Source organism: Chondrus crispus, genomic scaffold (genome assembly GCF_000350225.1).
Source record: "Chondrus crispus Stackhouse genomic scaffold, scaffold_133, whole genome shotgun sequence".
NCBI lineage: Eukaryota > Rhodophyta > Florideophyceae > Gigartinales > Gigartinaceae > Chondrus > Chondrus crispus.
Genome location: NW_005178995.1, coordinates 136,114 through 206,430, shown reverse-complemented (window position 1 = coordinate 206,430; position 70,317 = coordinate 136,114). Strand labels below are relative to the sequence as shown.

General features: G+C 51.7%; 8 protein-coding genes; 3 read left to right on the top strand and 5 right to left on the bottom strand.

Annotated features, from left to right (window-relative positions):
* The first annotated feature begins 30,205 nt into the window (after positions 1-30,205).
* CHC_T00002294001 (hypothetical protein) lies at positions 30,206-31,483 on the top strand. XM_005713187.1 is given in 2 exon segments: positions 30,206-30,433; positions 30,434-31,483. 1 exon segment carries the CDS (start codon positions 30,206-30,208, stop codon positions 30,431-30,433), a length of 228 nt encoding a protein of 75 aa, XP_005713244.1. The 3' UTR covers positions 30,434-31,483.
* Positions 31,484-31,490: 7 nt separating this feature from the next.
* CHC_T00002293001 (hypothetical protein) lies at positions 31,491-31,601 on the bottom strand. The gene has a single exon (XM_005713186.1). The coding sequence runs from the start codon at positions 31,599-31,601 to the stop codon at positions 31,491-31,493; it is 111 nt and encodes a 36-aa protein (XP_005713243.1).
* Positions 31,602-31,754: 153 nt separating this feature from the next.
* Positions 31,755-33,291, bottom strand: CHC_T00002292001 (hypothetical protein). XM_005713185.1 is given in 2 exon segments: positions 31,755-32,883; positions 32,884-33,291. The coding sequence occupies 1 exon segment, from the start codon at positions 33,289-33,291 to the stop codon at positions 32,884-32,886; it is 408 nt and encodes a 135-aa protein (XP_005713242.1). The 3' UTR covers positions 31,755-32,883.
* Positions 33,292-34,529: 1,238 nt separating this feature from the next.
* CHC_T00002291001 (hypothetical protein) lies at positions 34,530-34,661 on the bottom strand. Its single transcript, XM_005713184.1, has one exon. The coding sequence runs from the start codon at positions 34,659-34,661 to the stop codon at positions 34,530-34,532; it is 132 nt and encodes a 43-aa protein (XP_005713241.1).
* A 15,984-nt stretch (positions 34,662-50,645) lies between these two features.
* CHC_T00002290001 (hypothetical protein) lies at positions 50,646-50,966 on the top strand. Its single transcript, XM_005713183.1, has one exon. It carries the CDS (start codon positions 50,646-50,648, stop codon positions 50,964-50,966), a length of 321 nt encoding a protein of 106 aa, XP_005713240.1.
* Positions 50,967-51,580: 614 nt separating this feature from the next.
* Positions 51,581-52,696, top strand: CHC_T00002289001 (hypothetical protein). The gene has a single exon (XM_005713182.1). It carries the CDS (start codon positions 51,581-51,583, stop codon positions 52,694-52,696), a length of 1,116 nt encoding a protein of 371 aa, XP_005713239.1.
* A 1-nt stretch (position 52,697) lies between these two features.
* Positions 52,698-53,663, bottom strand: CHC_T00002288001 (hypothetical protein). Its single transcript, XM_005713181.1, has 2 exons — positions 53,199-53,663; positions 52,698-53,087 (listed from the first exon to the last, which is right to left on the bottom strand). The coding sequence occupies exons 1-2, from the start codon at positions 53,661-53,663 to the stop codon at positions 52,698-52,700; spliced, it is 855 nt and encodes a 284-aa protein (XP_005713238.1).
* A 46-nt stretch (positions 53,664-53,709) lies between these two features.
* On the bottom strand, positions 53,710-56,398 carry CHC_T00002287001 (hypothetical protein). XM_005713180.1 is given in 2 exon segments: positions 53,710-54,133; positions 54,134-56,398. The coding sequence occupies 1 exon segment, from the start codon at positions 56,396-56,398 to the stop codon at positions 54,134-54,136; it is 2,265 nt and encodes a 754-aa protein (XP_005713237.1). The 3' UTR covers positions 53,710-54,133.
* Between the last annotated feature and the right edge of the window lie 13,919 nt (positions 56,399-70,317).

Below are 70,317 nucleotides of genomic sequence, written 5' to 3'. Positions count from 1 at the left end.
GCTCTCTTACGTTTACGAAAGAGGCGACAAAGAAATTTCATATGCGAGTCGCTCATGAGAGACAGGTACCTGTGAAACATGAATGCGGGACATGCAAAGCATCCTTCTCGAACAAAACCAGCCTGACATACCACATCAGCTCTGCTCATGATATAGATAATATGTTCCAATGCACCAAGTGTCCGAAGAGATTTACTCGCCCACTTCAGAGAGACAGGCATGAGAGGAACGCACATGGAAAGGTTTGGTAACGGGAATAAGAGGGTAGGCGAATGGTCGTTTTTAAATTGTTGTTGTAGTCGATAGTAAAAACAATGCGTTTGTAACACTGTGAGTCGCGGGAGTTTCCACTTGCGCAGTGATGCAGCAAGGGTCAGTTGGTTGTTAGACACAAGGGAACAATGAAGAGTTCAATGAATAGGTGGATACCAATTTTACTTCAGCGACGTAATCCCGTAAGCTATATATACTGTAGACGTTAGCTAGTCTCGACGGTGGAGTTCACTAAAGTCTCTACTACTGCACTAGTTGCAGTCCCTCAACCACAGTACACGGGTAGAACGTAGAAACACACAATAAGGTGCAAATAGTTTCGATACGGTGTACCTGAACAAGCCAGGTGCGGTCCTCGCCAGTGGTCCTGGAAAGCTCATTTGCTTACCCAGCAGATAGAAAATATTACACATAAATAACCTGCGTAGACAAATCAAGATACAGTGCACAGTGGCGCAAAGCTGAATGCCATTATGGCATAAGAGCACATATCTCAACACCCCTTCTTGTTCTTAATGCCTACTGAAAAGGGCGAACACCGAGCGCCTCTCGATGTTTCTCAAATTTGACACGAAGGAGAGGTTTTGTTAAAATGTCCGCGACCATGTCCTCAGTCGGACAGTACTTGATCTCGATCTCCCCGGAGCTGCATTTTTCTTTGACGTAGTTAAGACGTATCGACACATGCTTTGCCTTTCTCACACCGTCAGTGCTCCATACGATAGCACCCTGGTTATCCTCAAACAAACATGGCGTAGGCAGATCCAACTTCACATCAAACTCCTTTAGTAGTGCCCGCATCCAAACAATGGTCTTGCAGGTCTCAGTCAATGCCAGATATTCTGCTCCAGTTGTGGAGAGCGCCACAATCTTCTGCTTAGAACATGTCCACCAAATAGATGATCCTGCGAATTGTAGCAGACTGCCAGAAGTAGATTTCCGATCAGAACTATCACCTCCCCAGTCGGAATCAGAATATCCAATAAGCTGTTCCTTTCCAATTACGAGTTGAAGTGCAAAGTGTTTAGTCCCTTGTAGATATCTGAGGACTCTTTTTGCAGCGATCAAATTCCCTTTTGTAGGGCTTGAGCAGTGCCTGCATAAAAGGTTGACAGCAGCAGAGATGTCGGGTCTTGTTCTCGTAGAGAGAAACAGGAGAGAGCCTACCAGTTCTTGATAATGGCGTTGATCAACAGGTTCGGTGAGGATATTGTGAGATTCTGTAAGAGCGGGAGTGCTTACGGGCTTACATTCTGTCATGCCAAATCGTTCAAGGATAGATTCAACGAACTGACTCTGGCCAATCCAGGCCCCAGCGCCATCCCTTGAAAACTGTACGCCCAGGAAACTTCCAAGTGTGCCGAGACACGTGACATCTAGTTCCCCAGAAAGTCTCCTCCTGACTTTATCCAGATCTGTCTCCTCAGGTCCCATCAGAATCACATCATCAACGTACAGCAAAATCCACACATTTCCCTTTCGATAAACACAACTGTCTGCCACAAGAGCGTTAAATCCCAGCTTTCGCATTACTGAATTCCACTTGTCATACCACAGCCTCGGGACCTGCTTCAGTCCATACAGCTCCTTATGCAACTTGAATGCTTGTCCTTCTTGTAGTGTTACATTGAGGCCTTTGGGAGGACTTATGTAAACATCTGAGTCAATATCCCCGTGCAAGAAGGCCGTTCGAACATCCAGCTGAATTATTGCGTAGCCTCTGGACACTGCAGTAGATAGAGCGCAGCGAATCGTAGCGAAGTCCACAACTGGAGCGTAAGTGTGGTCAATATATCCCTGTAAGAAACCTTTGACCACAAGCCTTGCCTTTTACCGGCCAACTGTGCCATCCTGTAACATCTTTCTTCTAAAAACGAAGCGGGTTGGAATCGCTTTAGCCCCTTCTGGTAAACGTTGCACTGTCCAGGTCTGATGCTCTTTCAAAGATTGTAGCTCATCCTTAATTGCTGTCCTCCAACCCTCTGATTCGTTGGAACTGAGGGCTTCCTCAAGAGAAGTAGGGTCGCCTTTTCCTACCGCAACATTGGCGAAACTCGGATCGAATAATTGTACCCGTTGTCGTTCCCTCTGTGGATATCTGCGGTTGTCTTCAGCGGAGCTAGATTCATGGGCTTCTTGATTTTCCTGTGAAGGCTTCGTCTGTTCCAATTGAGCCTGAGGACCCTCATGCGTAGATGAGACCGATGGGATGTATGTAAGTGCGTCAACAGAATTTTTCTCCCCGCGCTCTTCCGCGTTCTCATTGTTATGTCTCACAGGGACAGAATCTGGTGGAGACGGCGGGTTGGAGTTACTGTCTCCCCGCAGGAGGTCAAGATGCGGAGCTACGGACTGCTCAATCCCCTTCTCGTCACTAAAAGGATCATCACTTACAGCTGAATACCACTCATCTGACGGGAAATTATTTTCCAAGATATAAACATGGCGAGATACTATGGGCTTCTGAGAATCTCTAATCCAGATTTTGTAAAGATTATTCTCAAAGCATCCTATAAGAACGCCTTGCTTGCTTTTGGAATCGAGCTTCTTCCTTTTCTGCTTCGGTACATGAGCCCATGTGAGGCTACCAAACACCCGAATGTGGTCCACTCGCGGCTTGACTCTCGTCATCAACTCATAGGAGGTCTTAGTGTTGATTCGAGGGCACATAAAGCGGTTTCGAATATCAGCCGCATGCACGATAGCTTCTGCCCAGAATGCTCGAGGCACCTTCGCTACTGTAAGCATCGACATAGCAGACTCCACAAGAGTACGGTTACAACGTTCAGCCATACCGTTTAGCTCTGGACTGTAGGGAGGAGTAGAATCGAACTCAATACCTTCCAAGGTGAGGTATTCCATTAGAGAAATATATTCACCACCTCCATCGCAATGCAATGTCTTAATTCGGCAATCATACATGCGTTCTAACCAGCGGTGATACCTCTTAAAAGCATCTGCAACTTCGATCTTCTTCGCGATCGGAACAACGGTGATGAAACCTGAAAATTCATCAATGAAAGTCACGAAGTATCGTGAGCCTCCGATGGAGTCCACTGACATCGGACCACAGACGTCGCTGTGAATTACTTGCCCCGTCTTAGTTGCGCGAAACGGCTTTGAGCGCATTACACACTTGTGCTGCTTCCCCTGAATGCAACCCTCGCAGTCCTGAGCGGAACGCTTTGCATCTCGGAGATCCAAGCCAGTAACTAGATCCCTCCGAGACAACTGCCTGATGCTCTCCATGTTAGCATGTCCCAAGCGACTGTGCCATAGTTTCTCAGCTTCGGTTTTCGCAGCCATAGCTACAACAGTTACCGGGTGTAGCACACTTGCACAAACTGTAAAGATGCCTCCATTTTCTGTCCTCTCAAAGATCTTGACCCCAGACAATAGAGCGGTACAACGGCCTTTCTCAAAATTGATAGTGTACCCTTCCTTACAGAGGGCAGAACAGGAGACGAGGTTGGCACTCAGATCCGGAACATGAAGGACGTTTCTTAACGATATGGATTCTCCTGACGGCTGAAGTCGCGCTGGCCGTGTAGGTTTCAGCCTCAGAGTTCCCTTTTCGTGCGCTGTTACCACCGCGCCATTACCAAGGACACTTTCTCTTGGAGCTGTAGGTATCAGCCCGGAAAGCCATGAGCTATGCTTTACCATGTGATGAGATGCCCCTGAGTCAAGCAGAATCTCCTCGTTTCTTGACTTGTCTGTATGAGCAATAAGTGCGGGGGTAGTAATAGACGTATCAGTTTGAACTCTACCCATTAGCATTATTGCATGATTTGCAGACCCACCATCTCGATCTCCTTTGCGTCGTGTACAGTATTTGGCAATGTGGCCAATCTCGTTACATTCGAAGCATTGACGGCGATCGTTCTTCTTGAAATGCTTTCTACTGTAGCCGGAACCGCTTGGTCGACGGCCATGATGGTTGGCTATCAACGCCCTTGTAATATCCTCGGGGCCTCTCGTAGGTCTTTGACGCGAGGAAGCCCACACTTTCTCCTCATACTCTTGGAGAATGCGAGCTGTCGCAGACTCCCAGCTAATGCCATCTACCGACTGCAAATTAGCCACCACATGTCCATAAGAGGATCGGTTTTTATCACCGAAAGAGGCTAGGAGAGTTGCCACTTGCATATCTTCCGGTACAACGTTCCCCATTGCGGCAAGTCGGTTGTAGATTTCTTCGAACTCATCTACAAAGTCGGGCTTTGCTTGTCCTCGGTAGGACATCCTGGCAAGTTTGGTCTGCAACTGTACCCTAGTTACAGTGTTCGTGACGGCGTACCTCTCTTTCAAACGATTGGACATTCTGAAAGGGTTGTCCTTGTCCGCCATGCAAAGCCGTAGAGGCTTATCACCGAGTCCCTGAATTATGGTCGCCCTTGCAGTGGCGACAGCTTTAATAACATCAGCGGAGAGGGGCACTGCGTCTTGCCCAACAGTATCTGTCGTCACAACAGATATGACACCTTTGGCTTCCAACGCAGCCTCTGTGCGTACCAGCCAAAGTAGGAAATCATCACCAGGATTTCCATGAAAATTATGAATTCTACGACTGTCTTCATTGTTGCAGTTGACACTCCTTACTCAAAGAGTGAACTGTTGAGCGTAGATACGAAATGTTTGACTCTGACCCACCTGGGCCCATAACCACTTGCGCAGTGATGCAGCAAGGGTCAGTTGGTTGTTAGACACAAGGGAACAATGAAGAGTTCAATGAATAGGTGGATACCAATTTTACTTCAGCAACGTAATCCCGTAAGCTATATATACTGTAGACGTTAGCTAGTCTCGACGGTGGAGTTCACTAAAGTCTCTACTACTGCACTAGTTGCAGTCCCTCGGCCACAGTACACGGGTGGAACGTAGAAACACACAATAAGGTGCAAATAGTTTCGATACGGTGTACCTGAACAAGCCAGGTGCGGTCCTCGCCAGTGGTCCTCGAAAGCGCATTTGCTTACCCAGCAGATAGAAAATATTACACATAAATAACCTGCATAGACAAATCAAGATACAGTGCACAGTGGCGCAAAGCTGAATGCCATTATGGCATAAGAGCACATATCTCAACATTTCCGGGACTTTGCAGCGAGGCAGAGGGCGGAGATACCTGATAACTACGTCTTTCTACGCTCTTCAAGATCCGTAGCAGCAACGACCTGGTCCTTGCGTTCCGAGGGCTTCATCTGTTTTTCCGTCAGCGCACAATTCGGGACAAAGGGAGAGTACGAAAACAGGAAGATATTGTTGGTGACACTAAGCGAGCCGGAGGACGCGCGTATCCACTTCGCCTCCTCTACACATGACTTTCAATGTATCTTGATGCTACAGGAGCCCGCCCCCCCTCCTGTTAAGATATCTGAATCATTTATGCGGAATCAAGAAAGATGAGGTAATACTGTAAGAGAGGTAGTTACTGTACCTGCGGAATGAAGAAAGATGAGGTAGTACTGTAGGAGAGGAGGTAGTCACCATTGTACAGTGAATCCTCGCTAACTGCATATGAAAAGTGGACGACTTTCGTATGCAGTTGGCGAACATATGCACTTGTCGAAAATGTCCATATATAGGGCATCTATGGAACATCAGTAAACGCCTCATTTTTATTCAAAACATTCAGATATGCGGGTCTGCCGTGCTGACTTGGCCTGCTGGAGTTTTACATCACGCTGCAAGGTGCGCAGAGAGCCCAAGACTAGCGGGTCTGCAAAGTCCGCGCTCTCAAGAAGGTGGCGCACTACAACAATACACCTCAAGCGCTCTTCATATCCGACCCCCTCCAAGTAAGATGCAGTCTCTGCATCACTTTCCTCGCTCTCAACTTCCCCTTCTGTCATCGCCGCCACTGCCCCCGACACAAGAGTTGTGTCATCGGCTTCCTCTAAAACATTGTTCTCACCCTCAGGATTTGTTATAAAATCAATATTCATCTGTGTCCGAGGTGCGACGAGTTCGGACATTGCAGCCAATACCTCTGCCACTGTACTATCTTCAACTCTTTGCACCTCTTCAGTTCCCATCACTAAACCCGTGTGATGCCAGCAGTTCTTCAAAACTGAGGCTGGAATGTCGTCCCACATTCGTCTCATCGCCTTCATAGAAGTCCACTGATCGACATTATATATATTCTTCACCTTAGCATCCATATAATCCAGCGGTCTCTCGTACTGCCACTTCCGATATCGTACCTTCAGTGCAGCGATAATGCCTGCGTCTAACGGTTGCAGTTTAGACGTAGTGTTCGGCGGCAAAAAAACAACCTCAACGTTATCGAGTAGTGGCACCATGAGCTGAACAATTGTCGAGTAGAAGTAACACTTTTCGGGATGGACTGGAACGAGAAATTTATGAAGAAAAACGTAGAATCCATGCAAAAAAAGCGCTCGTCATCCACGCTTTTTCATTTGCGTGATAGTCAAAACCGCAGCTGCTGTCCTTCCTGTTTCTTAAAACACCGAGGCTTCTTTGCTTTTCCAATACACAACAACGGAAGGCGCTCCGATCCATCCGCGTTACAGCATGCCAGGTAAGTCAAGCGGACCTTCTCGCATTTTCGACCAGGTAACCTTTCACTCGCTATCGGGCGATCTGGTGCCATGCGATAGAAGTGGTCAAACTCGTTTGCATTGAAAACATCACAGTGTTTATAAAACTGAATTGTACTGCGTAGCAAGGGCATTTGACGATCAATTGCAGCCTGGTCTGCATCTCCCGATTCGCCATGAGACTTGATGGATTTAAGGTTCGACCTTTTCTGGAAACGGGTCAACCAGCCTGAGCTAAACATAAGTGTGGTATAACTCCTCTCCGCCTTGGGTTGGGTGAGAGGCGGAGGCTTTAGCGAGGGAGCACGCGACGTGGACGCGACGCGCTAATTGAACCGATCGGACGAGCTCGCGAAAAGGGAGTGGCTCACTGGCCGGTTACGCGCAGTCGCCCCGTGGTGCGTGAACGGGAGCGACCGGTAACGGGTTAGAAGCCATCGCGCGCGATAGACAACCGAAACGGACGTATATAGGCACGAAAGGGACGGGGGCGAGCTTGCCCCAGTTTACTGGTGGGGACGGGTGTCAGGTCTTAACCCCTCAGAGGAACGCCTCGGACACCTGTCCCAGTTTACAGTACCTGCCGCCTAGTGCGTACCAGATACTGTACGCCATTAAAAAACTAGGGCCTCAATTCCTAATTACCGCGCGGACGCTGCGGCTACACGTGTGTACTACTGTACACACGCGCTGCTTACAGACTACCGCACGGATGCCACGTGTGCTAGCGTACACGCGTCATACTGGTAGACTACCGCTTGGCCGACACGTGCACTACTGTACACGTACGCCAGATTACGACCGCTCGCCACGCGCGCGCTCCCTACACGTGGGCACACCCGCCCACGTGTCCACCGTGCACGGCCACACTGTTAATAATCTCCCCGCGCTCGCGTCCGTCGTTATACTACAGACCCCCTTCCTTAGCTTTCGCTACGTCCCCGTAGCGACCACCCATCCGACCACGCGATTCCGTTCCGGTTTCTCTGTTTTCCTCCGCGCGCGATGCGAAGACCGAAGCGCGTGCGTGCGGGCGGGCTTTTCTCCCGCCTCGACTCCGAGCTGGCGGTCGATCCGCCAGCTGTCCCGTCCGAATCGGTAAGCGCGTCTTCCAATTTCCCTCCTGCGAGACGCTCCGAAACCCCTGACTCCCTCCTAACACTCCCCCGAAATTCCCAACTCCTCCACCCGCGGCGACTTTTCCGTACAGTACCTCCTCCGGAGACCGAGAACGGACGGTCACGATGAAGTCAGCGCCGCGCGCCCATACGGTCCGCCGTCGAGCCCTGGTCGGGCTCCGGCGTCGAGCCGATCGGCCCATGCGGTACACCCGTGGCGAAGCCAACGCGGCGAGGCTCCGCGGGCCACCGAGTTGGCCGAGCCCGCGTTCGCGCGGATTAATTCTTCCGATGCGGTGCGCGTGCCCACGGCGTACAGTGCGCGACCCAAAGTCCTCGCCGCCGCCCCCGCCGGGCTGGACGGGGGCCGACACTGTCGCCCGGGCGGTTCTTCACCGCCCCAGCACACCAGCGCGCTTCGACAACAGCGCGCGCAAGTTCCGTACGGTCGGTTTGGGATGAGAATCCCCGTCTTCGCACTCCTGCCCCGAAGGGCTGGCCAATTTTCATAAATCCGCCCTTGTTTTCGGTCCTTTGCGGCCGAAGTCGGCCACAGAAGGGCACGGATACGTGCGCCAGAACTTCCCTCGTGCGCTCGCAGCGATTCACGCGCATCAACCGATCGGAATGTTCTTTTTCTGCGACTGGTCTCCCAAAGCGTCATTTGGAAACTGAAAGAAACCAAAAGAAACCGAACGAAACGGGAGGAAACCGATTTGGTTTCCAAATATGTACGAATGCCGTTTTCCCGAGGCGACACTACCGGACGCGGAATGCTCCCAGGAGAGCGATGCCGTTGTCAGAAACGGGCTACGATTTTTTCCCGCAGCGTGGGAGGGAAAAACGTAGCCCAAATCGCGACTACATTAAAAAGTCGGCGAACGCGATACATCTCAATACAAAGTACCGGTTCCCGGTACAGTTCTCCATTTCCATAGGCGCGTGCGAGCGCGATTATCCGAGCGGTGCGGCCAGGCGTGGCTGATAGCTATCCGCGTGGACGCTTGGGAGAAATTCCGATTGTGGACCACCCTCCCGGAGGGTTGGCCAATTTTGGAAGAATCTGCGTCCATTTGCGCGGGATCCATCCGTTACGGACTGCCTCGCGGTGAGCAGTCACACGCGGCTGGCTGCCGGGGCTGCATAGCACGTGCGCGGCTTGTTTTCTCCAGAGACTTTTGCGCGAGCGAGCTTCCGAGCGGTGCTACCGAGAGCGGCCGAAACTTGCGCTACGCATGCACGCTTGATCCTTGTTGGCGCGAGCGCCAATACCGGTCGATAAACTGCTGCGGAAGCCCATCGGCGGGCTCGTAGGTGTCGTCCGAAGCGGTATATCCATACCACCGGACCTTGTAGTGGATCCCGCCGCGCGTAGTACGGTGTCCGACAATGCGGTCAACGACGTACTCCGCTCTTGGCGTTGCAGCTTGTGCGTCCGATTCAGTCGATGTGGCCGGGTGACGGTATCCCCCGGCCCGCGCGGCATCTTCGTAACGCGGTCGATGCTCACGCGATTTTCCACGCCGTCCTGCTCGATGAGGACCGTGGTGTCCGTAGCGGAGTGCACGCGAAACGGACCCTCTGTCTTCGGTAGTAGTTTGACAGAGAGCTCGTCCGTTCCGGCCGTACCTTGCGCACGCGTGCGTCGCTCGACGCTTGTCAACGGGCGGGGCGGGCGATCAACGTAGACAAAATCGCCCGCCACAACGACCGGACGGAAGCGGACCTTCTTGTCAAAATCGTCCTTGTACCGCTTTTGCGATGCGGTTAATTTCGTCCGAGCACGGTCGAGCGCGTCGCGAAGCTTGCGCAGCGTAGCGCGCTTGTACTTCACCGGGGTCCGTGGGTCCTCTCGATGGGTCCTTGCGTCCTGCAGTACAGTACCGGGGAGAATTAAATCGGACGGTGCTGTCTTCTGCACAAATATGGACGTCTTCTTCCCACGAGCGGGTCTTCTCCGCGTCCGTATCGGTCCGCTCATCCGCGTTAGCGGGATTGCCACTGTGGGCGTCGTCCGTTTCCGGTTTTTCGCGTCGCGCGCCTCCTCCCGTAGCGGATTCTTTGCGACGCGCGTATCTTTCCGTAGCGGTGGAGGATTTTTTTCTGCCATCGTCCGTAACTGGTTGTTTGCATTGCGCTTGTTCCTCCGTAGCGGTCGAGGAATTATTTTTGTTCCCTCCCCCTTCCTTAGCGTCGGCCTCTCCGGGGGCCGCTACGCCAAGTGTCAGGATGTGTGTGGGGGATGGCAACGCGAGACCGACAACGGTATGCTTGGGGACGTGGACCGCACCGTTTCCGAAGTTGCTAACGAGCACCGTAAACGGCTCGCCCCGGAAGAGGTCCATGACCCCCTGGGCCATCAGGCATAAATTATTATGCGCCGCTTTGGGGTGGTTTTGCAGGAAGCAAAGCCCCCCAACCGGTGTTGCGACGCGTACCATCGCTTGGGTCATCGGGGGTATCGTGACCCCCTTGACCACGCGAATTTTCCGTGACGGTACGTTCGTCGGGAACTGCGCGCGCTTCCGGTCGGCCGAATTTTCCTCCTGCGGGAGCTGCTGTGACGGTCCCCTCGAGGCCATCTTGCGGTCGTGTCTCGAGGGTGTGACTCCCGTCAACGCTACGGACGGCGCATGATGGAACAGCACCTTCCTCTGCGGTGGCAGGATCGCCTTCACGTGGCGATCCAGGAACGTGGTTCCGATGATACAGTCCACCGCAAGGTTGGTGACGACCAAGAACGGTACGCGCGCGACGAACTCACCAATCCGGACGTACAGTTTGAGCTCGCCAAGGGCCTTCATCGACTTACTCGAAGCGTCGATGAGCGGCGGGCTCCGCGCGGACTGGATGGCAGCGCGCCACGGTTCTGCCACACAGCGTAGGTGGATTAGATTCGGGCCGGCGCCCGAATCTAGAACCGGCGTGATGGCACGCATCATCGCGCGTCGTTGTCCGACCGTTGCGGTGACCTTATAATTCTGCTTCTTGAAGAAGCAAATTGCCGCTTCGTCCGTTCGGCTCTGCGATTGCGCGCGTACCGAAGCGGTCAACGGGGTGCCTTGTTTATTGAGGCTTGGCACGGGGAGGATCGTCGACGCCTCTACGCGTCCTCCCCGGCTTCCCCCGTCAACCCAAGGTCCTCGGGCCCCTCGTCCGTCAGCGGTAGGGCGGGTTCTTCCGATTGGACGGTCTCGCGCGGCTTGACCACGTTGATGCCCGTGGGAGCCTGCGCACGCGAATTTCGCCACGCGGTCGGCGGTTGACGCTAGAACGGCGAGCCTGGGCGGAGACCTTGACGGATCCGAAGCTTTTGGTAATTGGCCTCGCGGGCCTGCAAAAGCTTCGAACGCAGCGCGCTATCCGCCACCACAGGACATTACTCCTGTCGGTGAGTCAGGTCCAGACAGAACCGACACGGCGGGGGTCCAGGTAATCGTTGGTTGGAGAACCGGACCCGCTGGTTCTGAACTGGCCTTCCGTACGGATGTGCGCGCGCATCACCGTGTTGGGCGGGCGCCGTCGGTGCGCCCGCCGGGGACGAGGCAGGTGACGGATGGTAGCTAGTCGGCGACGAGCTAAGCGAGCTCGGCGTCGCCGACTGGTCCGTCACCGCCAGTATCTCCTCCGTTTCGGTTCCGCGCACTGTCGGGAGTTCAGATAGGGACTCGAACGACAGCACAGGCCTTGTCCGCGCGTTGCGCGTGAATCTTCTCACCGAATCGGACGGTGCTTGAAGCGACGCGAGCGAGGTCGCCTGTCTTCGAGCAGAGCGGTGCGTCTCGCCTATCGCTTGCGCGTAGCATGCCACCGCTTGGTACTCCACGCCCGGGTGCGTCGCGAAAAATCCTAGCACCGCGATTGGATCTTGACCACCGAGCGTGTGGGTTTTCAGCGGGACGTCCAACTTCTTCCGATAACGGTTAACTCGCCGCGCGGTACTCGCGTCGTAGCGCGCGTTGCGATTTTCCAGCCTATACGTGCGGTAGGCGACGGCCTTGGTGAACAGGTCGTTCAGCGGTCTGATCACCGGCAACCGTTTCGGATCCCGCCTCGGGGCAGACCAGCGGTCTCTGCCCCTGCGGTGGCGGTCTCCTTCTCCGCCGGGGCTACTGTAGCCCTCCGGATCGGAGTGTTTTCGCCGGAACCGACGTCGGTCGCGCGCATTGCGGCCTCTACGGTCGCTTCTGCGCGATTCGTCCGACTCGGTGTCCTCGTCATCGGAGGGGTATCCACCTCCTCCGGCATCGCGGTATCGCGCGTAGCGTCCGTCGCGGTTCTTGCGCGTCGCCCTGTGGCGACATCTTGTGTCTTCTTCCTCGGAGGGGTTTTCTGTACCCTCCGAGGTGTAGCCTTGAGCGCCGGGTGCGCTTCTTCTGCTCGACCGATACGGCTGTCGCTTTTCTGTCGCGAAGCGCCCCAGGCGGTTTTCTGTCCCGCGGGGGCCAGCCGTATCGGCGAGTACGGGAGGGCCATTTTCTGTGGGCCCTCCTGTAGCACCATAAATTGGTGGGAGGTAAATGGTCTTACCCTCCGGGTGAGGGGCCATTGTACCGATCCCGGGTGCGGCGCCGATCGGTTCAGCGTGCGTTAGCGTAGAATCCGGAGCGGTTGAGTCGCGCTGCTCGCGTGCTTCGACTCCTGCTCCGGCGAAGGTCGTGGCCAGACGATTGGCCACGGCGGAGCTGATCGCTCCCTTTAGAGCCGTGCCGGACGGGGATTCTTCATCCACAGTGGTGAGCGCGGTCACCACCTCGCATTGGACTTGAGCGGGTAGAAGTTCGTCCAAAAGCGGTGGTATCGCGCTGCGTACGTGCGCGTCCACGAGCGCGGGCACCGTTCGGTCGAGGCATACGCGCGCTACCTGGGGGAGCTCTGTCGCGAGGAACTCCTCGACCCAGGCCTGGATGCGCGGCTGAATCGCGTCGACCATCCATTGGACGCGATTCTCAGTGCCTGCCGACACGGCCGGCGTAACATCCGATGCGGTCGCTCGCGTGCGGCCCGGTCGCGGTGGCGGTCGCAGCAGGGCTTCCGGGTTCCACACCAGGGGGCGCGGTGCGCCACTGCCACTGCGGGTGCTCAGATGCCCGGAGGCGGAGTCTCCCCCTTGATCCGGTCGGTTCATCGTCGAATACGCTTCGCGATCGACGCGGTGATTTCTCAACCTTTTCCGTCCGTACGGTTCTGCGTGCGATCGAGCGACCACGCGTGCGGCTCAACCTCGAGAGTTATCCCCTCCACAAGAGTACCAAATGTGGTATAACTCCTCTCCGCCCTGGGTTGGGTGAGAGGCGGAGGCTTTAGCGAGGGAGCACGCGGCGTGGACGCGACGCGCTAATTGAACCGATCGGACGAGCTCGCGAAAAGGGAGTGGCTCACTGGCCGGTTACGCGCAGTCGCCCCGTGGTGCGTGAACGGGAGCGACCGGTAACGGGTTAGAAGCCATCGCGCGCGATAGACAACCGAAACGGACGTATATAGGCACGAAAGGGACGGGGGCGAGCTTGCCCCAGTTTACTGGTGGGGACGGGTGTCAGGTCTTAACCCCTCAGAGGAACGCCTCGGACACCTGTCCCAGTATACAGTACCTGCCGCCTAGTGCGTACCAGATACTGTACGCCATTAAAGAACTAGGGCCTCAATTTCTAATTACCGCGCGGACGCTGCGGCTACACGTGTGTACTACTGTACACACGCGCTGCTTACAGACTACCGCACGGATGCCACGTGTGCTAGCGTACACGCGTCATACTGGTAGACTACCGCTTGGCCGATACGTGCACTACTGTACACGTACGCCAGATTACGACCGCTCGCCACACGCGCGCTCCCTACACGTGGGCACACCCGCCCACGTGTCCACCGTGCACGGCCGCACTGTTAATAATCTCCCCGCGCGCGCGTCCGTCGTTATACTACAATAAGCTTGGTTTGTTTCTGCGGCGGAAGGGACAAGTTCATGAGATGCTGTAACCTCCTTGCCTTCGCAATAATTAAACTTCCATTCACACAGCGCCGTGCGCGAAATTGAGCATTGATCCAGGAATGCAATGCTGCCTCCAACTCTCTACAATTTCCATAAGTGTAGCGCTTGTGGATTGCTGAAGGAAAGAGGGACGGGCGAGTTGCATTTTTGATGATGCGAGAGATGGTAGATTGGTTCGGCTTACGGAGGAGGTGGAATTTGTCGTAGGCCCACTGTGCGAGCGCTTCTTGGTGAAATGATTCACCTGCAGAAATTCGACGCACTCGCTCGTCCATTACTTTCTGTTTCTGGACGACTGTGAGTGAGGTGAGTCGTGTATGGGAGTCTATGTTGTTTCGGTTTGGTGGTTGAGGACGGTTGTGATGCAACTGGGAGAGCGTGTGCCTATAAACCATGGTGTTGCGATGTTTCACAGTATAGTGAAGTTGGACTGTAGCCTAATGCCTCTGTCCTACGGCCTAAATTCTGCGTGCCGCCGCTGGTGTTGACTTTGCAGTCCGCCGCCGGTGTTGAATTTGCAGTGCCGACGGCGATGGCGAATCACTGCATATTTGTTGTCATACGTTTTTATTTGTTTCATAGGTTGCCTCTGTATGAGGGTTCGATATGACTAAGGATCACTTTCTTGATGCAGTTATGCGGTATGCAGTCCAGTGTCATACGCAAGCTGGATTCGCGACTCCGCAGCTGGTAGCTGACGAACGCATGGAGATATCGAGAATATGCACAAATCGAGCATGCAGTTAGCGAGGATTCACTGTAGCAGGAAACCAAGAAAGACGTGCAACTCCGGATTGCATCAGAACGGGACAGGTGAATACTGCATAATGTAAGGAGGAATCCCCTCACCATGAGCACAAACTTTACACTCAGACTCGTACTTAGTAATAGAATTGTAGCTCCACCAGAGATGAGGAGCAACAAACACTACAGAAAAACGCAAATACAACCGACAGTAAAGATTTCAAACTGGAAGCTTAGCTTCCAGCGCCCTTCCAGACCGGAAGGACTTCCCGCTCGCAATTGACGCTGATCTGCCCCACCGGCGTGGAAGTGCAGGCTGTTAGTCTACCGCGAGCTCCCTTCCAGCATCCCTGTGATAATGGATCACTTCGAAGTCAGTGTTGCGTGTTTCACCACGGATGTCGGCTGACAAAAGGGAGTAGACAATAATCGATAGGTCGAAGTAGAAAATTCTTACCAAGGTGAGAGTGTGCTCCTGGTAGTTCTCTCTTTTTTGGGTCGATCGTGACCTTTAATGTATCGAATGAGATGGATCAAATCGGTGTCGCCTCATCCATTTCCGCGTTCTCCTACGGTACTTATAGAAAAGTGTATCGAGGTACACAAAAGGGAAGTGAACCAATGCAGTGGACAAGGTAGCTATGTCTTGACTCACATAGATGCACATGGACGGACAGGTAATTATTGCTATTAGCCACGCAATTATAGTATGATCACAGTATTGCGGGGCACCGACTACATCAAGTGAGGTCAACAAAGAATTACACAGGGGAGAGGCAACAAGGCAGATAGCCTGAATCCACAACAGTCAGCATCTCTGGTTATTTGGGAAAACGAAGTAAGGCGTGGAGCAATGACCCTGAGTCATCTGACGATTTGCGAACGGCTCAGAGCTCAAGGTTTATTGGATATGGCGCGCAATACGCACACTCGAAGCAAGGAGTCATGAATATTCGCTTCGGGAGTATGCAGCCATTTCGTGCCCCCGTTCGTTCTCCCAATATGAGAACTGCTCAATCGACAAGCGGACCGGTTTTCGCGAAAAGTGATGGAGATCGAAAAAGGGACATGACCAAAGTACTGTGTTTTAAATGCAGGAGATTCGGACATTATAGAAGCGACTGCAGGGAACTGAGTGGAGAAAACTTTGGTGAAGCCGCGAGATCTAGGATGAGAGAAATTGGAGGAAGTCCCATCACAGCAGCTGCACAGGTACTGTATGAGCTTGTCGTTGATGAAGAAGAATATTTCAGCTGCAGCAACAGTGAAGAGAGCATTCGCGAGGACAACCCCAATCTTTTGAAACACTTCTCCTGTCCAATCTCAAACTTAAACAAGAGCCCCACGTCAGCACAGAAAGCGTAAGGGACCCAGCACTTGGAATTAATTTTGGTGGAGAGGACGAATTGGCTCAGGCGAATTTTCAAGTGCCAGACAGATCATAAAACATGGCCTTCTGTCTGGCGTCAAACTGCCAAAGGAACTAGACAAGTTTCCAGTAATTGGAGATCCCGTAAAAGGCTTTCGAGTTTCTACACAGAATGTTTACGCCCTAACTCTCAGGAACACTACAGTACAGCAGTTTGAAGGCGCATGTGTAGATACCGGAGCATATCGTACCGTTGTCGGTTTCTCTCAGCAGCTCCTTTATGAGAAGAAATATGGCGTCACTCTCAAACCTTGGCGAGAACCAGCAAACTTTATTTTCGGATATCACGTATCGCCCTCTCTAGGAGTTGTATTCTTAATCATTACAACGCCCCATGGACCAGTACAAGTTAAAACGCACGTGAATAAGCCAAATATCCCATTTTTGATTGGCCCGGATGTTCTAGATTATCTCGGATGGAACATATTAATTGTGCGAAACAAATTGCAGTCTGTCTACGACGGATGGCTCAGGGACTGTGTAAGAAAAAACGCGCACATATATATCGAATGGGATAAAACCGAGTTCATACACTACTCAACAGAGACTCTCCGGAAATTGTATAATCAATTCATGCACCCTTCCATCGGAAAATTACTCAATCTGCTTCGTCGGGCGTCTCATGAGAAGCTCTGTAAAAATACCAAAGCAATTTTAGAAGACATTCGCAAGGCATGTCATGTCTGTGAGACATACTCGTGTAAGCCTGTGACTTTCAAAGTGCGAATGCCAAACTGTAGCATAAACACCCCCAGACGACTAGAGGTGTATGCGCAGTTCGACCTGTAGACCCCGTCAGAACAGGAAGACGGGTGAAGCCCCAGCTAACGAGGCAGGGAAGCGGGCCCTGGTAGCGGTGTGGTAGAGCGGGAAGGTCGGGGACGAGCGTACGCGCGGGCTGATCTACGCCTCGACGCCCCGGAGCAGCGCTGGGTAACGTACCAGCGCTGACGGGCGGAGGCGGATCTGGTCTCGCTCGCGCACGCGTGTGTCCCCTACCCGCTCCCTTCCTCCTAACGCGCGCGAAGGCGAAGGCGCGTAGTTAGAATAAGCTGGGTGGGCTGGCCTTGGCGGTCGGTTGAGGACAAGTCCGTGCTTGCCCTCCTCCTGCCGCCGTCGGTCCGCTCCATAATTATTATACAAAACAATCTATCATAACACTATACTACCGAGGTACTGTAGTGGGCTACTGTAGTACAGGTCGGCCTGCACTGTAATACTGCCAGCTATGTCGAGGCTGATAGTGCACGTATTACCCGTGGTGCGTGCGTGCTTCGTTCGCGCGTGGTACACGTGTGCACGTGTATGCGCGTGTCCCTTGTTCCCGTGGTATAGACGTGGACACGCGCGGTTGTACTGTAGAGCGTCGAGCTCTACAGTAGGGGATCCTGTTGTTGATCTAATCTGTAGTGCAATACGCACCTGAAAAGGGGGGTGAAAAGAAAGGAAAATATTTGGATATGAAAAGTAGTCCGGGTTGGGGGACACACGTGTGAATAATTGCACAGTTTCAATTATCAATTATTTTATTTTATTTAGTTAATTAGTTGGCATTAATTTTGCTGACACTAGATTAGATCTAGGATCTAGCGCCGGGAGCTACTGTAGTGGCTCCGGCGGGGCGATATATACCTTAGCCCTCTGACCACCAAGTCAGTAAAGGTAACCCGAGTTGCCTGAGTTGAATATCGCCTTGGTCGAAGTCCGTCTTTCCCAAGACGCTCCCTTTTACCACAGATTACGTTATCCTTTGCGCTCGGGGGTTCCCTTTCCTTTTCCTTTATTTCACCTATCCTTTTCTATTTCTATCTCTATTTCTATTCCCTTATCTTGTGTTGGTTCCACAGTGCCTGATTGCAATCCGCATTGTGACGACTGGAGTCATCGGGCTCTTGTGTTGGTTCTTTTGTTTGTTGTTGATGCCATCGGCTTTGGTTGCGACCGCACCGGTGTAGGTGTCTTGGCCATCGGGCGACACGTGGGTGTAGCGCTGCTACTTGTTTACGTCCACCGACGGAGGCTGTTGCGACGACGTCTCCCTCGAAGGTCCTGTTGTGTATACAGGACAGTGTTGGTTCCATCGGATACAGGTTGCGACCGTTCCGGTGTCGGTACTTTGCCATCGGGCAGTGCGGAGGTGTAGCGCTGCTACTTGTTTGCTAATTCCCGTCGGGCTGCGTTGCCACGCCCCCGTCGAAGACCTTATCAAGGGTGTGGTACAATTCCACACCGCGACCCCCGGTGGGAGATGAGAACCGTCGAGACGGGCGGTTACTACTGTAGTAATCGTGCACGCGCCCTCTGCGAGCACAGTAGTACCTCCACGGCGTACACGTGACACAACCGTTGGCGCCGGTTGTGGCCACGGGCACACGTGTGCGACCCGTCCGGTAAGTAATTAGCAATTAGTGGTTAATGGCACAAATTAGCCAATTTAGTGCAGTAGCTGGTATACAGTATGTAACAGCTACTGTAGCGGGACAGGTGTCCTGGCGTCTCACTTAGGGGTTAAGACCGAGGGCACCTGCCCCGTTCCAGTAAATGGGGGCAGACTCGCCTCCCTTCCCTTTACGGCTTTTTGCTAACTCGGTCCGGTTTTACCTCTAAGTCTCAGGCTTCTAACCCGTGACCGGCCGTCCGGATCTAACAACACCGACCGGCTGCCCGTCACCGGCCACGTGAGCCTTCCCTCTTTTCGAGTCCTTCCGTACGGTTTGCGCTCGCGTGGGTTACCCAGCGTCGCGCGCTCCCTTACCTCTAGCCCCCCTCGTTCTGAGTGGTCGGGACGAAGGTAGCTATACCACAAAGGGTATAAGGTGTAACAGGCGCTCCGCGAACATTGGATTTACGACCCATCGGGCACGGCTTCCTAGTCACCGCCCCGAACTCGCCGAGCAGCTGCCTGTACAAGACTCTACCACCATTCGTCCCTGGGCGGGCCTCTTTCTTTTGCCCCCCCCTATCAGGGACTTGAGCTACTGTGGGCCGCAAACCCACTTAAAGGGAAAGGGAGAATCGGACACTCCGTAGGGCTGTGCCGTCGGCAACTCTTGTTGATTGTTGTTTGTTGGTTGTGTTGTCGCTGGACCGTTGGACCCTGGTTCCGGCCTGACAGGCACATTGCACTACATAAGTGGCCTCCCGACCTAGAATCTGGAAACTACGAAGCCCGACCTAGAATCTGGAACTGAAATCAGGAGACGGAAATAGGTAAATTAGTTCGATAGGTCTCGTTTATTAAGAGCGGACCATGGCATCAAGCCGACTCAAGGACGTCGGTCCTGGGGTCAGAAGGGCTGGATCAGCTCGAGAGTCGAGGATTCTGCGAGAACCTCGTACACGAAGCCAAGGAAATTCGGCTACTGATCCAGTTGCAGAAGCGTCCCCTTCGGGGACAGCCGTTGAGAAAAATGGCTGGAAGAGAAGTTCGAATAGTTGTGCGAGGAGATTCGTCAGGAGACGAAGGGCAAGTTCGACGAACATCTGGGCATTTTTCAGAAGCAACAGGAGTGCTAAAATCCGAGTTCCATGCTGCGCTTGAAGAGCTGACAGCCCGTGTGGTTCTCGTTGAGAATTTAAGTACCGATGCGTCCCCGGGCCGAGATCCGGAAGTGCTGGATTCGGTAAAGCTCGCCGCGAAAGAAGCGCGGCGAGACGCGAATCAGGCCCTGGAAACGCTGGCCAAGACAAGAGACAGCATCGACGACCGGTTCTACCGCGCTTCGCCGCGACTCAAGGACCTTGACCAAGCTGCCGGCCGGGCCGAACCAAGTTTGGACGCGGGACCGCTCTCCGACGGAAAAGAAATCGACAGTCCAACGAAGAAGGACAAGTCAGTCCGGACCCGGGATTCCAAGTGGAAGAGCCCCAAGTCGACCAAAGGCCGAAAGAAGAAGAAAAGTCACTGTAGTGACGACCGCGAAAATTGCGACTCAAATTCGGAGTCGAATGTTTCAGAAGAAAATGGTGGCGACGGCTCGTCGAACCATTCCAGAAATTCCGACCGAAGATCGACAGAAGGGAATGGAATTTCGTCAAATAAGAAGAGCTTCAAAAGAGGCGGAGTCACTTCGTCCGCCTCGCGGAGAGACAAGGAAGCGATGCCAGAAGACATCGCGACGCGGCGCGGACCGCGATGGGAGGAGTCGGAGGAATTAAATCCGACCAACCACCTCTGTAAGAAGTTGCTTTCGTACAGGACGTACCGCCTGCGGAACCCGCAGACACGTTTGTCGGGCAAGCGGCGGACCGCCGTGCAAAAGATCAGAAGAGACATACCACCATTGGTGAGGTACTTGGAATTCAAGAAAGGGATGAGGAAAAATTTACTAATTCTATCCCGCCGCCTATGGGCGAGAGAAGATGCGAACCGTCGGAACAAGATCGCGAGGACCAGCAGGGAGAACGGGAGGAAGGGCTCTCCGCGACGGCAACTACGAAGCCGGAGTGGCGGATTGAGCCTCCCTCGCCGGACGTGAAGGAGCTCGACCTGAGCCACGTGCCGGACCGGCTGCGCGAAAGATTCCGTCGGATGTTGAAGAAGTATTCAAGGATGTGGGATGGGACTCTCGGTGAGATCATCACCACGGTCCACCGGATTGAACTGGCCCCGGATACAAGGCCAATTGCACAAGCTCCCTACCGAGCCGGTCCAAAGGCTCGGGAGGTCGAGGACTCAGAAGTACAGAAGATGTTAGAAGCAGCAGTCATCGAGCCGGCGCAGTCAGAATGGGCGTCGCCCGTTTTATTAGTGCCCAAGCCGGATGGATCGATGCGCTTTTTCGTAGACTACCGCAGGTTAAACGCGGTAACGGTGAAGGACACGTACCCTTTGCCGCGCATGGATGAGTGTCTGGACTCGTTGGGAGACACCAAGGTGTTTTCCGCATTGGACGCGATTTCAGGGTATTGGCAGATGCCTATTCCGGAAGCGGACCGCGACAAGACAGCTTTTTCGTGTCACTCAGGTCTCTACCGTTTTTCAAGAATGCCCTTCGGGCTTACCAACGCGCCAGCGACATTTCAGAGAGCCATGGATATCCTGCTCTCTCCGTTCCACTGGAAATGCTGTCTGGTATATCTAGATGATATCATCATCTTCAGAAAATCCTAGGAGGAGCACGTCGTCCACGTTGACGAGACACTGTCTGTATTAAAAAAGGCAGGTGTGAAGCTCAAGCTTCGCAAGTGCGAATTTTTCGTCGAAAAGATCAAGTACCTGGGCCACGTCGTTCGGCCAGGTACATTGGAAGTTGACGCCGCGCGAACCGCCGCATTGGAACAACACAGGAAGGTCAAATCAGCCTATCGGAGGCAATAAAAAATCGGCGCAAATATTTTGGTCCGGGCCAGCAAAAAATGTGTCATAAATGTAGCAACGCTTGTTGATTTCATGTCGCGATTTTGCACATTTTTTACCAATAACGCCATTGGCTGAAAATCGGAGTAGTTATGGCACAGCGTCTCTGCCTGGCCTGTGGCGGTAGATGACTGGCTGGCGCTGCACACAGGTAAGTCTGGCAGTGCCAAACGCCATTGGCTGAAAAGCAGCAGAGTTATTGCACAGCGTCTCTGCCCGGCCTGTGGCGGGAGATGACTGGCTGGCGCTGCACACGGGTAAGTCTCGCAGTGCCAAAAGCCATTGGCTGAAAAGCAGCATAGTTATGGTACAGCGTCTCTGCCTGGCCTGCGGCGGTAGATGGCTGGCTGGCGCTGTACACGGGCAGGTCCCGCAGGGCCAACCGCTTTTACATTGATGCAATGATGAGACGGTGATCATCGCTGCATATGCGCAGCCACCGACGACCATGTTTTGCTGCTCCAGGGCAGTGAAAATATGTCTCCATTCGCAGCTCCAATGCAACACTAGACGTAATGCTCCGACCTACTCTCAGTCAATGAAATGTTAATCCAGTACCTTTCTTGCAAAGATGATATCACCCCGCCGGTCCAGAAACGGTCCCAACCCGAAGGATGAAACCGATAGCGGTTCCAGCGGCGTTCACATCACATTTATTTGTAGCAACCAAAGAGTATTGTTACGGCTACATACACTACATCTACCCCGTCCAAATACCGGAATACCGCAGCAGTGGTTCATTGCCCTTCTGTTAAATACAATAATCAACGCCAAGAAACATAACAAGAGAGGTCAGTTACGGTCACAGTACGTCATGATGGTGGATTGGAATTCTGATAGACCAAGGAGGGTGTACTGATGGCTTACCTGATCCTGAGTTAGAAGACGGGCGGGTTGACCTGCAGTGAGACAAGGAACGCTGTGAAGCTTGGTCAGAACAGTTCTTCGAAACTTTCAATGTGTTAGAGAATGTGCGAACTTACGTTACAGCTTTGTAGGTAATCGCACAACGGCATGGCCTAGAGAAAGCGCTCACTTACCAAACGTCTACAGCGCACTCGTGTCTCCGCATGAGATTTCAACCAAACACGCAATTGGCAGAAAGCAAACTGTCAGAAACGGGGATGGGCGGTGGGTCATGACTGTGGCAGAAGTGGCGTCACTTACTATGGATGATATCTCAACCAAACACGCAACTCGCAGAAAGGAAACTGTTAGAAAAATGGTTGCGTGGTGGGTCAGGACTGTGGTAGAAGTGGCGTCACTTACTGTGGATGATATCTCAACCAAACACGCAACTCGCAGAAAGGAAACTGTTAGAAAATTGGATGCGTGGTGGGTCAGGACTGTGGTAGAAGTAGCGTCACTTACTGTGGATTATATCTCAACCAAACACGCAACTCACAGAAAGGAACCTGTTAAAAAATGGATTCGTGGTGGGTCAGAACTGTGGTAGCGTGGTGGGTCAGGACTATGGGAGAAGTGGCGTCACTTACTGCAGATGATATCTCAACCAAACACGCAACTCGCAGAAAGGAAACTGTTAGAAAAATGGATGCGTGGTGGGTCAGGACTGTGGTAGAAGTGGCGTCACTTACTGTGGATTATATCTCAACCAAACACGCAACTCACAGAAAGGAAACTGTTAGAAAAATGGATGCGTGGTGGGTCAGGACTGTGGTTGAAGTGGCGTCACTTACTGTGGATTATATCTCAACCAAACACGCAACTCACAGAAAGGAACCTGTTAAAAATATGGATGCGTGGTGGGTCAGAACTGTGGTAGAAGTGGCGTCACTTACTGTGGATTATATCTCAACCAAACACGCAACTCGCAGATAGGAAACTGTTAGAAAAATGGATTCGTGGTGGGTCAGAACTATGGGAGAAGTGGCGTCACTTACTGTGGATGACATCTAAACCAAACACGCAACTCGCAGAAAGGAAACTGTTGGAAAAATGGATGCATGGTGGGTCAGAACTGTGGGAGAAGTGGCGTCACTTACTGCGGATGATATTTCAAACAGACAAGCAACTCGCAGAACGGAAACTGTTAGAGAAACAGATGCGTTGTGGGTCAAGACTGTGGGAGAAGTAGCTTCACTTACTGTGTGGATGATATGTCAACCGAACACGCAACTCGCAGAAAGGAAACTGTCAGAAAACGGGAGGCATGGTGGATCAAGACTGCGGACGACGCGCGTGCAGAGAGTTGGATCTGGTCCTGGAACTATATTGCTGCATATATATATGCAGTGTTCAGAAAAAACCGGTAGCTAGATATTTCAAACTGTTCATGGGCACGTGTCGTACTGAAATCTCAATTTGAAATTACCGAATTCGGTATAGCATGGCTGTCCTTAACGACAGCCATTCATTGAGCTTTTGCATGCGGCATCACATCAAAATGCGAGTAGGAGCATATCCTTTTTACCGTTTCTATTCATTGAACCAAGCTTTAATATTAACGGCACAACCGTATGCATCGCCAAATGTAACAAAAGACCTTCTTTCGGCTGTAGAGCAGTAAGCTTGCTGAAATCTTGTTAATGCCGAGGTCCATGCCAAACTTCACTGCAGCCCCACTTCTAGTTGCGGACCTGGTCGAAACTGTCACAGATGGGGCGTCAAAGCAACAGTCGTTGGGTTCTTAAAAAACGCGGACCTTATGCAAAGCGTTCCGAAGATGTTGCATCACAAGGGACTACTTCGGATGGGCACGCACCATCTTCTTCTGAACCTCAGCTTGAAAGAAATCGAAAAAGAGCAAGGCCATGTAGGCAACTGTCTACAAAGCCAGCTAAACGTCCAGGAGATGGGTTCATGTTACTAGACGGTCAGTCAGAATCCTACGCATCCCTTTTGAAAGACGGGCTTTTAAGCGACCTCCAAGAATACCAAGGCGTCATGCATGACGGTGTGGAGGCACTTCCATCAAGTCCTCACCCCGAACGAAATAACACGATCCGTTGTGAAGAAAGCGAAGGAATTTCTGGATTAGACATTGGATTGAGCGTTGAGCAGGACAATGCCTACGAAGCTGAGGAGTCTGAGGAGCTGATAGACAGCATGTTCGAAAGCGCTTCTGGTGGAATTCGATTGACCTGGACAAATATTGCATCACTGATAACAGCAACTGGGAGCACGCGTCTCAGCGAGACTGCGTATCAGACACTTGCCAACTTTAGGAACTGGAGACCGAATGAAAGGCAGCTCACTCTCAAACTGCCAAGTACATCTACTCTGAAGAGACGTGTTCGTCCATTTGCGAAATCCAACTTCTTCGTTCCTTGTCATGTAGAAATGTTTACTGTGGATTTGTCGAAGTCTGGGTCGAAGGCTGGCGTTGGAAAGTATACCTCACAGGACAGCGCTCCAACCATGATTGTAAGACCGAGCAACTGGGCAAAACTTGACTTTTCGACAGCAAAATTGCGGGAGATGGTGCAAGGAAGACGGCATGATATGGATCCGTCAATCGAGATACCGAGGTTCTCGGATATTGAGGACACTCCAATAATCAAGGATAGGGCTGGCAGTCTATCTGTTTATCGGATTCCAACCGAAGATGGTGTGACAGTGAAGCTGCGAAAAGGGCTCCTTCTTAACATTACGGTCGAAACAAGTGACGCGGTGAAGGGCAGATTGATGCAAGCCCAGTTTGCAGTAACGTCCTCAACGAACATGAGATTTCATGCAGTTGTATCTTCCTTCTTTGTTTACGATGAGCCAAACTGGACAGAACCGCAGGCGGAGTCCAAATCAAAGCGTACCAAAACGATGAAGACGAAGAGACCAGAATCTCGGGCATTCCTTCCCAGTGACATGGTCGTCGAACTTGCACTCCCAGGACAGCCAGACGCCGAAGATTCGGAAGAACCAACGCAAACACCCTTCCTTGTGTATAGGATGTGGAGAAGACAGAACTGTGATGACGACTACGCCACCAGCTTGGTTGTATCTTCTGAAAGAAATGTTTCGAATCTCACCGGAACGAATAGGGGCGTTTACAACCAGATGTTTGACAAAACCGTAGTGAAACGAGTATCTGCCGATAATAATCCAATGAACAAGGGTCATCGCGTCGATGCGGAAAGCAGTGGACGTTTGGAAGATGGAAGAAAGTACGTTGTGTATAGAATGTTTCTGTACTCTGATGGATTTACGCCGTACATTGGAAAGAAAGGAAGCATGGGTGGTGTATACATGCTGCCAATAGGTATGGCTCCGGAGAACCGCAATGGAGCAGGAGCCATCAGACCTATCGGGCTAACTCCTCCAGGGGTATCTACAAACGAGGTACTGGCGGCAGTTATTGATGATATCATTGAGGGGACAGAAAAGGGATTTGAGATGACCACTGCAAAAGGAGAGAAGGTTGTTCTTTTTCTCGATGTCGTCGGGTACGTTGGAGACTATCCTGCAGTGTCCCACACTTTGGACCTACTAGGGCACTGCTCCAATGTTCCATGTCACTTATGCAGCTATGGTAGGTACGACAAGTCTGGATTTCAAGGAAGCAAGTATTGTTACACAACCCGCATCCATTCCGACCATCCATCTTTCGCGAGAGATGAGAACCGGGCTACTGCATTGAGGAGATCCAAGTTATCCAGGGAAGAGTTGAAAGCCCTCGGAATGGATGACGCAGATACGTTTGAGACAAGTTTGCAGGCACTTCATCAACTCTCTGAGAAACTGCGACAAGTTCGCGCTCGTGTGCCTCGTGTACTCGGCAGTAGCAAACCGGTTGTTCCTTCTGTTTTCGATTCGTATCGCTCATGCGTTGTGGCTCCCGATCATCTTTTCCTCGGGATTGGTCGCGACATCATGAATCTCTGTATAACACTGCTACCAAAAGATGTACGCAAAGATGCCGAGGCAATTGCCAAGATGGCTTTGAAGGATGGCTATCTCATATATCAGGAGAGCCTAATCAACCATGACAAGCATGTGCTACATTCAATGACGATATCGTCTATGTACTGCCTGCTCTTGATAGCACCACGGGCGATGAAGAGTGCTTGGTACGTGAACAAAATCACAGGCGAGAGAGAGAGCGGAAACTGTGCTACTATCGATGAAGCTCTCGACCTCCTCGACCTGTTTTCCTCTCTCGTGAGCAGAACGCAATACTTTCCGGACTCAAGGATAGATGGTGAGAGGTCATTAGACACACACAATGAAGAAGGAGGAACCAAGAGACTTCTGGAGATTCGTAATATGGCACTTCGTTACCTATCTCGAGTAGATAAGCTGTGTCGCACAAACAGCTTTGCCTCCACTCATTTGGACAAACCAAACCTTCACAGATTGTTGGAGTTCTTCACACATACATTGCCACTGTTCGGTAGTGTAAGACATGTACAAGAGTTGTTGTTTGAAAGCGCTCATCAGCCATTGAAGAGGGGGGTAGCTCAATCCAATATGAAAAACTCACAATTACAGGCTCTGGAACATCGTCTTGCCAACGACTGGAAGACTCGTCTGGCAATTGAAACTGAAGGCATTGACACTAGTGAAAACGGCTGGAGCTTTGAGACAGCGAAGTCGGTTTTAAATCTCTTGGGCTACGACAGTTCTGGGCTTCAGGATGCGGGAAGATTTCTACAAAAGCTTCAGGACTGCTTCCCAACTCCTGTTCTGCAGAACCTTCGATTACATCGGAAAGGACTCTTATCGTCGTCTCTTAGTAGGAAGGACTGGCGCGTAGACAATTCAGTAATTATGAACCTCGGAAACACTGCAGACGGAGGTCAACATTCGGAAATGTTCCAATCAACTGACCTTGCATTTCTGTTGAAAGCAAGGGAGTTTTTAGAGCATTTATGGAAACAAAAGCTACGTCTTAGAAGTGGCCGGCCGGACCATGGAAATTCCGTAACCGTACAGATATATGGAACTGCCAAGTGGTGCAAAATAACAGACGGGCGAAAAAGAGACCAGACATCTGTTTTGGCCACTATATCTTATGGGAGCGTGATTCAAGCCTTGCATTCTTCTGTAGTTTCGACCGCAGATCCTGATCTCACATTCACTCTTCATGAGAACAATGATTCTGAGCATGATGAAGACAGAAGGTTCTGGATGGTGCTAGCCGTGGTTCAAGTCCGGATTCTGGACGCTCGTGAGAAAGAAAGTCAAGAAACAACACGATATTGCGCAGTGAAGGAGTGCGAAGCTGAAGAAGATGGATACGGGGTGATGATACAACAACGAAACGAAAGAAGAGCGCTGGTTGAGCTTGGAAGCTACGTTCGAAAGGCATTAGTTATGCACTACTGCGAGCAGGACAGCGCCGAAAGCGACGACCATATGTGTCTCATATGCACATCAAACTCAGCAGTACAACACAGGAGTCTCCCAGACGGTGGAATTTATCAAGTGTGGGGGCGAAAGGAAGGGTATCCGCCACGTCAGGCATAAGTATATGTGCGGAACAAGAACTCTGGTCTTTATTCAACAGTTTTTAGTACTACCACACAGCTCTGCATACTTTTATGCACTGACTATAAGCTCTGCGCCGGCCTCTATATCCGTAGTTGCGACATATAAACTGTATCGTTATTGCAAACAAAATTCAGGTCTGCTACCTTTGTGGGCTTGTTGCAAGGGGGCTCGTTATGTATCCCCGCCTTTCGAAGTCCGTGTCCTTACACCTCTCTAGTTCCCGCAGCCAGTCTGATCCTTAACTTTTTCGTTTCCCTCACCATACACCCACTCTCCTTGTCAACCGGTGCACCGTCATTGCTGTGTAAAATTTGCAAAATTTGGGTGCAAATTTTGAGAGTTAGGACCGGTGATCAGTGGGGAGCTGTGATCAGTGGCCACCGATCACAGGCCGGCAGGGGGTGTCGTCCGACATCGTCATTGCTGTATAAAATTTGCAAATTGGGGCGCAAATTTTGAGAGTTAGGACCGGTGATCAGTGGGGAGCTGTGATCAGAGGCCACTGATCACAGGCCGGCAGGGGATTCAGGAGTAAGGAGTAGGATGGTTTTTGTACTTTAGGGATTCGCAGTGCTTCGGAGATTTAGAGGAGTCGGGGAGTAACTAGGATTAGAAGATTCGTGGGATCGGCTGTTGGAAACGTGATATCCCTGTTTCGGGTTCTCCAGGTACGAATAACGTCCGGGGAGGGCATGTTGTCCTTCGTCTGAAAACCGCGTCGACCATCATTGGCAATGCGAGCCATGATAGCTCGCAATGTATAATTGTTAATTGCAAATCTCCGGGAGGCAGTGTATTTAATGCGTTGCTTAATGATTTTGTCCTCGTCCGCTTTGACGACACGGGGGGCTCCGGGACGGTTGTTGGCTGGGTCAAGAAGGCGGGACAGTTTGTCGTCGTCCTTGGTCTTGAGACATTTTGTAATCGGTCTGCTGTCCCACGACTGATGATCATCAGTGTGGTTCGCCTCACAGTCGACTGTGAGGCGAACCACATCGGCAACCTTTTTTTCATCTTCAATAAATTTACCGCTGTCTGCCGTTTGTCTTTGGCCCTTGCGTCCCGTCTGTCCCTTGCTTGGCGCGCGCTGCCTGACGACGCAGTCCAATCGACATCGCAGGGGGCGTGAATTGTCCGTTACTGGAGGCCAATCCCGGGAGCAGGCCTTTAACGGTGCTGTGTACCCGCCATTTTTTTGGCGGGACGGGGAGAAGCGAGGAGGTAACATTTCGGGAAACTGGAGGCCTGTTTGGTGAACATGACGAGAAAGTGTTTGATCGTGGATCTAATACTACTGTTTGGCCTTTAAAGGTGTTGTGTGCCGGCTATTTTTGTTTGGCGGGACGGGGAGAGGTACGGAGGTAACATTGCGGGAAACTGTAGAAGAGGTGAACGCGTAGGCCCCGGAGCGTTTCCCTGAAGTCCAGGGATGAAAGACTGCACCCATTGCCCGCACTGGCAGCAACGAGAACTGAATCATCAAATTAGCCTTTTTTACCCAATAATGCTTTTAGGGAAGGGTATACCGCGCAGGCCTGCATGCGCAGACAAGTTTCTTTGGAATGACATGTAATGGCTGTCGCGCGACAAGATTTACAAAAGCTGTATGGCTGGCCAGCCATACTGGAACTAGATTAATTTTTGTTAATTTTTTAGAGGTTGATTCTAGTATGGGTAGCCACCCATACAGCTTTTGTAGATCTTGTCGCGCGACAAACACATCACACGTGTGGACCCAAATGCAATGTATTACACGTGTGGATCGATATGCAATGTTTTACACGTGGCGACCAAAATGCAATGTATTACACGTGGTGATCAAAACGCAATGTTTTACACGTGCGAGAAGCTGGTGGATGATGATTGGCCGATTATGATACGGAATCGTATACAGTGCCTCCTACGATATAGTGCTATAGCGTGACATACCTCTAGCTATGGCACTATTGGGGGGATGGCACTATATAAAGGAGGCTCAAATACATATATTTGGGGACAAAGCACACTTGTAACACAAACACAACAAAGCCTGCATAACACAACATCCAAAGCCTGTATAACACAACTAAATAACTTCATCCTTTGAATACTGAACCATGCCGGATGGTACACGTGAGCGTATGATAACCTGTGCCAGAGGGCGAGCCATAGCACTATATAGAGGGAAGCACTACTATAGTAGGCACAATTGAGCGACCCCCTCCTGCAACCGGTCCGTTCTGCCCAGAGAAAACCCCCCCTACTTAGCCTGCATACACTGTAAGTCTGCAACGTGTGCGGATGTTCACACACACCCGAACACGTGCAAGGCCTAGCAAGAGTACCTTCCTAGTAAACCTTTTAGAAACGCAAAAATCGCAGCGAGCAACGACAAAGTGCTCAAGGCAACCCTGCTTTCTACAAGAGCGTTTTCCGGCTACCGCAGAGACAATTGAAACAGCTTCAACCGTGTTGCACTTCACTGTTCGAGTAGAATCTTCGTTCTATCCTTCAGCATGGAGCCAATGACTGACCGCGGCTTTCCAAAAATGCCAGAACCAGGCGGCCGAGCCCATACTTTGGAGTCCTCAGCCTCGATGTGCTGGACTCTTTTATTCCTGGCTTACTCTTCTTCGACATTTGTCAACGAATTTGGACATGGATGGCAAGCAGCTTGGACGGTGCTATTAGTTTTGGTTCCAGTGTGCCTCGCCGGTGCAGCCAACATCATGGACGGTCGCCGCCGCGCAGTCCCTATATTGGCAATTTACATAGCGTATATCCTCATCCCGTCACTGCTTCAGCTCACAAAGCCAGACGACCACTCATCGCTTCGCTCCGAAATGGCCGACCTGATTACCGTTCTTTGCATCTGGCTTCCACTGGAATTTAAGCTGTTGTCATCGGACATATCACCGACTGGAAAGGTTACAGCCTGGGGCTTGTTCACCGCAGCTTTGACAGTCGTGAAATGCTTCACAATTCTACGCCCTTTTCAAAGCTGGCCCACGCTCGTGACTTGGGCTACACTTTCAAGGTAACCCCAGTCGATGTGCTGATAGCGCTAGCTGTGGGTGCTGCCTCTGATCTCATCACCGTTCCACTTGCCGCCCTAACCCGGTTTGCTGACGTCAAGACGCCACCTCGTTTAGACGCGGCCAAAGAAGCCGCCACTTTCCTAGGCATATTCATGAACGGCGTTACCGAGGAGCTTATATTTAGGGGTATGATTCAGAATATGTTGGAGCAACGCCTAGGCCACGGGTCCATATCTGCACTACTCATCGCGTCTGGTGCCTTCGGCATTGCACACTTAGGGAAATCAAAACTTGGATATGACCCGCCAAACGTTCGATACATGGCCTCCGCCTGTGTCACCGGTGTTGCGTGTGGGTTCGTATGGCGACAAACAGGAAAAGTCACAGCTTCCGCGCTGACGCAGGCCACGTCGAATTACATTATGTGGCGCGTCGCGTTAAGCAAAAAAGTTGGCCAGTAGACAGCGTTTTTTCGCAGCTAGAGTCCCTGTATAGCACTTGACAATGATTTCCACTCTTAAACTCACTGAGCACACTCTAATGCCAGTCTAGTTCGTCCCACAGGTCATCGTGCTTGTCAATATCGACCCATTCTCGGGTAGGGTTTTTCGTGTAGAGCGTGGCATTGAATTGTCCAGGTCGCCCATATGTCTCTCCATTAGCACCTTCGAAGCGAAACGGGTTACTTGACATGAGCACGCAGTTTGACTCCTCGCCGGGAAAAGCCGGAACAGAGATTCCCTTTTCCAAAAGTAGCTTTGAGGAAGATGTCGACCAGCTATAAAGTGGTAGCCCCCGGCAAACACATTTGATCCAAGCTTTGGTGCTTCTAAAGACACTAGCACTTCGGGTTTGATAAACGAATCTGCTGTCACATCAATTTTTCTTGGACCCGTCGAAAGATCCCAGCCAGATGGTACATCAAGGCTCACAATCGCAAGCCGAGTTGAGATTAGCATCTCGTAAACAGTCCAGTACTGTTGTCGAATGTCCCCCCCATCAAAGCCAGTTCCAAGCAAGGCATCTACAACGATGTCATTATAAAACTCTAGCGTACTGGGAATGAAGTCGTGCAAGTCGATTCCGGCTTCATCGCAGACAGATCGGAAATTAGCATGCTTAGATTGCTCTGCAGCATAGACCGCTGGTGCATAACCTCTCTTCTGCAGCTCTACAGCGACTTGCAATCCAATTAAGCCGTTTAGACCTGAGCCGCAAGCAATAAACACATCTGATATTTCTTCTGAACCATAGCATTGTTGTAATGCATCACAAAATCCACTTGCACAGGTTCTAGCCATAACCACAACGTCCCCACCTGAGTATGTAATAGCATCATTAATGGCTTGATTTGCCAATTCCGGGGAAATATGAGTCTGCCGGGGTTTGGAGTTATCTCGTTGCTTACTGCTTTTGTCCACTTCCATTTGCATCGATATTCTGCCTTGCGACCTTCTGTGTCCTGCGACTCTGAAGTGCTTGGCACGGGCTCTCTTGGAGTTGCACAGAAATGCGTGAATTCATGGGTCTCGCCAATGGGCTCGAGACTTCAAACGCTGTCTTCTGAGAAGCCATGATTACACACGGAGGGATTTCTTCTAATGCGACCAGCCTGGCCTATTCCCGAAACGATTGATTGGAGGTGAGAATGATGCAAAGCAAGCAAAATGTATTCTGGAGTGCAGCCTTTCTAGGGTGACGCTTGAATGCTTCAAGACTCCAGTCTCACGAAGCCTCTATGACTGTTTTCTGACTGCTGTGCACGTCCTAAAGCAGGAAATCGAAAATTGTGGCGGCAAGACGTACTTGAAGCTGGAGCCGAAAAGCTGTACTTGGTGTCCTCAACTGCTTGTGCTGCAATCTGCACTGATGTGTGCCCTGGGACTTTGCTTGGTCAATTTGAGGTCGTGGGATTACTCAAAACACCGGTCAATCTCAATTTCAATGCCACACCAACCATCTTCCGTAATTTTTCAACGAGACGAAGCCCAGTTTTGTGAGATTGCTGTGTGTCTCAAGCAGTGTTACGAGGCATTCGGTTGCCAGGTGGCGGCTGGACACGCGTACCACGGGGCGGAGCGCATCCGTATACCGCCGAAGGACGGGCAAGCGAAAGGCGGGAAGGAGGGAGCGAGACAGCACGCGCGGGGAATTGGGGGTGCCAGCCACCGGGGAGACGAAGGGAAACCATAGGCCGCACGGGGCTCGGGCTGGGGCAGAAAGACCGCGCAGGTCGCCGGCCGAGGGCGCGAAGGGAAAATGGCACGAGGGGGTGGCTACCGGTGGGGCAAGGGGAAGCTGGATCGAAGGGGAAATTACGGGAGGGAGGGTTGGGGATAGCCGACTCATCCCGGGGAACGTGTACTTAAGAAGCCATCCCCGAAGATAGGAAGGGGGAGGCAGCAGACTTGTGAGGAGTAAAAGAATACGGGTGGATTCCCGTCATTACAGGTCGCTCGGTGCCCCGCGGCAGAATTGCCGCAACAGCACCCCTCAATATACTTTCCTCGCGTCTTTCGCGCTCACAATGTCAAGAATGACAAGCACCTCTAGCTATAGCGCTATTGGGGGGATGGCACTATATAAAGGAGGCTCAAATACATATATTTCGGGACAAAGCACACTGCTAACACAAACACAACAAAGCCTGTATAACACAACTAAATAACTAGCACTACATTGAGGGAAGCACTACTAAAGTAGGCACTATTGAGCAACCCCCCCTGTAGCATATAATGGCTGTCGCGCGACAAGATTTACAAAAGCTGTATGGCTGGCCAGCCATACTGGAACTAGATTAATTTTTGTTAATTTTTTAGAGGTTGATTCTAGTATGGGTAGAAACCCATACAGCTTTTGTAGATCTTGTCGCGCGACAAACACATCACACGTGTGGACCTAAATGCAATGTATTACACGTGTGGATCGATATGCAATGTTTTACACGTGGCGTCAACCTTGAAATCAAAACTCTCACACTGACAGTGTGCATTTTGTGATGGCAGTGTGCATTTTGTGATGGCTTTGTGTGAGTTGTGTGGGGGCATCACGAAGATCACATATAAAAGGCTCTTCATTTCAAATGGCAAACAAACTGAACAACGTCACACAAAAACATATCTCCGTTTCCAGCCCTCTACGGCTAATTTCCAGAGACACTTCCCCTTCCCTTCGTGTTCGCAATTGCGTAGGTTGAACCGGAATGTACTGCACGAGAAGGTCAGTGGGACCCAAACCTACTGCGTACTCTGTATTGGGGTCAAAAGACGGACAAAAGACGGGCCCAAGGCACTTAGAAAGGGCTCGCGCCAAGTGCAGTGGTGTTCTACATGTAGGCAAGCTATCTGCTGCAGCTGCCGGACGGTCTGGCATTCTCGCCCTACACTGAAGCACCATGGGCCCTCTCCTGTCCATGAGAGGGAGTTTGACTCTGGGCGACGCACTTTTCAACGAATAAGGCAGGCTTCACAAGCCCGAGAGTGAAGGCCGTAAAATGTCTGTAGAACAAGGCTATCAGCTATGCTTTTTAAATGGGTTTGTGATGGTTTGTTGATGTTGGAGATGATTGTGAGACAATGGTGTGAGAGTCACAAAACAATTTGTGTGTGAATCACAAAACAGTCAACAAAAGAGCACTTCAAGATGTTGACGTCACAAAAATAAAGTGATTCTAGTGGTGACAGTGATTCACAGAGGAAGGGCACTGATGAGGAGGACATCTAAGAGTAGGTACTGGGTAATTCATACTTTCAATAGCGAGAACAGTATCATCATCACTCTGTAGTGAAACTTCTATCTTCATTGCACAATTAAATCTAAAGCAACTATGATTAAAAGAACAGTAATTCAATGACACATGACTGACTTTCAAAGCAATCCGGACTGGATGATGTCGGTACCTTTGGAGCCCATACCCAGCTGTTCACTTGCACGTCTAAGTCCCATGGTATTTAGATGCTGCACAGAGCCGTGCATCTTTAAATGTGACCGTTACAAAAATATCGATTTCACAAAAAACACATATGTCTATATACTGACTACGTTCCAATTGGAACCATTAATGGTTACCCCCAACTCTTTAGTCTTCGGTATATATTTCAAACAAATTTCTCAAGTATCACTTTCCAAGGGAAATTAACAGAGGACGATACCATCCATCAGTTGATAATGGTATCAGATCTTTTCAATGGCCTCCAATTCGGGAGTGATATAGAGGTCTACTATACCTTGGAGAATGAAGAAGAAAGCAAGGCATGGTTCCCAGCAACAGTCATTAGTCTCAACTACCTTCATGATGATCGTCGAGAGGTGCTCAAAGGGACCATTCAATGCAAGGCAGCGTTTGGATTCAGGGCATGTAAAAGCAAGGTTACTTTCAAGGAGGGAAACGAGTTTGTACAAGATGGACAAAAGTTTAGCTGGAGACTCAAAGATACATCCGTGCAATTGGATAACAGCGCAAGCTCAGACGTGGCAAGCGCACCGATGGATGCAGATGATATGGACTATGCTCCAGGTAGTGCCATGGTAGAAAAATGCAAGAAGGTTAACCACACGACGACTGTCTCACTTGACCAGAATACAATCAAAGATACACGTGAGCTAAATGCTCTTTCCAGGCGCCTTCAATATCTTGAGGAAGTGGTGAAAGGACAGCAATCCTCGATTACGACTGCACTATGGACTCAGAATCCGCTCCTCATTTCTGATGCAGGCTCCAATATTCCTCTTAAGTTTATTTCGTTGCGTCTAGAGCATTGGTTACTCAAGACACCGACACGTCCTACCCCAGTTGAAATAACCCGTGGGACGAAGTGGTTTGTACAAGACTCATTTAAGGCGCGAGCAGACTGCACATTGCTCCAGTTTGATTCTATATCCGAAAGAGTCAAAGCTCAGCTACGAACAAAGGTTTCTATTCTTCCGGAAGATTATATGTGCCGGAAATCAGTTGTGAAGGAGACGAGTATATACTTTAGGAGCTTCCTAGACTTGTCAGAAGCACTCGGAACAGCATCACCGCAAGTTGTCAGAGACGTGATCATCGCAAAAAGGCTGGAAAAAGGTACCGACAATTATGTATCTGCCAGAGTGATAGGCTGTATGGCCGGTCCCAACACCGAATCTCTTTCTGACCCGTGCTATATGACAATTGGAGATTCTCTTGCTGTTATAAGGGATGACGAGGATGAACAACGGCACGTTGTATTTCGTCGGGATTGCACTTGGGATTCCATAGAGCAGACCTACTCCTATCCACTGGAAGACATAAGACTATCAGAGCTTAACTTCCAAGAACGCATTTCCAAGGTAATGAGTGCTGAAAAAGTGGTCAGCGGACCATCGGACCGGAAGGAGTCGTTCTACCTGCGATGGAATCTTCAATCCAATCCTTGTCAGTCTATATTCGCTGATGTAAATCGCAGCGACGTACTAGGAGTACTTCAAGTGCATGTCCCATTCATCTCTATCAAAGGGTCTGCCCATGTGAAGCAATTCATCACTGTTGCCAAAGTTCTGGGCCTCTTTAAGTAAACTCAATTCATTCATGCTACAGCAGTCTCCCGCTTTACTCATTTTTCACTTTGGTGAACTAAGAAGTTTCACTATCACATCAAATACGACCCCTTATAAATCGAAGTCGTGGACCATGACCACATCCTCATCGTCTTCGACTTGATCCGCCTGGATTTCATCCTCACCATCCACCCCGCTCAGATCATCATTATCCTCGTGATGTGAACCTGAACCGACCGGGGGATCGTGCACGGAGTTGTACATATCCACGGACATCACTAGCTTCTCCTTCAAAATACTGGACAGTTGCTGTGGAAGCTCATCCCGCTTTTCTCCCTGTCCTTCAGTCAAAAGATCTGAGTAGAGCGATCTCAGTCGCGACCGCCATGATCCATTGTGGTGATCCTGGCCATCCACTTCATGCAATATCTGCTCGTTTCGAGAAAATGCACCCCTCGCCTCGATCACCTTTATCAGCATGATCTCCCGAAACAGGACAGCAGTCATGTAAATCACACGAAAGGATTCCTTGGATATTGAATAGAGGTCTTCATCACTGCCACACCTGGTAAAAGCCACCAAGAACTTCAAGGCGACGTGCATGGCATTGAGTCGGATAACAATTTTTCGAGTCTCCTTCCTTCCATCCTTGTCTTTCGTCTCAACGTCATACGTAGTGATAAATATGAAGCGATCGCTTTCAGAAATCAGCTTCTTCCATGTTATCAAATTCAGGGGGTTCACCTCAGCGACCGACTTCATAGCAGTACGACAGGTTCCGTCTGGGATATCTTGGAGGTTCATGTGCGGGCGGGGTGGATTCTCATACTGGAATGAGACTCCCACTTCACTTTGGAAAACATATGAGAAGTTTTGAAAGAAGGATTTCCGCCCAAGCTCCCTGGACTTGTTCAGAAACTGATTACCTATCTTGAAAACGCGGCGAACGATCTCAACCCTAATGTCTTCGTCCTTGATGAATCCAATTGGCTCATCTTCCCCCATCTTATCGCTTCGACGCCGAGCCACACGCCGGGCCTTCTTGATGGCCGTTGAAGCAAATTCTTCGTTGAAGAAAGACTCGACTGTGATCATTGTTATGTAGCCCGGCCTCAGCCAAAAAGGTTTCTCAGCGGTCTTCAGCTTCCGGCGGATGTTCGGATGTACCATTTCGAGTGACTTCGTCCCAATACTCGGGTTGTTCATTGCATTTGCAATCAAGCTCTTTCCCCAAGCCTTTCGCAGAACCAGATACTGACGAGCTTGCTTCGTACCCAGCAGCTCCTCGGTTTTCTCCTCGCTTGGGTCCCTTTTCCACAAAAGGACCTCGACAAGTAAAAGTCCGAACCCCAACACTTCGGAACTATTGACGTCCAATTGAAGCTTGGAAAATTGTGTGTCACGACTCACACCCTCGAAGGATTCACTCGCTTCCTTTCTCTGAGGAAGAACTCTCATAGTGCAATTTATCAACGCTCTTGTGAAGATAATGCACATGAATTTCCCTGCGAAGATGTCCTCCATAGGCCTAAGGAGGTCGTTTAAAGAGGCCTTCTCGGCTGCTTTTCCTGTCTTCGGCAGGGCGGAATTCAGAAGAACAATGTTGACGGCGTCCTGGCAGCGTGATAACGTCCGCTCTAAGGTTGAGACACGAGAAGATACAGCCTTGATTGCACCCAGAATTTCCTTTTTTTCAATGGCGAGCTGCTTCTCCAAACCAGCATGCAGTTCCCGCATGACTCGAAGTACTCCGTGGTTAGAGTCTTCCCCAAGTGCTCGAGCCAAATGGGGGCCCCGGGGCCGACTCGGCAAGGAACCTGCCATGCACTCACGACGCGTGGGAACGACGACGTCTTCCACATCTTGAGTTTCGGCGACCCCGTCCATCTCTGCTCCACTAGCCTGCACAGTCTCGTCTACGTACTCCTCTGGCTCGCGTCCATGGAGCTCGAGCAACTGACGGTTCGCCCGTTTGCGTTCTGTGTGTTCATCTTCCTCGCCATGATCTCCATCCCCGAACAAAAGGGAAAAGTCTTCACCCGGAGACGAACCGATGGCGCGCTTGCGCTTGCCCGCACGCGGAGGTGCTGCATCAGACGGACCACTTCCCTGACTTCGAACGGGAAGCGAGCACGTGTGGGATGGCGGACTGCCTTGGGGTGTCCTGACTGTATTGCTTGAAACCCGCCGGGATTCCTGCCCAGCCGCTGCGGGAGTAGCTTCGGCCGCAACACGAGGAGATGACCGGCGTTCCGCGGGGACCTGAGCCCCAGGCGCTTGGCTGTTAGACTTCCGAGATGTCAGAGGTCCCTTCTGCTGAGACAAGCGGCCTCGCTGATTGCCTGAAGCAGCGGGTTTCATGGCTGCAGAACGCGAATGAGCACGCCCTGCCTTCTTCCCAGACCTTTTTCGCGGGGTCATTAAGCCTCAGTAGGAACACAGGATGCGCAAAGTCGGGAAGCAAAGGAAAAATGATGGCGAGAGGACTCAATCAGTTGAGAAAACGTGAAAAGGTCGATGAACGCCTCTGGTACTAGCGCGGGTTAGGCATGAGCTTATTCTGGTACGAGCACTTGAAGGTTAAGGACATCACGGGCAAGCGCTGGTTTAGTAGGCAGCAGAATAGCACATCACTTTGCTACATCGAGGTATCAAAAAAACATTTCCGTTACAACTATGGTACTCCAGCAAAAATTCTGGTCCAGTCACTGGCCGGAACCAGAAACGCCCCTCATCCCCGTGCTGAATGGGAACGGCCAAAAAAGCTGGCGAAATATGGCTGCCCGCGAACCAATGACCCACGGGCCACCGTTCATTGCTGGCAAAAATCCAGCATTTTTTGGCCCCAAAAATAGCAACATCATTGCTTTTATTAAATTTATCATAAATCTGACCTTCCTGTGAAGTAATCGACGTTGAGAAGTCGCTCGAGAAGAAGATGGAGAAGTGTGAGGACGCCACGAAATTGGCTATCTGTGTGATGGCAGGGTTATCAAATAACAAGGATACGCGACAGTTTATAGCTGATCAACTCGCCCCCTTGCCTCAAGTATACTCAGGAAAGTTCTACAGTCGTATATTTGGGATGCAGTTCATCAGTACTGTGATGGAAGCAGTGAAAGAGTGCGGAACGAATGAGGAGGATCCGGATATGAAGGATGTTGTGTTGGCAGTAGAGAGTGATGCATGGGCTGGTTTTCCGTCGATTGCCCCGCGAGAAGTCCATGGAAGCGCTCTCTAAGTCTGAAGCCCACAGTATCGCTTGCCGCTTTCGTCGGAAGTTGTGCTCGTCTTTTATCACGACGGCCCAAAACAACCTGACGATTGTATTTGATCGAGTTGTTATCGGGGATGAAGCGTCCTGTATCCCTCGTTCGAGGTGGCTGCGAAAATATTTCGTGAGGAAGAGCCTCATCAATGACGTCCTTTCGAAGGAAGACGTGTCAACGTCCAAGGGTAGGGGTGCGCCCGTGAGTCGAGGTCTAGATGGGGCGACTGGAGCGATGTCGGAGGAGGCAGTGGAAAGTCAGACACTCGGGGAAGAGATTGTGAAGATGGTGAACCAGCGAAACGTGCAGCATATGAACAAGTCAAGGGAGTTTGTGAGGAACGAGTTCTTCATTGAGATGGGGTTCCTTTGGCACGGCGAGGTATCCCCTACACTCCTCTCCAGCCTGGTGAGCAGTCCGATGCGTTTCAATTTCGGTTAAGTGCCCCTCGCTGAGGTTTTGAAGTCCGGAGTGGAAGAAGCGACATGTTCCAAGAACTTGAAGACGTGGCGGGAGCTTCTCGATGCACACCGAGAAGACTTGTCGATAAAGGTGGAGTATGAGGTTGAAGTATTTCAGGAAAAGCCAGTCGTTGGGAGCGGGGAGAACAAGACTCTACGTCGGAATGTAAACTTTCTGCTGGTGGCACTTTTGTACTGCTAACGATTTGTTTACAGTTTGAAGCCTGATGACTTCCTGGCCTTACATTCATGCTCTATGAAGGTGGTATATGTAATAGCCTGTTTGTTCAGAGAAATGGTAACTTTGCATCGCAACAACTCAAGAAGCTTACCTGATGAACACCAGCCAGACTTCGCTGACTGGAGCATTGAAACTTGTAGCAGAACGAGGGATCTGCATTAGATTTAGATTTGGATCACTAACGGCGAGCGCACGACGCTCCGCAGTACTGACGCGCGTGTCCACGTGTACCCTCACGTGTACGGAGGCACATGCAACCCCACGCGCACACGTGTAGTACACGTGTAGGAGGCGCGTACAACCGCGCGCACAGTACGCGTCTCACACGTGTGCTGTCAGCCCCGACGGCTGACAGCATTACAGCGCGGGACGACCCGCGCTACAGTAAGTTACAACAGCATACCGGTACTGTAGTATTATGATAGACGCATTGTATACATTAAATACGAGCGAGACCGGCGGGCGCGTAGGGGGACAAGCACGGACTTGTCCACCACCTACCGCCTAGGTCCGTCTTCCAGCTTAAACACGCGCGATCCGCCTTCTCGCGCGTTAACCGGGACAAAGCGGGTAGGGGACACGCGCGTACGCGGACGAGCCTAGATCCGCCTCTGCCCGTCAGCGCTGGTACGTTACCCAGCGCTGCTCCTGGGTGTCAAGGCGTAGATCGGCCCGCGCGTACGCTCGTCCCCGACCGTCCCGCTCTACCACGCTACCAGGGCCCGCTTCCCTGTCTCGTTAGCTGTGTGTTCTCCCCGTCTTCTCGCCCTCCTCCAGGGTCTCGGTCGAGCTAAAGCATACACCCCTCTACGTTAGGGGGGTGTTTATGCTACAGATGCGCAATTTGGTACGGTACTGAAGGCGTCGTTGGCCATATGAGGCCAATAATATTCCCGCCGGAGGGTATAATACATCCTCGTACCGCCCGGGTGTCCTTCCAGGCAGGGATGATAGGCGAGGCACAATATCTTCGCCCTGAGCCGTTTCGGTACAACTCGCTGCAGAGTCCCATCGAGGGGGGACTTGCGGACGAGGAACCCGTATCAGTCAACGTCAAAACGCGAGTCCGGATTTCTCATGGTCTCGGCGGCCGCCCTACAGAAGGGATCCTAGGCTTGTTCCCGAAGGAACTCTTCGACCGTTACGGATGAGACGTCGCGTTCTTCGGGTATAACTGCGAACGCGTGCTCAGATTTCCTCCGGGTCGACGGGGATCTCCCAGTGTACGGTTCCTTGGCGGGGATTATACTCCTCCTCTCGCCATTGTACCGCGAAACACAGGACCTCGTCGTCAATCGGTTCGGAGGTTGCGCCGTAAACTCGCAGGCGTGATACACCATCCGCGAGTTGGTGCTTAATACCCGGTCGGTACTGTACGTTGTAGTCATACTCGGCTAGGCGGAGACGCCAGCGCGCTAGCCGGTCGGAGCTATCCGCTAGGTTGAGGACCCATAGGAGGGCCTCATGATCCGTACGGAGGTCGAACGTGTTCCCATACAGATATGGTCGAAGCGTGAGGATGCTCCACACGACAGCAAGGCATTCCTTCTCGGTGGTGGTGTAATTTGTCTCGGCGTCGGTTGGAACCCGACTCCAATACCCGATCGGTAGGCGGTCACCGCTCGGCTGCTCCTGTAATACGGCATAGCCGACCTGGTACGCGCAAGCGTCCGTATCCAGGGTGTCTTTCTTTCCGTAACTGGGTAGAGAGAGGATCGGTGGGGACACGAGGCGCTTCTTGAGTTCCACGAACGCCTCGTATTCCTCATCGGTAAGAACCTCGAACTCGAAGGGTTGATTCTTCCCCGTCTTCCAGTTTAACGGAGCGGATATTTTTGCGAAGCCCTTCACGAACCGACGGTACACGTTGCACATTCCTAAGAAGGATCGCAATTCTGTCTGTTTCTGGGGAGGTCGGGCGCGCTCGATGGCGACCACGTTGCGGCGCTCGACCTCCAACCTACCTGGTCGGATCACGTGCCCCAGGTAGGTGACCGAGGTGTCGAAGAAGGCGCCCTTCGACAGCTTCAGCGACACGCTCGCGTCCCACAGTAGGCGTACAACCTCGCGGACCTGCGCGAAGTGTTCCGTTACGATCTTGGAGTAGATGATCACATCATCCAGGTAGACCAGTGCGGTTTCCCATTTTACCCGCAACAGTATAATGTGGACGGCCGGCTGGAAGGTAACGGGGGCATTCTTCAAACTGAACGGCATGCGGAGGAAACGGTACAACCCGCAGCTCGACGCGAACGTCGTCTTGTCGCGGTCCTCCTCAGAGATTTCTACTTGCCAATACCCGCTGTTACAATCCAGCGTCGTAAAGACAGTACCGTCGCCGAAGGAATCGATGCACTTGTCCATCCTCGGCAACGGATAGGAATCCCGAACGGTGACTGCGTTGAGCTTTCTGTAGTCGACACAGAACCGCATAGTACCATCCTTTTTAGGGACGAATACCACGGGGCTTGCCCATTCGGCCGTGGCGGGTTCGATTACCCCTGCCCGGAGCATGCGGTCGATCTCCGTTTTCCCTTTTTCCCGTGCGGTTGGTCCGGCGCGGTAAGGCGCCTCGTAAATCGGGCGAGCACCGGGCTTGAGCTCAATGTGATGCTTCACGGCGCCGATGTTTCCCAGCTGGCCGGTCCACATCCCCTTGAATTCGGGCAGTACCTCGAGGACCTCCGAGCGTACCTCCTCGTCCTTGCCACCGATGTGGACGTCCTCCTGCCAGGCGTTGGGGTCCTCTTCAGGGGCGGCGATGTCTTCGGATTTATCCTTTCCGACCGCCCCGAGGGGCGCCTTGGGCGGCGTGTCTTCTTCAGCCGCGGCCTTGTCCGTACGGTTGTCGGCGGCTCCTTCCGCGCCTTCTTTTGCGGTTGAGGGGTTGGAATTAAATATCCCTCCCCCCTTCCTCAGCTCCGGCCGATTCCGCGGCCGACTCGACAAGGGTCAGGATGTGAGTGGGCGACGGAAGAGCCAGTCCGACTACGGTATGCTTCGGGGTGTGAACCGAGCGGTGCCCAAAATTGCTGAGAATTACCGAGAACGGTTTTCAGGGACAACATCCATGACCCCCTATGCCATGATGGTCAAACTCCTGTGCGCGGTTTTTGGGGAGTTCTGTAGAAAACACAGCCCCCCTACCGGCGTGGCGACCCTCACCATGGCCTGCGTCATCGGGGGAATTGTCACCCCTCTGACGAGGCGGATCTCCCGTGACGGTGTGTTGGCGGGGAACGCCACCTGCTTCCGTTCGGGTTTATCCGACGGCGGTAGTTGTTGTGCGGTGCTCCTCGAGGCCATCTTGCGATCGTGCCTCGAGGGGGTTGTTCCGACCAACGCCACGGGTGGCGCGTCGTGGAACACGACCTTCTGTTGCGGTGGGAGGATCGCCTTGACGTGGCGATCCAGGAAGGTCGTACCGAGGATACAGTCCACAGCGAGGCTCGTGACTACCAGGAACGGGACGCGCGCCACAAACTCACCGATTCGGACGAGCAGGGGGATTTCCCCTAGTGCCTTCATCGCGCGGTTTGACGCGTCGATGAGCGCTGGGCTCCGAACCGGTTTTATCGATGGTCGCCACGACTCGGCGACACACCGTAAATGGATGAGGTTCGGGCCGGCTCCTGAGTCAAGCACTGGCGTGATGGCGACCATCAACGCCTGCTTCTGACCAACCGTAGCGGAGATCTTGTAATTCTGAGTCTTGAAGAAGCAGATGGCCTGGACTTCCGTTCGGTTACCCGGCTGCGCTTCCACTGGCGCAGCCGGATCGGGGGGGCCTAAGCTTCTGAGGCTGGGCACGGGGAGAGACGTCGTCCCCTCTACGCATCCTCCCCGGCTTCCCCCGTCAGCAGCAAGCCCTCGCGGGTTTCATCCGCGGCTTGCGCCACGTGGTCTTCGCCATGGTCAGGGTGCGGTTCTTCGACCACGTTGACGCCCGCGGGGGCCGTTTGACGCTGGTTTCGCCAAGCGGACGGCCCCTGGCGGTTGAACGGGGATCCCGGGCGGAGGCCTTGCCGGATGCGTAGCTTCTGGTAGTTGGCCTCTCGTGCCTCCAGAAGCTTGGCCCGCAGGCCCGCATCGGCAACGACGGGGCACTCCTCTGATCGGTGCGTGGTGTCGAGGCAGAAGCGACACGGCGGCGGTCCGGGAAATCTCCCGCCGGAGAACCGGACGCGTGGATCCTGTCCTGGCCTCCTGTACGGTCCTGTGCGCACGTCGCCAGAGTTGGTGGGCGGAACCGGGGCGCCCGCCGTCGAGGCTGCCGGCGACGGATAATAACTCGTCGGTGGCGAGCTCATCGAAGTGGGCGTGGCGGTTTGGTCCGTCACGGCCAGGATTGCTTCTTTAGCAAATCCCCCGGCTGTCGGGATGTGGAATGCCGGCTCAACCGACAGCACGGGCCTCGTCCTTGCAGTGCGGTCGAATCTCCTAGCCGCTCCGGGCGGCTCTCGATGCGCCATGGCTGACATCCCTGTCGACGGGAAGCCCGATTGGTTTCCCGGATCGCTTGCGCAGAGCGGGCGACGGATTGGTAATCCACATCCGGGTGCGTGGAGAGGTAATTGCGTATCTGCGCGCACGTGGCGGGCAGTAACCCCTCGACGAACAGGGTCTTCAACCGCATGTCGGAAAATACCGTACTGCAGCGGAGTGTCTTGTCCCAGAGGTAGTTACTGTACACCTCCTCCGTCATGTTTGAACTCTGACGGAAGGAGGTCACATCCCCAACCGCTTCGGAGATTACCTCGTCGGTAGCATAGGTGCGTGTAGCATAACCGCCGACTACTGTACTATATATTAGATTTAGAATTAGATCTAACGCTGTAAGGTACGGACCTTACAGCGTGCGCGCGCGCATACCTGACAGCGCGCGCGCACCAACACGTGTACCCCACGTGTACCACACGTGTGCTGTCAGCTCTGACGGCTGACAGCGTTACAGTGCGGGCCGGCCCGCACTGTACACAGTAAGCTGACTACAGTACCGACCGTACTGTACTGTAGCCTCTAGATTAACTTGTACAATAAATATAGGGAGCGACCGCCGGCGGGCGGGAGGGAGGACAGGCAACCCTCCACCGACGGTCGACCACCCAGCTTACTCTACTCACACCACCGTTCCGCGATTAGTTACCACCGAGCGGGTAGTGGACGCGCGCGACACCGCGGCGAGCCGCGATCCGCCTCCGCCCGTCAGTACCGGATCGTCACCCGGTACTCCTCCGGGGCGTCGAGGCGTCGATCCGCTCGTCTACGCGCGCGTCCCCGCCGACCACGCTCTACCACCCGTTACCGGGCCGCTTCCGGTGTCGTTGGTTGGTTCAAGACCCTCGGTACGCCGATCCGGGGTCATCCGCCGAACATCGCGAACACCCCTCCGCCGGGTGTGGGGTGTTTATGCGACAGTGCGCAACAAAAAGTTGACCACCTGCGGGTATGTCCGGAGTAGCTCGCGCCGCTCCACGTCAACCGCCATGGTGTTTCCATTGAGGCGGGACTGGAGCAAGGCGTGAGCCTGCCATGTCAGGTAGAATTGGAAGCACCACACGGCGGCTCCTTCGGTAATCCCGTTGTGGTCGCACGCTATCTTGAGGCGTGCGAGGAATCCCAATACCGCAATCGGATCTTGACCGCTGAACGTGTGGGACCTCATCTGCACGTCCAGTTTTTTTCCGGGAACGGTTAATGTGCCGCGCTACTGTAGAGTCATAGCGTGAGCTACGCCGTTCCAGGCGGTAGGTCTTGTAGTTGACGGCCTCGGTAAGCAGGTCATTGAGAGGCCTGATTACCGTGGGCCGTCGGTCGTCGCCCTTCGGGGCAGCCCGGCGGTGTCTGCTCGCGCGGCGACGTTCCTCATCCGACTCTGTGTGGTAGTCTTCCGAGTCGGACGGGTCGTGCCGGTGACGGTCTCGGCTTCTATCGCAGCGTGCCCTGTGGCCCCGCCTGCAAGAGTCTTCCGAACCGGGTGGGTCATCATAGGAGGGGTATCCTCCCTCTCCGGCATCGCGGTATCGCCCGTGGCGTGCCTCGCGGTTATCGCGGTATCGCCAGCGGCGTTCCTCGCGGTCTTCATCCGTCCTGCGACAGGGGTCTTCTGCGTCGGAATACCGGGTGTATTCCGCTTCAGTCCTGTGCGTGCCGGGTGCACGTCTTCTGCTCAACCGGTACGGGTCCCGATTCTCTGTCTCGGGGAGCCCCAGGCGGTTGTCTGTCCCGCAGGGGTCGCCCGTACCGGCGAGTATGGGGAGGATATTTTCTGTGGTCCTCCCTGGAGCAGCGTGAACAGTTGGGAGATAGATGGCTCTGCCCTCCGGGTGAGGGTCCATTCTATCAATCGGGTACGGCGCCGATCGGATCAGCAATATTAAAGCTTGAGCCCGGAACGGTTTCACGGCGCGGTGCCGGCGGCGGTACCGCGCCTCCCGTTTCGGTAAATGTCATGGCCAGACGGGTGGCCACGGCGGAGCTAATAGCTCCCTTTAGAGCCAGTGCGGTCGGAGATTCGTCGTCCTCCGCGGCGAGCGCTGGCACCACCCCGTCGCGTACGAGGGGGGCGATCTTCTTGTCCAGCAGGGCGCGGAGCGCGGTGTCCGCATGCTCCGCCACCAGTCTTGGTGCCGTTCGGTCGGTGCAAACCTGAACGACCTGAGGTAATTCCTCAGCGAGGAAATCATCCATCCAGGTTTGTAGTCGCGAGAGTAACGGTCGTACAGTACTTGTACGCGGTTCCCCCCACCAGCCGGAAACCCGGCGGTGGTGTCCGAAACGGAAGGGGTCTTCTGGCCCCTGTTAGACGGTGGGCGTAGCAGGGCTTCCGGGTTGTCGATCCGGGGGCCCTGTGCGCCTCTGCCACTGCGGGTACTTGCACGCCTGGAGGCGGTATCCGCTCCGGCGGAATCCGCACGGTTCATCGTCGATGATCACTGGCGATCGACGGGGCCGCGTCCGTGTCGATGAATATCACCGGTGATATTCGACCTCTTTCAATCCGATCGGTAATTGCTCGCGCTGGCGATCCAGTGCGGGCTCAACCTCTGTAGTTATACCCTCCGCAAGAGTACCATAATGTGGTATAGCTACCTTCGTCCCGACTACTCGGAAACGAGGGGGGTTTGAGGTAAGAGAGCGCGCGCCGCTGGGTAACCCACGCGCGAACGCAGACCGTACGGATGGACTCGAGAAGAGGGAAGGCTCACATGGCCAGTGACGCGCAGCCAGTGGGTGGTGTTAGATCTGAACGACCGATCACGGTTTAGAAGCCTGGACTAAAAGGGAAACCGGAACGGGATAGCGATTAGCCGTCAAAGGTAGGGAGGCGAGTCTGCCTCCAGTTTACTGGGACGGGGCAGGTGCCCCCGGTCTTAACCCCTAAGTGGGACGCCAGGACACCTGTCCCGCTACAGTAGCTGTTGCTTACTGTATACCACTTACTGTACTAAATTGGCTAATTTGTGCCATTAACTACTAATTACTAATTACTTACCATTCGGATCCTACACGTGTAGCCGGTGGGGTACTACTGTACACCGCACCGGCCGTCTGCTGTAAATATAACTCCTTACAGTACTTCTCGCGCTTACAGCCCATCGTACTGTACGCCGGGGTGGCGGCCGTGGGGCTTTCGCCGTTGCGCCGTTGGACAAGTATGGGGTACCTAACACTGAACAGTCACCCCGAAAGTTGAACAAGCGAAAAATCTGCCCTTTTTATTCCAAAATCAAGATTGAGCACCAGAAATGGATATATCACCTGACTTTAGGTCCAACAAATGGCATAAACGCGCTGTGAAAAATAAATTCAAATCTGACCGCGATCTTTGCCGCCCAAATGTCGATTGGATACCATACTTTCAAGTTCATCTCAGCACGGAAGCAATGAAGTCGTTCGTAGCAGATAGAATTTGAGATACAACTTTTTTGATTTTTTAGTACTTACTTCGCGTTGACCAATAAAACTGATGTTCAAGTTTCGAGTGACATTGGGCGCGGGATCGACGACGCTAGCGGTCCCACGCGTTCGAGAATTCTACGTCCACTACTATCCACCATTAAGAAAAGCCACCCCAACATGGACGGTCAAGGCCATCTGCTTTCTAATGGAGAAAACCCGACTGAATCTGACAATTTTAAATTTAATTATGGCCTGCCATCTCAGTTCTGTTCAACTTTAGTGGACCCGTACTTGTACTACAGTTCTCAATGACCTTGAGATTAATAGACTTTGCGAGCTTGCCAGAAAACGGGAACGGAATTGGCTGGTCTTTTTCAACAGTCCAGAAGGAATTAGACTACGCCTAAATGCGCAGGGACATGGCCAGAAGCAGATGCTAAAAGAGCAGTGGTGTGCTCTTTGTGCCATGAATATAAAACATGGTAGCACTTACAGAGGACATCGTTCATCGTTTAAATGCATTCAATGGGAAACACATTTATGTGTTAGAACGTATCACTGAATGGGACGGTTCTGCTGGGATATGTGGCATTCTACGAAGGTGCTAGAGCAACGTGAAATGGGAAGAAAAGTTTTGTCTCGGGGCAATTTGGATGTATTACCTGAAGAATCAAATGGTATGGGCGAAATTTTGACACCTCAGAGTGGCAGGAGAGGTCAGAAGCGGATCCCAGATGATTCTGGAAGGCCGCGTACCAGGTCTGTAACAAGGAGGCTGGCCTTAGACATGCAAAGAAGTAGTTAGAATATCTTCATATGTACGGTACACCGTACATAAAAGAATTTGAGGGAATGAAATGATCCTAGAGTAGAAATTTTCTAGGGGTTGTAAGGGAGGGTTGTAGTTGTTCATATGGGCTGAAAACTGGTTTATGTACAGCGGCGGCCCTCCTCCGCGCATTTGTGTGGTCGAATTGTAGCAGCTGACTCAAATGGATGTACGGCGGACCCTTGAAGTTAATGTACGGTACACCGTACTTTTGGGAGATTTTGCGTTTAGGGGGGCGATCAGGTGCATTTTGGTGACAACAGACGGGTGAAATTGACTTTTTTGTTGTGAACAGGGTCCGAATCATGAATTGTTGTTGCAAGAGCGGGGCGAAATTATCTCTAAAGGGAGATTTCAATCTCTAAAATCTCCTCTCTCTCTCTCTATCTCTAAGGCCCCCCTAAACGCATCATTATCTCTAAAACTTAACATTAGGGATACAGGGGGGGTCGCGATATAGTGCCATCTTTGTTAGTGCCAGCTCCGATATAGTGCTACCCTTCTAGGGGTGGCACGAATTTTGAGCCAAAAACGAAGGGTCTCCAGAGAGGCAAGGCAGTTGGATGGACGTACTGCCCGAGAGCCGCTGCCGCCGCGGAAAGATATTATGCAGTTGCTTACTAGAATTGAGACTATGGCGAAAAAAGGCAGGGTCGATGATGCAATTGGACATCTGCAAAAGTGTAGGCTGGCATTTATGGCTGCGAAAAAGGAGGGAGTCAATGCGACGGCTCGGCAGCTACTAATAACAGAAATGCTTGATTAGACTTGAGTCTGTAGTGAAGATGCAAAGTATGAGTGATGGCGTCCTGCGAGCGGTCTTTCTGAGCAGTGATGCGCAAGGGAGTGGCTGCAAAAAAGCCGTAAATCTCATCTTACAGTGCCTGGTTCGATATAGTGCCGTTTTCGGCCCACTGACACAGGGTAGCACTATATCGCGACCCCCCCCCCTGTATGTACAGAGTAAAGTCTCGATAAGCTGCGTACCTGATATGATGAACTGTCTCGGTACAGTGAACCGAAGGACTGTGAGGGAGGCGCCACCCCGCTTTTTTGGCCCAGAATCGACGTTTTCGTATTTCTAACGTGAACTAGACTCTATAGAATGAACTACGCGATACCATGAACATACAAAAACATGAAAACCCCAGAGTTCACTTTATCGAGGCCGAAATGCGCACTAGAAACGAACCATCAACGACTACAGAAGCCATCCATACGATTTTGCCTCAGATTCGAACCCTGAAGCCTCCTTACGCGGCTTTGTTCCTCATACAGAAGTGACTTGATGCTCGAAGGCAGCCCCAATTGAACTAGATTCGCGTCCGTCATAATACAACTGAGTTCGTTAGATAGAGCTTCTAATGATCCGCGATACCGAGCAAGCGACGGTTTGCGTTCTGTCCGGTCTTTCGCTGGCACAGTAGAGCGATCGTCCTCACTATCTGAATCACCGTTGAATTGATCTTGCTCAATGCCAGTAAATGCCGCAAAATCCCCTAATCCAAGATCAATGGCTTGACCGAGAGCTGACTCTTCTGATAGACTCTGGATGTGGCAGAATTAAAAGAAAAGGAAGGCTGGATCACAATGTGAAGTGGTCCAGATATGGAATTGCGCCCGTCGACGTTGCCCGTCGATGGACAGAGTCAAGGAAAGTGAGTTTGTGTTCCTGTGACCGTATCATCGGCATTGGTGGAGACGCTCTAAGAGCGTCTCCACCGGTGTGGTCCAAATCATACTGTACCCGTAAAACGGGTACACGTGTACACGAGCAGTTCCGCCGCCGTGAACTGCCTCGGTAAGGCGAACTCAATGGGCTGCTCGGAAGCGCCACATTTCGGTTCACGATATCGAGACTTTACTCTGTACTTCGCGCACGACCGCGCTAGCTATGCTGAGGTAGGACAATAAACGAATCATGCAAGCTACCACGGTACTCCATTGTGCAAAGGCCATACAGTACGCCGGAGCCCGCTCTCTACCGAAAAGGCGCAACGCCGGATCACCCTACCATCCTTTTCTACCACACAATCCCCCCCCCCCCCCCCTTTCCGTGCGACTACTCAGCCCCGTGATTGTACACGGCGCAGCTCGCACGTAGCGCAAGGTTCCCTTTTGACAACAATGGTTGGTGTGCGCGCTCACGAAACAAAAGAACTCTACCAAGACAACTCGTCATCCATCGAGAACCACTTGCTCTTATAGAGGTTTATGCCAGCCATATTCTTGGCGCTTTGCGGGCGATTTGCGGGCTCATAGCCCACTCAGACCCATCCAGGGCCTGTCACGGTGTAAACAGGCAGTCCCAGCACATGCAGAATTATATTCATAGAATGGGTAGGACTATATAATAATACTGCACGAACGGAGGCACCGGCGGGGCATCCCAGTTGATCCAAAGAATATCTCTCGTGCTATGCTTTCTTCAGCATTTGTGCTCTTCCCTCTACCGTTGCGTGTTCGTACCTCACACAAATTCGTTAGCAAACCTTCTCTCGCTCAATCTTTCACTTCGCTGTGTGGCGTCAGAATGCTTAACGGAACGCCAAAGCGCAGCAACTCGACCATGTCAAATCTCTCTTCGTCCGCTCAGAACGAAGCCACACCGGAAATGTGGTTCGTGGAACATCTAACCCCACATGACGTCTACCATCACGGTATCCGCGAGCTCCTACATGCCTCTAGAAGCGCGTACCAATCTATAACCGTCGCAGAAATCGGCGCCTATGGTCGCGCCCTCTTTCTTGACGGCAAGATCCAAACCGCCGAGCGCGACGAGCACCTCTATCACCAACCGCTCGTCCACGTTCCCTGTATACAAGTCGCATCTCCTCGCAACGTCCTCATACTCGGTGGCGCCGACGGAGGTGCCGCTAGGGAAGCACTGCGCTGGAAATCCGTTGAACATGTCGTCGTCGTGGAAATTGACGAACAAGTTGTTGACGCATGTAACAAGTATCTCCCGAAAATTGGACGCGGTTCCTTCAACAGTGAGCGATGTCAACTTATTATTGGCGATGCTCTCGATTTTGTCGGCAACTGCAAATCTGAGTATGACGTTGTTATCTGCGACCTAACGGACCCTGTTGAAGACGGCCCGAGCTCGAACCTTTTCAGTATCGAGTTCTTTAAAAAGATAAAAGCCTGCATGTCCGAACGCAGCGCTCTTTCGATACAGGTTGGACCAGCATCTCTTGTGGAGAGCCCCACACTCATGCCGCGAATCTGCGCTACTCTTCGCGCCGCTTTCGGAGTTGTCCACCCGTATCAGATCTTCACTCCTACGTACGGCTCTCCTCTCGGAATGGCTGTAGTGCACCGGGTTCCTCAAGAGATTCGAGGAACTGCTGAAGCAGAGCAGCTGCTTTCCCAGGAAGTTGAGGGGGATCTCTCCGCGCTTGACGGCCCTGCATTCTCAGCACTCTTCGCGCTACCGCCATGCACTAGAAAGGCTATTGAAGAGGAGCAAGAAATTATTACTGAGCAAAACACAGCTGTAGCGTATGGACCAGCCGTCAGCAAAACAAAATAACTCAAGACTTCTTTCTGCTGGACCTTCTCAACATACGGCCTTCCTCCGGCTTGTCCTTCGACAACTTCCCCGGTTTTCCCGCGGCTCGCGCATTCGTGTTTTCGGGGTCTTTGCTTGCATTCTCAATCAAGTCTTTGTTTTGAGCTGATGAGGACACTTTCCCATGTCCCCCATCCGCTCCAGTTCGTCGGCGTTTACGAGTTGGCGAGGATCCGTTCCCTTCTTTCTGATGTTCCAGCTTTGCGTCCTTTTGTGACACTTGGTCACCGGAAAGGTTTCGTGAAGCAAAGACTGCTTTTTCGATATCGCGAGCAGTCCAGTTATGCCCAGTATCTTCTTTGCTGAGTTCCGTTGCCTTCTCTCGAACGCTTTCGACAAGCTCAAGATAGGCCTAAACGGAAACGCGAGGCATGGCAGCGTGTGAATCAGGGACTCCACAAACAAGTTAGAAAAATGAAAAAGGCAGTCCTCAATGAGGTCAAGATCATGAGCCACAGCTTACGGGAACAGTGTATTTCTTCTTTTCACCCTGGGCCTCGAGGAGTAATTCATCGCTCATAAAAGGGACGGTTTCGTCAAAAGCAGCAAGAAGGGCACTGGCAGTCGCTGGACCACACCCTTTGAGAGCAACAAGATGAGAAAGTGCTTGGCGGGTTTGTCCCTTTCTGAGCGCAGCAAAACTGGCTTCGCTCGCTTTGACGATCTCCTCGTTGGGGGTCTCGTCTGCAAACTTCTGCAGGCGAGGGCGCCATTTTCCTCGTTTCAGCTTCCAGCGTAAAACACTGGAATACTCGTCACCGTTGACGTGCGGAGAGTCGCGCAAAACAAACTTGTCAGACAGCTCCTGCCAGATGAACTGATCCAAGAGGACAAGGCCAGGCTTTGTTTGGCGCGCCTCACGTGCATTCAGAGCGTCGGGATAGCGGGAAAGGCTGTCTTTCCATGTAGCAAGAGGAGAGTTCCACATGGTACTGCGGTGAGATAAAGAGTTGCAACCCGACCGAGTGCGATGCTTTCGGAATGGCGTGAGGACAGTGCTGCGCGTTTATTGAATACTGCTTACATTGCGGTGGATCTTCATCTCCATATGCATACTGTACCCTTGCACCACTTTGAGGATGTCAACCGCTGCACTGTGCCTGTACGCATTATATCTTCTGTATCGGTGCGTCATTCCTGAGATCAAAAGACGGCACCATCCAATCACACGCGAACTTGATGCCCTTCTATAGGGCGTGCGGTACTAAACATTAATAAATAAGTACGAATAGTGCGCAAATTTGGCAAAACTTGTACTGGGGTAGGGCGTAAGGCGGTATAGAAGCTTTTACGTCCCATCTGGCTTCACGCAATCGTGTCCTCCTCACCAAAAGCCCTATTCCTCCCAAACAGAATGGACTTTTAGATAGGGGGCTGAGCTAAATTTCCCTGCTCATTTCACGCTTCAGCTCGCTTGGAAGTGCGCTCCGACCCATTCGTCAACACTCGGTGCACCTTCTTCATCACCTCATCGCACCACGCTCGATCCGTCAAAGGAGTACTCATGATGTAGACCACATTCCCAAGCGGCCGAGAAAACACGCCTTCCTGCTGCAATCTGTCGATAACCTTCTTCGCGCCTGTTGCGCCATACCCTTCCCCATCTCCTCTTATTTTCAGTCCTAGCACAGTCCCTAAAACCACAACTTCCTCCACCTCGTCCGCACAGCTGAGTTCCCTCGCTGTCGCCAAATCCCAATATTCACGGTCGCCTTTCAAACCCTCATACTGTCTCATCGCTTCAACGCCCGCTGCGCAACCGCTCGCATGTGCCGTGTACGAGTGCCCATGTAGCAAAGCCTCTGCTTTGCCCTCTCCATCAAATGCTTTAAACACTTCTTTTGATGCGAGAGTTGCCGCTAACGGAACCGTCCCTCCCGTCAATAGCTTCGCAAAAACGCCAACGTCTGGTTGCACTCCCAACAAACCTGCCCCGCTTTCACTTCCCAATCGCCACAATCCTGTGAATACTTCGTCAAAGATTACGGGCACACCACGAGCGCGGCATTCCGCCACCAAAGCACGCTGAAATGCCGGGTCGATCAGACGCATCCCTCCTGCCCCTTGCAGCACGGGCTCTATTAGTAGCGCCCCGAATTCTACACCAGAAGCTTCAGCTGTGTCCAGTCTTTCCTTGATTTTCGACGAGTACACCGGCACATCGCGATTTCTATCCATCAGCTCCCCACGCCCAGACAGGATGATATCGTAATTCGCTCCAGTCCATTCCGGCATATGCACCTGCCAGACCCCGTCTACGAGCGAGGCGGTAGGTGCTTCGAAAAACACCCCCCTTGATTCGAACCAAGGAGTTTGTTGTTCATTATACACGCTTTCAGTAGCGCAATCCATAACACCAAGCGTGTCTCCGTGATATCCACCGTCGATCGCTACAATCTTAACCGGCTTGCCTGTATGTTCTGGGAAGTCCCGTGCTCGCTTCCGGAACGCCATTTTGAGTGCAACCTCGACAGCAGTGGATCCATTATCGGAATAGAAGACCCTGTCGGCCCATCCCTGTCCTACACCTGATAACAAAGAGCTCGCCAATTCGAAGGCAGGGGCATTGGTTGCCTCTGGAAACATAACATGCCCGTAACGACCACATGCTCGCCCCATGGCCTTCGCCATTTCTGCATTGCCATGACCTACTCCGTTAGTCCACCAGCTTCCGATACCGTCAACCATTTCATGGAGGCCATTTGTTTGGTCGTAGCACGAGAGCATATCTCCCGATGCCGAATCAATGCAGGTTACACTTCCTAGGGAAGTGTGTTGTGTGAACGGATACCAAAAGATATCGGATGCTCTTTCTTGCATGTGCTTCAAGTTGCGAAATCGCTTCTCCTGGACATCATAGAGATGTTCAGACAAGTTGGTGAAAAAATCTGAAACAGCTGGTGTTTGACAATACTCTATCAACGGCACGTCAATAGGGGGGATGGCTGGCGCCTGGAACACGGAAATGCCATCTTTTTCGACGACCCTTTTCACACTGACCTCGTTCTCCAGCTGCACATTGTCCTGTAAAATATTGGCAAAGAACACAATCGTGGAGACATCATACCCACGTATGCGCAAGGCCTCATAAGCAGCTAGTGTCGTAGATATGCCACCGAGCGTTGGATCCCCTACAAGCAATGCGGGAAGGTTCAAAGAGCGATAGGCGTCTGCTTGAAGTGCTCCGGACGGCACGGGAGAGAGCGCGCCACCCGCAGTTTCTACCAAAGCGAGCGCCCGGGTGTGATTATTTAAAATGTTGATGGTCTCCAGAAACTGGCCCAATCCATGGGCTGTTTGCTCGCAGAGAGATGCATCGGTCGGCGGTTGGATATCATCTAGGGAGGCGGCCAGATCCGGACTCACAGGTTGATTATAGGAATGCAGAGTCACAGCTCTGGCGTCTGGCGCGACCTTCGAGACGAGAAGAGCATCAGCTGCAAGGGACGGTCCGGTCTGAACCGGTTTTAGATAGAGAGACGGTTGCTCAGCAGTACGTAGCAGAGCAGTTGACAAGACTGTCTTGCCCACCCCGGTGTTTGCACCCCAGACCTGAAGCACCAATGGGTTCGGGATGCCCGGCTTGGCGGTTGAAAACGAACGATTTGAGCGTGAGTACAGCAACCGGAACAGTGATAGCCGATGTTTTGGCCATCGCTGCATTGCTTCAACGGTGTTGCCAAAAAGAGTTAGGAATCACGGAAAATAACCACCCAAGTGTGTTGATTGTGACTTCGGCTAGTTGCTCTAAAAGCCTTGGCACCCTTCTTACCGATAGACGAGCTTTGTGAGGTGCGGCACCTCGATGATGTGCCATCACTTTGTGGGATCAGCACTACAGTTAGCGAAACTGCCCAGGACACACCCCTAACACGTGGCATTCGTCTGTACACGACGCCACGTATTGCTACAGAACACATGATAGTTTCTACGCTACACGTGGTATATTTTACTGACCGGTGCCAAGAGCCTACGCAGACTGTAAAGCCGGACACCGCCAGATAGTGGTCGGCGAGTGGTGCCACGGAAGGATGAGGACGTTTGGCGCGAGGAGGACAGGAGGAAAGGATGTAAGGGCACCTGTCGGCGGTCAGGCGCGCCACCAGAGCTCATGGCAAAGATCACACGCGGCTGCCGGAGGGCTGCGCTAGCGGTTTGGATGTGGATCCAGCCGGGCGGTCGACGCGCCGAGTGAGCAACAGCTATAACCGGACGATTATCCAGGTGGGTTACGGTCGGTCGGAGGGGACCAGGGGGCCGAAAAGGGGGGTTTTGTAAACGGTCGCAGTCTCGGCCGGTACCGGCTGGTGTCTGCTCTGTGGTTCAGGAGAGGGATCGCAGCCGAGGCCCGCGGATAACTCAGTACTATAAAATAGGCGCCGCGCGCAAATAGGGATGGCATCGAGGAAGCAAGAGACGAATTGGAGGTATACTTGAGGGCTACCATCAGATTTCGCTGTGCTCTCGGTTGGTGAGGTGTTCGACTTCGATTTGCCGCAACAGCACAGACTGTGATGTACTGGACCCTTGGGAACTGTGCTGCACAGTACCCAAGGGTCCAGTACATCAAATTTTCGATTTCTGTGTGTACAGCACACCAAACACGTTCACTGTTACCTCACAATAGATTGAAGCCTTCTCCTTCATTCAATTGTCCCTTAACACCGACCGTTGTAAGCGTCGACCGTCAATGTATCGCTCGAGAGGCAGCATATTCGGTCCCGTCACTTGACAAAGTCTGGGGACGTAGTGGAATATTGTACAGCCTCTCGCACAGCCCAGTAAATGCATGTCCAGCTAACACCCTTCCTGCAGTACACGAAAGAGATATTTGTTCCCCACGCACACATAGACCATGCCCGCGCGCTGGAATACCACGATTCTCGAGAGCCCATTCCCGGCGTTATCACGATTATTTCAGGTCGCTTGTTCCTCAAAACAGCAAAACGCGCTTTCCTGTTCCCCCCTCCTACTACTTTACATACGAAGCATACCCGGTTCACGCCATTTCTGGTCGCCACGGGAGAGAAGGTCGGCTGCAAAAGGTGAAAGTGATTTCCCTACAGCTTCACCCCTCGCTACGCGGGGAATTGCAGTCTACACCTGTCGAGACTGCCGTGTGAAACGTTACCGACGTTCAGAATGCGCACGCACATCGAAATTTCAATGTGGAATGTAGTCAAATTCGTTCTTGTCAGTTTCATATTGTCGCCTGTCCTGGAGCTGGCGGCCAACTACGCAAACGCAGCGTATTACGGCCTGAAAGTAAGACGGAAGCCAGGGCTGAGGTTGCGTTCTACGAGGCTCGGGCTTGCTGGTATGCACCATGAAATCGACCTCAACTCATCGTGGTGGAGGCTTAAGACGCTGTTTGTGGTGGTATTGGCAGGGCTGCTATATCTACCGCTAGAGTATGGATCTGGGGCTGAAGAAGTGATGAAAGAGGGGGTAATGTCTGTGAACCTTGATTTCAAGATGCCAGAAGGTGGGCCAGAACTGGTGAACATATTTCAGCCTGGGAACGACTTGGAAGCATGCTTGAATATAACGGGAGAGATAAAAAGGCTGGAGTATGCAGTGCTAGAGAACAAGACGCAACATAAAATCGAGCTAGAAGGCTCGGCAGTTAATGTGTACGGCGGATCACAATTCCTGACATTGAATGACAAGAACTTCATTTGTGTTCCTCGGGAAGCAGTACATGGAATTGATGAAGGGCTCGAAGTCACACTGTTCAAATGCGAGGGGGACGAATCCGAGGACATAGTACTTCTGTATCAAACAGGCGGCCTCCTAGGTGCAATACTGAGCAAGGATGTTGGATTGTGCGATATCGGGACATCTAGTTGCTACAATGCCTGGGAGACAGCCGGGGCTGACTTGGTAGCGAGTTTAACTCTGGCCAGCGTTCAACGTTACAGAAGAGGGAATTCAAGCAGCTTGCATCAACAAGTGATAATAGGCCTGGGTAACATGGTCAAGTTATCGCACATTGAATACACCGACCTAACTGTTTCGGGAGTAAACTCAATATCGTCCGACAGGCGGGAACGCAAAAGCGTCGTCCTAGAACTAACTAAGATGGAGCTAAGGATAGACGAAAAGATATTCGGGAACCATGTATGTGGTAGTCAGGGCTCATTGAGAGTGCCTCCAGTTAGGTCTAATGTGCTATATAACAAAAGTATTGACGGACTCATACAATTCGAGCATGAAATCTCTACTGATGATGTGAGTGGAGTAATTAGAACTCAAGAGGCTTTGATACCGTTCAGGTGTGGGAGGCGAGAAAAGCAGTTCTACGGGTACGCCGGGGAAGCCATCATTGGGACTGGAAGAGAACCCAATGAGATAATTGTGGCTTCTACGAATTTACTCTTGAGACGACAAGTGTTTGTTTATTCATGTCGAGAAGTTTGTACGATAGACGAGTTTGGAAGACTCGTTTTAGCCCTTGCTCAATCGGAATCAGCTTCTCGGTCAGGCAGACCACTGAGCCCTAAACAGATCACTGGAGAAGACGGAACAGGTCTAAATGATATCGTCGTCGTATCGAAGACATCCAGGGAGATCAGCACAAATGTCAAAACCACGCAGGAAGGAACTGTAGAAGTTTGGGCAATCTTGTACTATTTTTCGCTCTTTGCTGCAGCGTTAACTATTTGGATTGCGCTTTGGATTCACGAGAGAAAAGGTGGATTGTGCATCAGTGTGGAGAGAGTGTATAGGCAGTCGATAATGGAGAGAGCGACAGACTACAACTGTCCAACGGTGCCGAGGGGCCCGCCTACGGTTTCTGTCGTCAAAGGCGGAACAGATGATGAGTATCATGTAACGGCCAGCTACGACGAGTTGAATGAGTGAAGGTTGTTTGAACACAGTTTTGTAGTTTCTAAATTGTAGATAGTGATTCGGAAGGTGGTTGCATGCGTGGTGTGAAACAAACTCAATACAGAGGATATCAACACAACGAGGCGAAACAGCGAAACAGAGAGCTACAGAGTTGCCAGTCCGAATACTAGTACACCCTGCGTGCATATAGAAGAGGGACAACAGTTCAATAATGCTATTTCATGAAGACGGATTCACAGGCTGCTTTTGAGGCGATGGGGACTGAGTGTCACGCGATGCCTATACAGAAAGTTGTCCTCGAAATGGATAGCGACGCAATGAAAGGCACTGGCATCATTTTGAGATTAGAGCGAGAAAGGGTTCCACTCTTGAAAAAGCTCAGGTAAGAAAAAGAGTTGTGGGGGGGTGGAAGAGTCTCACTACCAACCAGAAAACGCGTACGTGACGGCTCCAAGGGAGCGGGGTATATTGCAAAAACTGTCTATTGGCCTGCAGCCAAAGGAGTGACATGCATAATATGCATATCATATTATGATACGACTGTTAATGAAGAAGTGGGGCCTTTAGCCATCCCTAAGGACGGAACAAAACTGCCTTTAATAGCCACCAAGGAATGCGCGTCATCGCTGGACGAAGCAACTCGGTTGCAAAGAAATTGTCAGGACTGTTCAGAACGGGTTTGGGGGCTACCAGCTCCAATACTAATACAGTGTACTATGCCTAGCGCAAGTAGAAGAGCGGCAACAGCTCGATTATACTAATTCAAGAACACAGCACGACAAGCTGATTTTATTAAGAGGATACCTGATGTTACTTCTTACCAGCTGCGGCTGCTCTGAAGGGGGAAGTCGTACGGAGCGGAAGCAGAAGTTTTGTGAAGGGGGTGGGCGCGAAAAAGGCAAGTCACTGGACACACGATCGTTCCCCTCTGTCCACGAGGCTGTCGCTTTAAATCGGCAAAGTCGTTTTTGCCTGGCTTACGGGTTCGTGGAGTGGGTGGCACCCGAATTAAACAGTCGAGTGAGTAGCGATGGCCACGCGAATTCCTTAAACCCAATCTCTTCGAGATTAGCTGGGTTAAGGAGCCTGCGAGAAGATGAAGTGTCTCCATCTTCGTCGCACCCGGAGAGGGACAGACTCTTTGTTCCGCTCTGGTATGCATCAGGCCACTCCAGGCCTGAGGCGACCGGTGTACACGAAGTGTGGACCTACATGTACAGGACGGTGGAGCTGTACATGAATACATGAGTTGGGATCAGAGCGTAGCCGGCGAATACGTTCATATTGAGACATACAGTAGCAAAAATGGGGATATTGTCCTCAAAGTAGTCGTAATAGAATCTTTGAAATCAAGAAGATGATGTTATAAAATGTACAGCGAACAGGTCAATTAGAACAGTTCGTGTGCTCAAGAGGAAGGAAGCAAATAAAAAAAATTGGAGTTTGGGAGCTTGACTTTGGGATAGATTGTTAAATAGTAGAAAGGCGCAAAAACAGGTGTTTCGAAAAAGAAAGGTTGAGACAGGACGCGTGCAGATGGACAGAGAGTGAAGGCGTGGGCTTATAATTACGATGTAGGAATAGAGTGGCGGGCAGGGCAATAAGGAAAGGCAGAAAAAAGTGTGTACAGGGTATTGAGAAATCGTTTCGTTTTGATCCGTAACCGTTCAAAACTGAAAGATGCTTCGACGGAAAGCCCACACGTTGAGGTTGTTGATGTGGGATGAATGAGGTAGAGCTATTCCAATCACATAGAAATGGGACAGAAGTGGATACATACATTCAACGACAGCGACATGCTATGAAATGAGGATCTGCTTTGTTCAACAAAACAGAACAAAACAGAATCGTACTAGATAAAACCCAGACTGAAGACCCTTTCTTTCAACCCACTGCGCATCCATACTTACCTCGGCAACGCCTCTGACAGCATATTGAGCCTTCGATAGCCATGGGTCACTTTCTGCTCGCGCCGTCGCTCTCATTAATATGCGCACAAAGTGTATTGCGTCTTACAGCTCTTGCTTGGTACCAACCGCCGAGTCGAGAATCCGCAACTACTGCACCCACCTACGTCATTCGGCAGAATGGTATAATACCCGTCGGCACCTCGCATACGCGCTCTCTCAGATATCCCACATCTCACGCCTTGTATGGGTGAGAGGTGAGCTTTGCTGAATGACGTAGCCAGCAACCTTGCTGCTCAATCATAATAAATTAAGAGAAAGTGTAGAGGGAGCGCAGCAGTACACGTCTGTATTTCAGTACTGTACCGAGGAATTATGGCTCTCAGGTTTGGCTACGCAGATTGGTGGTTTGCGCGACGCACTACCCTGAAGGGTACCACACGTGCCCGTGGCTAAATTGTTTCAAGAGTTTTAAGGCGGTGTTGCTCTGAAAACATGTGTGCATACCTTTAAAATTAAATGAGGAAGACGCGGTGTAGGCTGCGTTTCGGCCGGACAGGCTTTTATACGGTAAGGGAAGGTTGCTGTTGAAGTCGAAGAACTGGCGTGCATGAGATTTCAGCACTGCATGTACCGTACACGTGTGACGGAGAAGGTAGTGCAGTACATTTGTTATGCAATAGACCTTTCAAGAACATAGCTGGGGCACTCTAAAACACCCAATGCGAACTGTAATCAAAGAGGCGCTTGCTTATTGGACTATGCACATAGGAACATACGCGTCTGCTGCAAATGCCACACACATTAAAAATTTACACCTCACTCAACAGTACATACGTAGTCAAACGCGGAGATTGTTGCATATTTTTTGAAAAGGTCTGCTATCGGAAAACCCCCGCTCATTTTTGATATCATGCAGTCATTCGGCAGTTGTTAAATCGCGGTCCCCTCAACACACATCATCCTAATCCCTGTCCCTCATCCCTGTCAAACCGTCCTCACACACTCGTGACTTCCACGAATTCCCCACACCCTTTTCTTTCGCATACGTTATGCAGCCAATTTCGGGCGATGATGCCACAGCAGCGCTGCAGTTGCTGGCAGACGCTGCAGTGGAGCGTGAGCACGAGATCAGAAAGTATTCTTCCGAGGCCGAGAACTCCGACACAGATGAGGATAACGATTCGGACACGCCGATTTTTGATCAATTCTATGATCGAAGTGGCTCTGCCGGAATAATCTCGATGACAAACTTTACCCCGGACGAGCTCCTTGAAATCTGGGATTCTAAAAGAGAGTTTGTGATTGACAAGTGCACACGTGGGAGAGGAAGGAGGTCGTCCGTCAAGCCTCGAGACTTATTTTTTATGACATTATGTGTCCTAAAACATGGTGGGCATTGGGATTTCATGGTTCGAACGTTCGGGATGAAAGGACCAACATTTGAAAGGTTAATCGTGGGGTTTGTCCTTTGTGTTTCCGAAGTTTTATACAAGAATTTTATACAAGAATGAAGTGACCGGTGTGGAGTCCGATTTTCGGATGGCTCAGCTGATTCAAAATGACCAGCTTTTTTCGTCTTTCAGGAGAGCCCGATACGCGACGGACGTCACCTTTCAGGTGGCCTTCCGACCCAGTGGAAATATACAAGAGGGTAAGAAGTATTTCAGCGGTAAACATAAAATCTACGGATATAAAGTGGAAGTTTCCGTTTTATCCAATGGCCTTGCTGTGTGCTGCAGCAAGCACTATCCGGGCTCAACCTCAGATTTGTAAATCATGCAACGAATGCGTAACGTTCATGGAAAGTTTCTTCTCAAGCATCGCGAAGAGCGCCATCATAACGACTTGGATCCTCTTTCTGTGGAATTCCCCAACTACTGGGGTTTACTTGCCGATAAAGGCTACCAAGGCGGTGCCGAATTTCTACGTGTGATTCATCCCATCAAGAAGCGCCCTAATCAGCGGCTTTAGCCAACAGAAGAGCGATACAATCGCAAAATTTCCGCCGACCGTATAATAGTTGAGAATGTTTTTGGAAGAGCATGCGGATAGTGGTCAGTGCTGGAGAGGAGGTGGCGTTGGTCAGAGGACAACTATGACAAGTTCTTTCGTATATGTCTCGCGCTAACTAACATGCACATTCGCTGGCATCCGCTTCGGCGAGATGATCTGGATCGGTTCCACAGAATGAGGAACCGCACCTCCAAAATCGGTGCATCACAAGCTGAGCAGCGCAGAAGCACGCTTGAGCGATACAGACAGAAGCGGAGGCGCAGGATGGACATGCAGTTTCGCGCACAGGTTCATCCCGATACCGAGGATGGTAGAAGTACTTGATTAATGACTTCAGGATATGTTTACTGCGTTCTCAAAACATTTTCAACACCGAATTTACCAAATAAAATGAGGGAGTGCTACATTGCTGGTCAGATAGCTGCGGCGCAAGAAAGCACTCTACAGTATCTGAAATGATGCAGTCATTTTGTAAATAGTCGGTCTTGGGAGCAGCCGATAGCATTTGCCCCGGTGGTCTAATGGCACACTCGCGGACATCAGTAGACAAATTTCCACCAGCGGTATGCGTTCAAGTGATTTACTCGCATCATACGACACGGCGCGCTCTGCGGGGCTCTGTGGGGGCGATCCCGCTGGTCCTGGGCCGCCCAATCGCCCCGACTGGACGACGGCGGCACACAACGCCACGGAATTACCAGACCCTGCATCAGTGCATCGCTCTCCCGCATCGACACCGCCCGCGACGCTTCACCCCGCATCGCCTCAGCTGACTGTTCTCCGCATCGCTTCGCCCGCACCGCCCCCCTTCATTCCCCCGGCGCCTCCCCGCATCGCCTCAAGCGCCCGACTCCCGGCCACCTCGCTTTGCGGCTTTGCCCGTCACCCCTTCACCCCCGCACCCTGCATCGACCTGCACATCGCCTCACACCCGGCCGAGTCGCTGGGCCCCCTCGCCTCCCCATCTCTCTACACGCTCCATTGCCAAAACCGCCAGCGCCTCCCCACTCTCGGTGGTCATTTCACCCTTCCGTCCCGCATTGCAGAGGGGGTTTCTCGCTGCTTTACCTTCCTCTCGTCGAGCTGCTTCAAGCAAGTTGTTTCCGGATGGGGAAGTTAAACTCACAGCAGAGTGCCAAGATGCACTGGTGGTCTGCGAAGCTTTTTTTTCACCAGTGCTTCGAAGCAACGTTTCCCAGCCCACATGACGTCTCTGAAGCGCTTTGTGAATTGGTCGTCGTGCAAGCTGCCGAGGTCGAGGCTATACTACGGGTAATATTCAGTGTAGATTCGTGTGCTGATATCACCATCGATGCAAACGTTTTCTTAGCAGTAGTTACTGCTCTTCATGGGAGCGAAGAGGAAACTTCCCTGGACAACCTAAGGGCTCTTTGTCTAATGAAATATCACAGATGTAAAGCATACCGTGAGATGCCTAGGTTTTTAAGAACCAAAGGAGAGCCGCGAACGAGTTGTAATACCTGTCGAAGAGAAGACCCCATGGACCTTGTTCCCGAAAAAATCTACTTCATGGGTTGGCTTCCATTTGTTGCAGACAAGCAAGCGTTTATTGCAAGGGAGCAGGGGCGTAATTTACAGTCATCGACGGAGCTGCAGTATCCTATGGAATGCTGTTATGCAAGCGATCAGCCTGTGCACCCGGATAACCGTTTAGAGTTTATAACAAAAGTTAAATCTGTCGTTGAAAACGTTGAAGGGTTCCGATATGTTTCGCACAAGAAAGGTGTGAAGACACATGCCTATATATGCAGTCAGAGAAGCCATAATGCGGAGGCCAAACGGTGCAAGGTAAGTTCAAGATTACGTGACTGTGGTGGCAGGTTGTCTATTTCGTATGACCGAGGTTTAACTCTCAACCTTACGGTGAAGCATACTTTGCTGCACGAAAGGGCCCAGAACAAGCATGTATTATCTGAACAGGAGAAGCAATTTGTTTTACAGCACGCACGGCAGGGTAGTACTCTGTTTCTTATTTGCTCCAACTTGCGGGCGTCTGGATGTGCTTATTCAGTACCCTCAAGTGTACCAACTGTGGTTGGACCAAATGACATAACAATTTCGAAAGGCTGTCGACCCTAAAGAATCTGTGTTACTGTATGCTCAAGAGAGCAAGACGTTCGATGTTTTCTTTCACCAACGCTCGCCGTTTGCTGTCGGTGTCAAAACCAGCATGGCAGGTATGCCCTGTCAAGAACATAATATAGTTGAAGGATTTATTGATTCTACGTACAAGACTAATTCATTATCATGGGAACTTTTTGTTGTGATCGGCGCAGTGCTGGGTGCTGGCTTTCCGCTCGCTTACATTTTTATTGAGTCCGGCAGTGTTTCATCGTCAGAAAACGTGCGGAGAAAGGACACAATATATGAATGTTTCCGAGGATTGTTCGATATGTTGGTGGCGTTTCGACCTACCTTCTTCTTTTCAGATAAGGATTCTGGTCAACTGGATGCCATCAAACAGGTGTATAAAATAGACCCGTCTTTGTGCCTCTGGCATATTAAAAGAGCCATCAAGCAGAAGATTGGAGGTCTACGGAGAGATAAGAAGACTAAAATCTCCCAGGAGCGAGAGACAAAGTTACTTGAGTTGATCAGTCTCTAGTTTAACCGCCATCCTTTTTTCGACCCTGAATTCTCTACAGTTTTCTCTGAACAGCAAGCACGGGAAGAAATAGATCTCTTTTTTTCTCCAGAGGGTGAGGAGACGCTTAAAGCGTACTTGATTAAGAATTGGTACGACGGAAATATGTTTTATTGCTGGGGAAGGCGACTTGCGTCGTGCATCCCCCTCACCAAAACGACAATGATGTGCGAGTCGCATTTCTCAGTTTTAAAGCGCCTTTATCTTTTGCCATACAACCGGCCAAGACCAGATTTACTACTGTACGTCATAGAGACGAAGCTCATGACCAAGTTTAACTCAGACTACCAATTGATGATGAATGGACGAAAGAAACCAAGCTGGTGGCGGGCGTTTGCGCAGGAATGGAAAAAGGCAACATCAACTCCCGTAAAAGGGATTTACAATGTGGATAAGGTTAAATGGACTTGTTCATGCCCTGCATACTTACAAAACCCGTTTCTATTGTGCAAACACCTTGTTCAAGGCATGGAATTGCCGTTGCATCGTGAATTGATTAGGGGTCGTCAGCCGCCTTTCATTAAGTCACGGAGAGACGAAAACAGATTAGTTCCCCTGTTCGAAGGATCACTCACTCATTCAAAGCGACGGAAGGCCAGTGATGGGCTCTCAACTGTCGCTTCTGCGCAGATCGAAGCGGCATCAGGATCTAACTTTATCAGCCAAGTTTTCTTCCAGGACTCGAGAGAGTCTGTTTTGAACAATGCCGGGGAAGCCGCACAGGAGTCAATCGATATCCTCTCCTGGATGATAGAACATGTAAGGAAATTGTCAAGCTTAACAAGTGGAAGCCGCCAGCTGCTGTACATTAACGGCACAGTCCTTCAGACTATGAAAAACTACAGACAGGACATCGAGCACGATGCAAACATGCGAAAAACTCCGACCACTTGGTCCAAAGCGAACACTCTGTTCCAGCCTTAGCCAAAATAAAGCGACCCTTCAAACCTTCAAATCCATGGTAGACTAATTCACTGGGTCCCCCAAGTCCACATCTTGGCTCTTGTATGTCACTGGTCTCCCACACGTGCACTCAACGATCTGTTCCCTTAATTGAGAAGACGTCGCCTTCACAAGCCATCCACGGCTACCGTGGAGGAGGCGCGGCAACAGCCGCAGATCAGCTGTCAAATCTGTGCGCCGAGGTGCGCGCGGTGGGGATCAAGGCGGTGGGCGCTGGTGGCGAAGGCGAACAAGAAGGCGACGCCGGTGAAGCAGGCATGCGAACAGGCGGGGTAGAATGAGAAGGGGACCTAGAGCGAGGAGCTGAGGCAAATTGGGGACAGAGCGACCCGGAGCGTGGAGAGGCTATAGAGGCCTCGCGCAATGGAGAGCGATGCGGGGGTGAGGCAAAGCGAGGTGGTCGGGAGTGGTCAGGCGTTTGAGGCAATAAAGGGAGATGAGGGGAGGCGCCGGGGGAATGCATGGTGGGGGCGGTGCGGGAGAAGCTTGGGCGGGAGCAGTCAGGCGCTGAGTCAATGCGGGGAGGAGGCGATGCGAGTGAAGCCCCGCGGGCGGTGTCGATGCAGGAGAGCGATGGAATGCAGGGTCTGGGAATTCCGTGGCGTTGCGTGCCGCCGTCGTCCAGTCGGGGCGATTGGGTGGCCCAGGACCAGCGGGACCGCCCCCACAGAGCCCCGCAGAGCGCGCCGTGTCGTATGATGCGAGTAAATCACTTGACCGCATACCGCTGGTAGAAATGTGTCTAGTGCGGACATCCGCGAGTGTGCTGCTCCCGTATAGGCTCCAGCAATGCACAGAATGAATTGGGAACGACGACAATCTGCATAGCAGGCAACCAAAGACAGAAGCATTTATTCACAAGAGAGTTTCGGAAAGTCATTTTTGATTTCGGTACGGTATGAGAGTCACGATAGAATGGTAATACAGTGGTTTCGCGATAAGGGGGTCCTTGATAAGCGAATATTCGCTATATGCGCATACACATCTTTGCCACCGAGTTGGGAGACACGATTCTACTGCTTCTATGATATCTTTGTGAATACTCGATAAGTGCATAACAATAGTGACACAATTATCATATTAGCCCACAAAATGGACTATCTAAGTAACATTCTTTAGTATGACAACTGTGGACTGTAATCAATTTTTGGCACACCCAAACCGAAACAGATTCTGCTGCACGCCACTTATCTTCCCGCCGAAACCAACCAGCGACTTTACACAAGAGGGCATAAATCGAGGTCACACTTGTGTTGACTGCCCTGCAAACCAAACCGCACCGCACCACACCACCATGTCAACTGTTCAAGATGCCCGGCGCAGCTGCACTCTAACAGTTTTGCAGAAGCAACAAATTGTTGACGAAAAGAACGCCGCGTCTCAGGCCGTCAACCCTTCGATCAAGCCACATTGGCAGCATGGGCGTGCAAAACGTTCCGCCTATTGCGTCCACCTAGTCAATCATCCATGTCCCGCCTCCTCCGCAGTGTCTACAAACCTTCGCTTTTTCCGTCCGCGATTCACAAGAGATACCGCCTTGGGGAGTGTAAGGAGCTAGAGTCTGATTTGTACTCGTGGGTAAACGCACAGTTTTCCAATCGTCGATGTATCAACGACGAATTAATTCGACGTCAAGCCGCGCGGTTACAGTCCAAGATGAATTCCCAACTCCCGCCCCAGCAGCGAAAACATCTTCGCTTCAGCTCTGGATGGTTCAACAACTTCCAGCGTCGCTGCAACCTAAAGTCTCTGAATTGTCACGGCGAGAGTGGCGACGCAGACCAGTCTGCAATTGACAAGGCTGTGCCCGATATTCGCAAGATCCTCCAAGTTTACAACCCAGAAGACATATTCAATGCCGATGAGTTCGGACACTACTACTCTATGGCACCCGACCGCACGATCGCAGCTCAAAGACTCCCTGGGCGCAAGATGGAGAAAACGAGACTAACCTACCTTGCTTGCTGTAACGCAAATGGTACGGAAAAAGTGCCGCTCATGTGCATTGGAAGGGCCTACAAACCGAGGTGCTACAAGAAGAAAACCGGGCAAGAACTTGGCTTTGATTATCACAGCAACCGCAAGGCGTGGATGACAACAGATCTTTTTGTTGGATGGCTACTTCGGTTCTCATCCTAGGTGACTCGAACAGGCTCTAATCGAAACGTTGTCTTGCTGCTTGATAACTGTTCTGCCCATGGACATGTTGACTCACTTCCTCCGTTAGACAACGTAGAGATTGTGTTTCTTTCCCCCAATACCACGTCAAAGTTGCAACCTATGGATGCCGGAATTATTGCAGCTCTTAAGGTGAGGTACCGGCGACTACAGTACGAGCATGATTTGGACCGTGTGGATGCTGGTGTCGGGGAAATTTATAAAGTGGACCAATTAACGGCGATGAGGTGGATGCGGACCATATGGGATCAACTTCCGAAAAGTGTTATGGCCAATTGTTGGAGCCACACGGATCTAATGGATGGGAATTGTCTAGACCCAAGAAGTTCTAAGGATAAGGAGGTGGCGGGAATACGGGTTGCTCTATCTAGTCTGTTGCCTGACAATGTGAGAGCGAACATGTCCGTGCGTTCTATTCTCAATCCGGTCAGGGAGGATGACTGTTTTGAGGACATTAATGAAGACAATTTGGCAGAGAAGGCCGCCGCAGGCATCCGCGGAAATACGGAAGCGACAGAGCATGCAGATGACGAGGTTTCATATCTTGACGAGATGAAGTTTGAGAAAAAATTGCGGGCGGTGGTTGTAGTTCGCCATCTGCTCGACAGTCATGATGCCATAGACCCTCTAATTATCAATTCCCTGCGGTCTACTCAGAGACAGTTGAAGCGCAAGCGGTCGCAGGCATCGCGCCAGACCAGAATTACCAGCTTTTTGGAATAAATATTTTGACGATTAGGATTGATTCAAATATGGGCACCGTGTGTAATTGTGGGATAAATCCTCTCCGCCCTGGGTTGGGTGAGAGGCGGAGGCTATAGCGAGGGAGCACGCAGCATGGACGCGACGCCCTAATTGAACCGATCGGACGAGCTCGCGAAAAGGGAGTGGCTCACTGGCCGGTTACGCGCAGTCGCCCCGTGGTGCGTGAACGGGAGCCACCGGTAACGGGTTAGAAGCCAGCGCGCACGATAGACAACCGAAACGGACGTATATAGGCG

Coding starts and splice junctions, on each gene's coding strand:
- CHC_T00002294001 (XM_005713187.1), top strand. CDS start 30,206: ATGTTCACACACACCCGAACACGTGCAAGGCCTAGCAAGAGTACCTTC.
- CHC_T00002293001 (XM_005713186.1), bottom strand. CDS start 31,601: ATGGAGAGACATATGGGCGACCTGGACAATTCAATGCCACGCTCTACA.
- CHC_T00002292001 (XM_005713185.1), bottom strand. CDS start 33,291: ATGAGTCGGCTATCCCCAACCCTCCCTCCCGTAATTTCCCCTTCGATC.
- CHC_T00002291001 (XM_005713184.1), bottom strand. CDS start 34,661: ATGTCCTCCTCATCAGTGCCCTTCCTCTGTGAATCACTGTCACCACTA.
- CHC_T00002290001 (XM_005713183.1), top strand. CDS start 50,646: ATGCCGCAAAATCCCCTAATCCAAGATCAATGGCTTGACCGAGAGCTG.
- CHC_T00002289001 (XM_005713182.1), top strand. CDS start 51,581: ATGCTTTCTTCAGCATTTGTGCTCTTCCCTCTACCGTTGCGTGTTCGT.
- CHC_T00002288001 (XM_005713181.1), bottom strand. CDS start 53,663: ATGTGGAACTCTCCTCTTGCTACATGGAAAGACAGCCTTTCCCGCTAT. Junction 53,088..53,198: donor AGAAGAAATACACTGTTCCC/GTAAGCTGTGGC, acceptor GTTTCCGTTTAG/GCCTATCTTGAGCTTGTCGA.
- CHC_T00002287001 (XM_005713180.1), bottom strand. CDS start 56,398: ATGCAGCGATGGCCAAAACATCGGCTATCACTGTTCCGGTTGCTGTAC.